The sequence below is a fragment of the Cupressus sempervirens genome, chromosome 2 (genome assembly GCF_028749045.1).
Source record: "Cupressus sempervirens isolate cs-2001-9-10 chromosome 2, ASM2874904v1, whole genome shotgun sequence".
Lineage (NCBI taxonomy): Eukaryota > Viridiplantae > Streptophyta > Pinopsida > Cupressales > Cupressaceae > Cupressus > Cupressus sempervirens.
Genome location: NC_143119.1, coordinates 363,152,096 through 363,224,184, shown reverse-complemented (window position 1 = coordinate 363,224,184; position 72,089 = coordinate 363,152,096).

Genomic DNA, 72,089 nt, shown 5'->3' with positions numbered 1-72,089 from the left:
GGTCATAAAATCCTAATATAATGTCTGTGGTTCTTTATCCCTTAGTAGATAATTCATTTTCTTGTCAAATGCATCAAAGTATATAGCTAAACACATTTGATCATTAGGTCTATAACTCTCAGGGATCTCATTCAAAACCTTTGCAAATTTGATGTTAAATTGAGGAACAAGTTCATCACTCTCAATGTGAATCTTCAAGAACTTATCATAAGAATCAAATATGCTTATTCTTTCTCCAAATTGCTCCATGAAGGCAGAATGAAACTCACCCCAAGATGAAATGAAATGTTTTGGTAAAAAAGAAAACTAGTCTCTAGCATCACCTTCTAGGGTTTGAACAAATAGTTTCATGTGAACATCTTCATGAGCCATCTCATAGTCACCCATCAAATCATTGAACAATTCAACATGATGATTGGCTAAAACAACATGGTTCCCACTAAACTGAGGCAAAAATTTCCTAACATCTTTAGGAATGATATTCGAGAAACAATGAATACCATCAAAACATAATGGCATATACCTCTTGGTAGAAATAGGTCTAGAAACTATATTGACAGGCTGCATACAAGATGAAATGAAACTTGACATTCTTCAAAGATAGGAAACTCATTCACCAATAATTCTGATTTGAAATTTGTAGCAGATCTATAACCTTCTACCAAATAACTCTTTTCAAGTACACTTCACAAACTTAAAGACAAAAAGCTAAAACTCAATTCAATGAAGTGTATAAAACCTTTTAAACTATTCTCCTCCTATTAGTGCTGAAACTTCAGTTGACATAGAACACATATGTGAAACTTACTTTCTTTCATGACATGAAAAACGTCATGAAAATGAAATACCTCAAGTGTTGCTACATGAAACCATTGATCTACTGATTGGCTTGGTGTTGATCTTAATTCCTCACACCACTGATCATATCCTTTGTAGAGTCACCATCTCCTTGAGGAGAACTAGATGAAATCACAACTATGGTTCATTTTTTATCATTAAAAATTCTCATGACAGCAAATCAACAACATTCTAAAACTTATTAGTCAGAAACTTATATAGATCTTTCTTCATGTTTTAAAAATTTGACACAACTTTCAGATCTGCCTAGTTCAACTGAAAAATCTTAAAAATAATTATAGGTAACAAATCTACACTAGTTCAAAGATCTTTTTAGAGAGTCACCACTCACGATTGTGAGAAAGATTTAAACATGATTTGCAACATAACATATCTGAACTCCATCTTTCAACTTATGAGACTTGAAAATCATCCAACACTTTGAAGAGAGACAAACTTTTGATCACTTTTGACTCTAAAATTGCAATAGTACTTTACAAACAACAACTGGATGAATTGACTAGAAATGAACACTCTTAGCAACACAATCTGTATTCAACCTTGAAAAATACTATTACAAATGGATAAAAACTTACTAGGGTGCATGACATTTAAGTAAGAAATCTGGGAAAACACATCAGAGAACTTATTGTTGCAAATTTTTCATGCCCTTCTCATGCTGTATTGAATCTCCCTTTTTTAAATTCTCAAGGTTTGTCTACTATTTAGATTCAATACAGTCCCTAGCAGAGTCGCCATTTTGTTGGCTTTTGATTTAATAGTTTTGAAAACAACCAAGAAACTAGATAAATGCCTCTAAGGCTAGAAAATTCCTATGATGAATACATTTGACCACAATCTTGGGCTAACTATAAGGCATGACCCTTCTTCACTTTAGGCTCTACAAGACCTAGGCAGGTGGACCTTAGGTTCAATTGATACCGTACTAGTGCAAAACATATCCCTGAATCTAACAAAGTAGATAAAAGCCCTTATATCTCCTAATGACTCATGCAACAACACAGATCTACAGTAGCTAGATGAAAATCTATGAACCTCATAAGCTGAGTGAGGGCATCACATTTAGGTTCTTCAACATGTAAGGGAAAGAACATTTGATTAATAATGTTGAGTTCAGAAAAACCTCAAATATGCAGCAATAAGACCTAATGATCATGTAATTGATCAATGCCTTAACAATTGGGCAAATCCATGAATAAAAAATGCACATATGGATATCTGATACCTATTTGTATCTTTAGATATATGATCTATCTATTCAACTTGTAAATAGACATCAATGTTCAATTTAAACCTCATTCTTACATGATATCCCCATTAGTAACCTCACAATCATGTTGATTTCCCTGAAGCATTTATGTAACCCTTTGAGTCACAGGCAACAATGAAAAAACATACAACCTTAAGGGACTACAACTACAACCTAAGCACTATGTCAAAGATTATAAAACATTGAAGATCACTGATGAAGGAGACAAGATTCAAGATGAAACTCAACCATCTACTGTTCTTTGTATTAATTTCCTTGAAATTTTACGTTCATATGTATGAAATGAAAACACAAAAAACACCTAACAAATCTAAACTATCTGTATTATCCTTCCTAATGTTGCTCATATAAGAGAGAAAGTGTTGAAAGAATGGTTTCACAGTAAAACACTAGAACCTTGCTGGTATTACCCAGAGAAAACTACCAACCCTTACAAAGAATGAAAGATAGAAAGATATAGGAAGAAGATGAATTCCCAAATCTATTATACAACTAACATGTGTCCACTTGAAATTCAATCTTCTACAACTGAAAAACCTATCTCCTCTTTCCACACATTGATCTGATTTTGTTTTCATCATTACTTGTAACAAACTTGAAAATATCCTTTGTTCAATGATAAAAACTCTTTGAGTCAACAAAAATATCTGAAAGCTTCATGAAGATGTTAGTGAAAACTCTATTTAACTGACTTAGAAATGACCCAACTTCATTTTCACTGTCTGTTACTAATCCTATAACTACATTTTCAATTTTAGTTCATTCCATTGAGAAGGTCCCAACTTTCATGTTTCTGGCTATAACTCTAACCCATGAATTCTTGTGCAGAAGTGAACTCCATAATCAGAAAGCTCATGTTCTCATGATTTTAGTGATATATATTATCGCATATGTAGCCTACCAAAAACCTCTAGAATCTCATTTTGAAAAATGTCCCCCTCTGTTGAAAAATTTAGGTACTTTAAATCTGGGGTCAACCCTAGTTTGACCTCTTTGACATGTAGCAGTATCTGATTTGCTGACCTTTGCCACTAAACTACCTCATCATCGCCCTATATGTAGTGCCATGTCACCATCTAAGTTGGCCCTGTTGACACATGTCAACAACCTGCTTACCCGCATTATCTAAACATCTTGCATCTTCATTTTGTGGAAATGCCCCATTTGTTGGATCAGCCATGTGTCAAAATCTAAGGCTATTTCTAAGTCTATTGTTGATGAATTTTGACCTAGGCCCACTACCACATGGCACCCAGGTGCATTCCCTCATTCCTTATCTATCGAGCACTTCCAATGAAGTAGGGAAGCGTTGGCCGTAGGATGTGTCACATGGTGGCATCCTGTGCGTCAGTCTCCACATCAGCTCATTGGTTGGTTTGTTCAAATTTTTTCTCCAATGGCCTCCAACTAGCCGTATGTGGGTCCCTTAATGCATAGCTTGCCTCATAACAGGCCGCTGTCTTAAGACATGAAGTCATTTGTGTGGAGTTATATTTAAACACTTAAATATCCTTCCACATAACCCATATGAGATATATATGTTAAGCTTTTTCTACTCTGTGCTTTTGACATGTGATTCCTCTTACTTCAACTTCTACAGCTTGTGTCTTCTCCTTCCATCAAGCTCGTTGCAATCGTGTGGGTTCTTCATGTTTGAGCCTGCTCTTTTTTAGGCTAGTGGATTTTTCTTCTTGTTACCACCTTTCAGTGCTGGGAACATCCTTCCACATGGGCTTCCCTATATTTTTTATTCATTTGCATGAGGCTTTTTTTAGCATGGTAGACTGCCTATTATAACTCACTATTGCCATGCCCCATGGATTCCTTCTTTTATCTGCTGTTGCTCTAAATTCCCTTGGCATTTGGCATTCTTTGTTATGTTGCGCTAGGCGACTTCTTCTTCAACATGACTGTGGTCTTCTGCTACAGGTTTTTCAACTTGGCACCTTTGGCTCCACTTTAAAATTTCTCCTCTATATTCTTCAAGCTCCCTTTCTTGGTGTGAATAGGGATGTGCACTGTCTTTTGTGCAAGTTTCTTAGGCATGAGTCTCTACTTCTCATTTCTTGCTCTATATGTAGCTGCCACTCGTGGTGGGAGATCTCTTCCTCTTACAGAGTTGTTCTAGTTTGCTAACTATGTAGACTAGCTGGAACTCTTTTACAATGCCGACTGCCCTGCCTCAAACCATTTTAATTCATTCTAATACAGGTCTTCTCTTTGGGAATCATGGCCAACTGAGTTCTTAGTGTTATTTTGTTTGAATTTGAATTTGTTCCTCCATTTTTATGGTGTAGAGCTCCCTTGTTTTGAAATGGCTTCCTCATTGAAATGCCTTCCCCTCTTAATGTGTGGGTCTCCCCTGGTATTCACTTTTAAAATATGAGTTTAAAAGAAGGAAAGCATTTCACTCTGCATTCCCATCTTTGTCTCAAAAACAAGAGATTAAAAAATCATCACTTGCAAGACAATGAGCTATATGTGGATATGCTAACCTAGTCTTGGAGTAAATACTTTCAAGTTTAACAACCTTGGAAAGGGTTGGTGCTCTTGGGTCCTTTGATGTATTAATGGCATAAATATGGCTTGATACAAATGAGGGTAAAATAAGGTAACACCTCTACGTAGAAGCACATCATGGCAAGAACTACACACATTCCATTAAGAATGGTGTAATTCATCACCTATAGGAGTCACAGGTAAGTGATGTACAATCTTTGAATAATTTGGAGATTCTAAATCTACATCTACTATGGTCAAATAATGAGGCTTTGCCCTGCTAGTCCCTGTATATAAAGCTGTCACATAAAGAAGCCTCTCTCAAGGACCATTCATTGCATCTTCAAGACTTGCATATCTAGGTCCACTTCCAACACGATATCCAACTTTAACCTTCTCCCCAACTTTAGCTACAAGAGATTGAATTGTTGAGGTGACTTTTGTTAACACACTAGCCATGGTCAACTTTTGGAGTTTCTGTATTCTCAGGTTTTTCTTACACAAACATCCATATCCAAACTTTTAAGGCAGTCTCTAAAATATCATTATCTTTGAAATTTGTATATCATCCTTGAGACATTACTTCAGATGTATCAAGTGCTTTATAAATGTGATAGGAATACCTAGGTCATGGAGTTAATGATTACATCTCAAAATAATGTCTTTTACTTAAAATTTTGGCATCTATTTCAATGTCATGAAACTCAAGAATCAATACCAATAACAATTCCGCAAAATGCAAATATGCATGACCATGCCTTTGCATATCAATGTGAGAACTCAAAACTAATTCCTTTAAAGATAGTATGTCATTTAATCAGAAAAATGACACATTTATAATCACATTTTCAGCCCCACCTTTTCTATTCAATCTGATGCAATTAGTTGGGCCCCAAAGTGGGGCCGACTAAATTTTTTTTTGTTTCTGATACTTATGATATTTATGAGAATTTTATTCATTTTATAATATTTATGACTCTTCATAATTTCTTTGCTTATGCTATTATGAGGTTGATAATACACCTTTGCCTTCTCTTAAACATGTGCTTAGGTCTTTATGTGGTTGGCTTATTACCTCTTTGGATTATTTGAGAACCTTAGTGGAGGATGGTCCTCATCCTCCTCCTAACCCTCCTAACTCTCCTCCTTCCTAGCACTTCTTGAACATATGTTCAAGCTTAAACTCTAGTTCATGATGAAGATATTTTTACCTTCCTTGAGGAGTCTATTTCTCCTCCCATTACTCATAATAGAGGAAACTATTAGGCATCTTATGTTTTTCCTCCTATTATTATTCCTTATAACACCTATGTACATTATTCTAATGACATACTTCCTCATGTTGATGCTCCAATGAATAACTATCCTAAAGGTTACCACATGGTTGTTAAATAGGGTTACATGAACTTAAGACTTGGTATTAATTCACATGGTCTTAAACATCCTATTCATGTATCTGCTAAGATGAATACATATGGTCTTGAATATTCTCCCTCTAATACAATGCAAGAATATTTTGGACAACCTCCTCTTCATCTTCTCTTACCTACTCTTGATCTTGATTAGCCCAATCTTGTTGAGATTTGGCTTTGAAGGTGTATATTCAATTAGTTGTTGTTGAACAAAAGAAATATCCTATACCTCTTGAAATTTCTTCTTTATCTATTCTTGTCCCTTTCATTATAATGATGATCATAAGATTGTCAATTTTATTTTTGTATGTATGTTTGAAAAAAATACTTCAATGGGTATTATGCCTTATACATCTGAGGGGTTAAAATTTTTGCATGATTTCACTCAGTCTTTGTTCTCACCTATTGAGTAGATTCCCTATTATCCTATATAAAATATCCTTGGAATCTCCCAATAGGCTTATTTCTCTTGTCCTTCACTTGTGGGACAAGGTTTCCTTTGTTCTTTCTTTTGAGATCCTTTATTATTTTTCTCATATGGAAGATGAAGGATTTTTTATCTATTCTACATTCACATTTACTTTTATATATAGATAATGCCTCATCTCTATGAGGCTTTTCTATAGAAGTATAATGGTCTTACCTTTCTATAGATTGATATTGTTTTCTGGGACCATTTTGATCTTAAGGTATGTCTTCTTTGTTGTTTTTTTTAGCAAAGTATATTTCAGAAATGTAATCTTAATGCTTCTCATGCTATGATCTTCTTAGATTCTTCTATTCTCTTCATAGTATGACAGTATATTTCCTATGATAGATATTAGATGTTATTTTATGCATGGCTATCAGTTTTTTCTCATGAATTATCTTCATATATTTCAACACTTGGTTATGTAATATACTATGGATTTCCTTTCTTGCCTCATTATTGATGGGCAAGAGCCTTTGTACATTCTTTGCCTTTGTTTTTCTATGGATATACTTTCTTTAAGCTCATACAATTTTTATTTTTTATTTTTTATGTGACATTATTATTTTCTTTATGAAGAATTCTGTCTTGACTATGGATTCTCTCTTTTACAAGAGGTGCATGTCCTAGGTCATCACTTCTTCTCTATTAAGTAAAGATATGTACATTATACACACCTTCTATTGTTTAGAGATTGTTATCCTTCATCCTAGGATCTCTATTTCACACACTTAAACACACACACATAAGGGGGGGGTGTGTGGGGTTGAATAGGCACATTCTTGTTCTTCTTACCTTCACATCAAAGACTTTATCTTAATCAAGCACTCCTCTTAGGTGGATGTCTTGTTATTAAGATTTCTCCCTTTTAAGAATCATCTTTCCATAAGTGATATATCTTTTTCACAATTATCAATGTTCTTAAATTGAAGAGTCACGACTCTTCACTATGAATGTAGTCTACATTCTTGCTAAAAGGTTATCTCCTTCTTGTGTAAGTAGGTATACTCTTTGTCTTCTTTCTCATGCTTATTTTACATAGACATGATAAGGATGGGGCCAAACATACACCCTTCTTGTACATAGTTTTCTCTTTCATGGGGTAGCAAATATGGATTTTCAGCATGGTTTGGAGTAGTTTAGCCCTAGATGATAGGTATCCTTTCTAAGAAAGTCTCAAATATATGCATTATTACTTCATCCCTATATTGTAGACACAAAAATGTGTGCTAAATATAATAATGGATAGTGCTAAAAAACTTTCTAAATCTCATTCATGGATAACACATCTAGATGCATAAATGTGAAATGTTATAGGTAATTCATAACAACTTGATAAGTCCCAATATAAGTAACACATTCAAACAAAATATTTTAAGTCCTATACATGGGAAAAAAATCTTTTACACATGACCATGCCATGGTGATATGATAGATGTTGATCTATGGATGGAACTTTGGTGGGTTGACTAGTAAGTTAGCACCTCATTAGACTATTTCAATGTGATCTTTTACAACAACTCTCTTGGTGATTCATAGCAAGCTAGGAAGTCTGCTAAGTGAGGTAATCACTTTCTTTTTTCCCTTTTTATTTCATGCTAGTAGAGATAGATCCATAAGCTATGCTAATTAATGATATTTCTCTTTCCTTTCTTATGTCATCTCTTATGATCTTGTAATGGATTTCCAATATGATATTAGTGGGATAGATGTTTCTTTAGTGAAGATTTCTCTCACTACTTAATTCGGGCATATTTAGTACTAAATTTTTGTGTTTTTATTTTCCTTTTTTCCTTTTTATTTTATTTTCTTTCTTTCACCCTTGTGCATGTATGTGGAGTTAGGACCCTTGGTCTTGGGGATTTTTCTCTTTGATTAAGTGATGTCTTATCTTGTTGAAATTTTCTAGACTATTCTTCCTCTTCTACTTTACTATGAGCATGGGTGGATCCACACTTTTACTAAAGTGAGGGATAAATGCATTGTCTTAGATTAGAAGCACCCCAATTTAATGAATGTTTCACTCATATTTAGTGTGAGATCATCAATCCCCTTACTATTTCATCTCTTCTTCCCTTTTTAATCCATTCTCCTAGGTGGAATTGGGGTAAAATCTAATAGATCCTCTTAAGAGATTATATTTTCATGGTGTTAAGGTGAAGGTAGGATCTATATCCCATAGGTCCCTCCTTTTCATCCATCTATCCACTTGAAATCTACTCCTTATAATTAAACAATATTTCTTCAAAAAATGAACCTATTTTCTAGATCTTGAGACCTATTTTGGAGCCCTAAGGGTTTGTGTACCTAGTTATCAAGGGAATAGTGTGCCCCTAACCAATTAGGGGAATAGTTCACCCCTTATGGGCCAATCATGGGTGTATTACGCTACTGATGAGGCACTATTTTTTCCACTTTCTTTGAGTCCTATATTTTGGGATATTCGCATGCTAATTCCTAGGTCTGTTGGCCTATGGGAGTTAGGCAATTTTGAGCTCTTTATAAACCCTTCCATTTGCTCCAATTTTCATAAGATCATATAAAAAAAGATCTTGCTCTCAAATATCCAAGCATCACAACATCAAGCATCCAAGTTCTCAAGTTATCAAGTTCTCTTTGTTGATATTTGATTGAAAAGATCATTTGAGTAGAAAGATTGTTGAAGAAGACTATGTGTTTCAATCATTATTTTGTCACTAATGTCAAACCTACTACATGTTGGTAAGATGATTTCTTATATATTTTTAGAACTATCACTTAGTTGATTGATGAGGAGGATTTGATCAACAAGATGTAACAAAAGTACCTAGAGGAAAGGTTGAGTTATGATTATGTATTGAATTGAAAGAATTAGTTAAGACAATGATAACATAATGTATCAATGATCTACTTGAGGTTACAAAATAACTAGCTACACTTAGAAAGTTCAGAAGAATAAAGATAAACAAAGTTCATTTTCCAAGCTTAACCAAATTGATAGTAACTACCAAGAAAAGTTAGTGCAGGCTGAGCAAAAAGTCAGTTGGAGATGAGTGAAAGCAAATTTTAGTGGATGCCAAGTAAGCTAGTGGATGCAGAGCAAGTTAGTTGATGCCGAGCACAGGTAAAATCTAGTTGATACTAAGTAATCTTATAGTAGATGTTGAATAACATAGTATTTACCAAGAATCAAAAGATTGATAATGTCAAGCTACTACATTATGACAAAGATCAAAGATTTGCCAAATAAAAGTTGACAAGTTTGTTTTCTTGGAACTTGTGAATCAGGAGTGATGAGCTAGTGACATGGAATTTTATGTAAACTATTTTGGAGGTGAATTCAAATGGATTCTAGGAGAAGTTTCTAAAAAGACAAGATATCGGGTAGATACTTTGTATCCTACCTAATCCATATGAAACCCTAATTTTAGTAATAGATAATGAGTAGGAAAAGTGTTCTAATTTCCTATATCTAGGAATGCCTAGGCATGAAGCAAGAGGTTAGAGAGTTTTGATGCAAAAATTTGACAAGGAGAAGAAAGGGGGTTTTGCTTCATCAAGTGACCCAAGTAAGAAATCTACAAATGGTGTACTAAGCAGGAAGGCTTAAAGAGGATGAATGCTTGAAGGGTGACTAAATTGTTAGAGCTACAAAGATTGGAAGCCAAGTAGAATTGAGGATTGAATAGTGATCTATAATATGCAAGTAAGGTTGTAAGTTGTATCAGATCAAAGCTCTACTATTACTTTCTAACAATTGTATCAGCCTAGGGTAAATCCTTTGGAGTAAGGTTGAATTAACAGTCATTGGAAAATCCTTTACCAGGGTGGCATTCCAAATGAATGGCCTAAAGTCCTCTAACAAGGCTCACTTTTGACAAGGTGATTGGAATCCCTTAATCAGGTCACATTTAACAATGTGTATTGTAATCTTTAATAGGGTTGGCCTTTAACAAAGCATCACTTCAGAAGAGTGAGAAAGGAGTAGCATGTTACTGGTAGTTTTTCCCAAATTGGGTTTCCATGTTAAATCATTGTGTCAAATGTGTTGATGGATATGTTGTGTTTTATGCTTTACAATCCTGCAAGTTGATTTGATAGTAACATATTAGTTTTAAGTAACACACAATGAATGCATGCATGGTTAAGAATGTTTTATGCATTCACTAAATTGTGAAAAGTTTTATTTGTCGATTTGGACCTTGAATAATTGATTCTCCCCCAATTATTCTAAAATTATTCCAACAATTGGTATCAGAGCCATCTGCTTAAGAGGATTAGTTTTAAGGTACTAGAAGCACAAAGATCAAGATATCAAAAAGAGAGGTACCCAAGCTCAACAGAGATAAATTTTATACATGGCAAAGTTTGATGAAGCTACACCTTGGAGGACTTGGAGATTATGCACAATCTTGTATTTCAATAGAAGATGTTGATTTAGCAGGAGCCCTAACTGCTGAAGATTTGAAGAAAAAGAAAGAACACAATCAAAAAAATTTAGATATTCCCTCTACCCTAAGCTATACCAAATTTGATGATATCAAAGGAATTAAAAGTGAAAGATAGATGTGGGATTCCCTAGATACCATTTATCGAGGAGACAAAAATGTTCAAAGATCCAAGTTAGAGACCCTCAAAGGTAAGTTTGATGACATGAGAATGGAAGAAGGTAAGAATATTGCTCAATATGTTGCTAGAATAAAAGAAGTTGTTAGTACAATAAAAGGTGCTACTAGTGAAATTGATGATGATACTGTACTAAGTAAAGTCTCAAGAACATTATTTCTTGCATATGCTATTAGAGTATCTACAATTCAAGAATTAAGATGTATACTAGGAAATGATCTAATCCTTGAAGGTTTGGTAGGAAGAATCACTGTTTTTGAGCTATCTAATTTTGACAACTATAGACAAGAGAGTATTGAATCAAATTTCAAAGAAAAGTTGTTATTGAAGGATTTTGAGGAGATAAAGTAGAGGAAGAAGAAAAGAAAGATAAAGTATGCATCTAGTGACAACAACATAGATGAGGAAGACAATGAACAATTGAAAGCATTGCTTGCTAGAAGATTTCACTAAGGAAAAGGCAAGTTCAAAGGTAAGTTACCTATCATTTGTTTTAATTGCAATGAAGTTGGTCATATTGCAGCAAGATTTACATAGAAGAAGAACTTCAAAGAAGGGAACAAGAAAAAAAATAGAAGAGAAGATGATGGAAGAGACTACAAAGACAAAGGCAAGAAGTCATGCTAAATTGCTGATGAACATGACTCTGATGAAAATGATGATGAAGTGGTATATGTTGCAATGAAGGAGAATCTGATAAGGATGAGGCAATTACACTTATGACTTGTGTGAACAAGAATGATAAATAGATCATTGACAATGGATGCTCACATCACATGAATGGAGATAAAAGTGAGTTCATTACCTTAACTTGTTATGATAGAAATAGTGTAAGATTTGGTAATGATGCACCATGTTCGATAAAAGGAAAAGGGTCTATCAAACTCACAAATAGGATTTCATGTGACAATGCTTATTATATTAAAGGATTGAATTATAACTTGTTAAGTGTGTCACAATTGAACAATTCGGGATGAAAAATTGAGTTTGAAAATAAATCAGCCAAGATATATGATGCAAATGGAAACTTGATTCAAAAAGGTGATCAAACCAGAAGTAATCTATTCTATTTGGATATAGAAGATGCTACTTGTCTCATTGCAAAATTTGATGATGTATGGCTTTGGCACAAGAGGTTATGTTGTGTAAATTTTTATAATCTGATTACTATCAGCAACATGAAAAGAGTTAGAGATTTGCCTAAGTTGAAGAAATCAAAAAATATAATGTGTAAACAATGTTAGCTAGGAAAAATGACAAAGTCAAGCTTTAAAAGTAAAGCTTATACCTCTAAGGAAATACTTGAAATTGTTCATACTAACTTGTGTGGATCTATTGAAGTGCAAAGCTATAAAAGAGATAAGTATATAATATTGTTTATTGATGATTACTCTAGGATGATGAAAGTCATTTTTCTAAAACAAAAATTAGATGCTTTTCAAATGTTTAAATGGTATTTGGCAACAGTTTAAAAAGAAACAAGTAAGAGTCTAAAATGCCTAAGATTAGAGAGAGGAGAGTTCACTTCAAATGAGTTTGAGATGTTCTATAATGACAGAGGAATCAAGAGACAAACATCTGCACCTAGGACCCCTCCACAAAATGGAATTGTTGAAAGAAGAAATAGGTCTATAATGGACTGTGCTAGAACACTCATAATGGAGAAGTATGTTTCTCTAAAATATTGGAGAGAATCTATAAGTACTATTGTTGTACCTTGAACCATGTGCAAGTCAAGAAAGGTACTCATGCAACACCTTTTGAACTATGGTATGGATATCCACCAAATGTAAAATACTTTAAGGTATTTGGAAGTAAATGCTATATTCTTAAAGATGCTAGAAGTTGAAAATTTGATGCAAAGAGCGAAGAAGGTATATTCCTTGGTTACTCCACAAGAAGTAAAGCGTATAAGTGTTTAATTACTAACACTAACAAAATTATAGAAAGTGCAAATGTAAATTTTGATGAGTTTATAGAGGTACATGAGGATAAATCTACAAAAGAACTAGTAGAATACAAATCATTTGTCTACTATTATGAAGGAATGTTTGTTGAAGAAGATGCTACAAATCATGCTACAAGTCAACAACAAATTTCAACAACTGCCAAGTCACATCCTATCAATGTTGAGTTGCATTTAGATGCCAAGTTGAAGAATGAGGAAAATGTACAATCTAACTTTGAGATTAGTACACATGAAAGAGATGCTGAAACACCTGACAGAGATGTACACAATGATACTGAAGCTGAGAGACATAATGCAAACATAGGAACTAAGCCTAGACTATCCAAATATGTCAAAAGACACCATCCTATAGACTAAATTATTGGAGACAAAGATGCAAGGCCAATGCTAAGAAATAGGTTGAGAATTGAATCATGTTTTTTAAGCATGGAGGAACCTAAGAAAGTGAGAGATGTATTGGAAGATGATGACTGGTCCAAGGCTATGGAAGAAGAAATTCAACAGCTATAAAAGAACAAGAATTAGAGTCTAGTCCCTAGACCAAAAGATAAGAATGTGATGGGCACAAAATGGGTGTTCAAAAACAAGTTGGATGAGAATGGTGAAGTGACAAGAAACAAAGCAAGACTAGTTTGCAAAGGGTATGCACAAGAAGAAGGAATTGACTATGGTGAAATATTTTTCCTTGTTGCAAGAATGGAAGGAGTGAGAATTCTACTTGCTTATGTTGCATACAAAGGTTTCAAAGTTTATTAGATGGATGTCAAGTCTAAATTTCTGAATGGCATATTAGAAGAAGAAGTCTACATAGAATAACTAGAAGGTTTTTTTGATAAAAATAATAACAACATGGTATGTAAAATACACAAATCTCTATATGGATTGAAACAAGCACCAAGAGCATGGTATGAGAGACTTCATACTTATCTTGTTAAGATTCGATTTGAAAGGATAGATGATAACAAAAATTTGTACATGAAGAAAAATAAAGAAAAAGGTATACTATTATTAGAAATATTTGTTGATGATATCATATTTAGAGGACAGGATGCTTTGTGTAAAGATTTTGCAAATTAGACGAAGCAAGAATTTGAAATGTCAATGTTTGGTGAGATCAAATTCTTTGTGGGATTACAATTTATAAGATGAAATATGGTGTATATATCACTTAGTCAAAATATGTCAAAGAGATATTGAAGACATTTGGACCAGAGGATTCAAATCTAGTAAGTACACCTAGGGTAACAACACTCAAGCTATCAAAGAATGATGATTCAGCTAAGGTAAATCAAACATTATTTAGATCCATGATTGGAAAATTGAAATATGTAGTACATAGTAGACTTGATATTGCATTAGCTATGGGAATAGTTGCAAGATTTTCTACTAATCCTAGAGAGAATTACTTCATGGCTATGAAAAGGATAATGAGATACTTGAAAGGAACAAAAGAGTTTGGTTTATACTATAAGAAGAATGAAAGGTTTGAACTAAAAGCCTACACTCATGCTAATTGGGCTAAAAATATTGATGATAGAAAGAGCACTAGTGGAGGAGAATTCTTCTTAGGAAAAAGACTTGTTACATGGACTAGCAAGAAGTAGAGATGTACTTCCCAATCTATTGTTGAAGCTAAGTATTTTGTTGCTATTAATTGTACAAACATTGTATGGATCAAATAGCTACTTAAGGGAATGAAGGAAGAAATCACAAAACCAATGACACTTTATTGTGATAACACAAGTGCTATCAATATATTAAATAATCCTTTAATGCATACAAAGACAAAGCACATTGCAATCAAGCATCACTATGTAAGGGAATTGGTTCACTCTAAAGAGGTGAAGATGAAATAGATTAACACAAAGGAGAAAATTGTTGATATCTTCACAAAAGAATTACCTAAGGATGCTTATGAGTATCTAAGAGGTAAACTAGGGGTGATACCCCTATCAAAGGCTATGTAAAAGATAGAGGGAGTACCCTGCATCAAACAAGCTCACATTCATTTCATACAAACTGATACAATGGATCTTACTTTAGGAATTGCCTAAAGTAATCACAGAATTAGAATTGCAAATTAGTCACAAGCAAGGTGATAGAGGGAGAAAAAAAGATGCCAAGTGTTGAATATATGTCTTTGGCATTGTTGTCATAGAGGGATAAGTACATTAAACTGATCAAGTGCAAGAAGAACAATGGAGAGAGTACATCATTAAATGATTAGTTTGATAAGAAAGAAAGAGGGAGAAAGCATAAAACAATCAAATGAAGGATCATAACAAAAAGAGGGAGATATTTTGAATTTTTTTTAATGCATGAAAGAAAAGAATTAGATAAAGAAGGAACTCAGAGGGAGTTATAGTTTGTAACCTAATCAGAAGTAGAAGAAGGAGCTACTAATAGAGGGAGAAGTTTTAATCACAAAATTTCTTTTTGATATTGCCTTACTATTTTAACCAAGTTAGTTTGATGGAACAAGATGTTCATGATTTGTTTGACTAGTTGATTAGATTGGTTTGCCATCAATTCCAAAGAGGGAGATTGTTGATATCTGATTGAAAATTGTTTGAGTAAAAGGATTGTTGAAGAAGACTGTGTGTTTCAATCATTATTTTGTCATTGATGTCAAAACTGCTACATGTTGGTAAGACAATTTCTTATATGTTTCAAGCACTATCACTTAGTTGATTGATGAGGAGGATTTGATCAACAAGATGTAACAAGATTACCTAGAGGAAAGGTTGAGTTATGATTCTGTATTGAAGTGCAAGAATTAGTTAAGACTTTGATAACATAATGTATTGATGATCTACTTGAGGTTACAAAATAATTGGCTACACTTAGAAAGTTTAGAAGAATAAATCTAAACAAAGTTCATTTGCCAAGCTTGACCAAGTTGATAGTAGGTGTCAAGAAAAGTTAGAGCAAGCCAAGGGAAAAGTTGGTTGAAGCTAAGTGAAAAAAAATTCTAGTGGATGCTGAGAAAGTTAGTTGATGCAGAGTAATTTTTTGTTGATGCCGAGTGCCAGTAAAATTCAATCGATGCCAAGTGATTTTACATTAGATGTTGAATATCACAGTATGTGCTGAGCAATAGAAGATTTATAATGCTAAGCTATTGCATTATGACAAAGATCAAAGATTCACCAAATAAAAGTGGACAAGTTTATTTTCTTGGAATTTGTGTATCAAGAGGAAGATATGATTGATGAGTTGGTGGCACAAAATTTTATGTAAACTATTTTGGAGGCAAATTCAAATGGATTCTAGGACAAGTTTCTAGAAAAGACAAGATATGGGGTAGATACATTGTATCCTACCTAATCCATTTGAAAATCTAATTTTGGTGATGGATAGAAAAAAGTATTCTAATTTTCTATATGTAGGAAAGTTTGGTCATGAAACAAGAGGTTAGAGAGTTTTGATGCAAAATCCTAACAAGAAAAAGAAAAGGGTTTTGCTTCATCAAGTAACCCAAGTAAGAAATCTACAAATTGCATACTAAGAAAGAAGGCTTAAAGAGGATGAATGCTTGAAGGGTGAACATGCAAAGATTGGAAGCCAAGTAGAATTGAGGACTAAATAGTGATCTGTAATCTGCAAGTAATGTTGTAAGTTGTATTAGATCAAAGCTCTACTGTTACTTTCTAACAATTGTATCATCCTAGGGTAAATCCTTTGGAGCAAGGTTGACTTAATAGTCATTGAAAAATCCTTTAACAGGGTGGCATTCCAAGTGAATAGCCTAAAGTCCTCTAACAAGGCTCACTTTTGATAGGGTGATTGAAATCCCTTAGCCAGGTCACATTTAACATTGTGTATTGTAATCTTTAACAGGGTTGGCCTTTATTTAGGCATCATTTCAAAAGAGTGAGAAAGGAGTAGCATATTATTGGTGGTTTTTTCCCAAATTTAGTTTTCACATTAAATCATTGTGTCAAATGTGTTGATGGATATGTTGTGTTCTATGCTTTACATTTCTACAAGTCGATTTGATAGTACCATATCAATTTTAGGTAACACAATGAATGCATGCATGGTTAAGTATATTTTATGGGTTCACTAAATTGTGAAAAGTTTTATTTGTACATTAGGACCTTGAATAACTAATTCAGCCCCCCACCCCTCTAGTTATTCTAAAAGAATTCCAACAATCTTCAAGTGTCCAAGGCATTCAAGGTCTCCTCCATTGAAGATCAAAGATATATGCATTGAAGCCATTGGAGAAATTTATGCTAGACCTTATATTATGTTATTAATATTCAAGGTCTCTCTTGTACATTATCTACAAAGATATATTTGAAAAACATATAGTTATGAAGGTTTTTATTTCAATTTATGTTTCCTTTCTAGGATTTTTAAAGTTGAGTCAAAGCTACTACATCTACATGGTTGATCACATTCCAAATTCAAGAGTATATTCATAGATTTACATTACTTAATGTTAGTATATCACTACTACTTGATAGCATTCCATTTCAATTATTTGAGTTCATGGTTAATTCATAAACTAGGTTTGACTAAGGTAAATGCTTCCCCTCCCCCCCAACAACAAAAAAGCCCCTTTTTGTAGGTTTTACATCTCAGATTAAAGAATAAGTTATAGACCTATGTACCTTTTTTTTGGCTTTCTTCATAACTATAAAATAAGAATCAACATCACTCATAGTCAATTAGGGTTGCACTACAAACATGATGCACCAATTCACCCCCAATGCTCTAGTTTTTCCATGATAGATCGTTAAAAGATTTCTAGGTTTTTTCTACCTCAAAAATTTTAGCCCAGATCTCATATTACAAAAACCTATCACATCATTCAAAAATATATTATCATATTTTTAATCTATCAGGTATTCTCTTCTGCTTTCTATTTCCATACTTTTCATCTCAACATTGCTTTATTTACATATCTTTACCTAAATCCTCTTAAGGTGGGGGTGAGAGGAAGATAAAAGCAAGTCATTCACTCTTTTGTTTATAAGGTTTCGCATTGATTTTTTTCCTTGTGTCAATTAAATATAATCCAAAAGGGGTGGATCTCATTTTTCCTCTTTTCATTTATGTAGGGTTGGTTTTCTTCCATTTTCCTACCCTACAAGAGGCAAAATTTTGGTATGTTAGAGTGGAGAAATTGCCTAAGTATAACAAGGAACTACAAGGTATAGGTAGATTATTTTTTTCAACACTCTTTACTAGAAGTAGAAACAAAGCTATATCTTTGGGATATGCTAGAATAATGATTCTAAATTGTATATATAAGTTTCTCAAGATAGTATAATAGTTGGCACAGGTTTTGGATAGATAAAGAGTTAGAAGTTTGATATCATAGAGACATAGTACACATGATAATTTTGGTATTTTTGGATAATAAATTCCAAGGACTTAGGAATGTAGGTACAAAGTCTTAGATGTTAACCCTTAGATTAATTTAATATTATGTTTTGGTAATGCATTGATCAATTATTTAAAGTGATTGAATAGAGGAGTTAAGGAAAAGTGATATAAGAGTAGCTTACATACCTTGGTAATTTTCCATCAACCAAAACTATTTCCAATTTACTTGTTCTAGTCTTCTATTCTTGGGGAAGCCCTTGCTATCTATATTATCACTTTATATGCAATTGGTTACTTTATGTGGACCTATTATGGTTCATTATTCTATATTCTTGGAACTTAATTTCATTAGGTTGAAGAGTTTACCTTCACTTTTCTCAAGATGTGTTCATTTCCTGATATATCAAGTAATACACCTCAATTGGCTTTTGCAAGGTTTTTTATGTAAAGGCTATCCATGGCCTTGGGGATATCTTCTTGGATCATGTTTGGACCTATATTTTTTACCACATAGTTTACTTTTCTAAATTATGTGGTCATTGATTTTTCCCATGGGGTAGGATCTATATTTTATAATAAATGTATCTGCTAGGCTGACTTGTGGTCTTAATGGCTATATATTTGAGATCTAGGATTAGAGTAGGTATGATTAGGATAGTAAGAATAAACATAGAAGTAATTAGGATCTATAAACCTAACCTTCTTAGCTCACTATATGTAATTTAATTGTATATGGTTAGAACTAGGTAGGCCTTATACATGACATATTGTAATGAAATTGTCTCTTTGTATTTGCAATAAAATCAAGATATTTGATTTTTCTTCAATATTTTGGCTACACTTTCATGTGTAAATCTAGCATAGTGGTTGGTGTTAGCATGAGTACTGATGGTATCCCTTTGGGGGAGTATCTTAAACATTTCTAGGACACTTGGGGAGATTGTTAGCATGATTGACATGTTGCATTCATGATTGTGTTTGTCATTAATGTCATTATAGAATTGCTTTTGTAAAGACCAGTAGAGTAGAAGACAAAGACCAAGGTCATATGGACTATGTATTGATAATTAGGTCAAGCATAGTTAAGGATGTGTTCTACACTATATCTTGATGGCATGGCTAAGTGTGCATATAGAAGATCAAAGTCATGCAAAAGTTATTCAAGATTTACAAAAGATAGTAAGTAGAAGATGAAACCCAAAAGAAAAATGAAGATGTGGGTACTAGCAAGAACCAGAGGAATGAGGGTTTCAATTGCTCCCATGATCAAGACTTTGGAAATCAGAGAGGAAGAGGTAGAGGATGTGGACAAGGAAGAGGAGGCTTCCGTGGTACCTATTTCCATTGCAATGAAGAAGGTCATCGTGTCTTTGAATGCCCTCAATGACAAGGAAGGATAGATAGGAGAGCTGAGGGCCAAGCTAGGGTTGCTCATGTGGATGAGGATGCACAATCATTACATTCAGAAGATGCAGAAAGAGGAGAGACCTTGGTAAATGAAAGAGTCCTACTAAGTGGTGAGATTGAACCAGGAAAACAGAGGAGTTTGTTCCGTACTAGATGCAAGTGTGAGGATAAATGTTGTGACGTGATCATTGATAGTGGTAGCACTGATAACTTGGTATCAGAAGAGATGGTCTCTAAGCTGAAGCTCAAGAGGGAGAAAGATCCCCAGCCCTATCAGATTGCTTGGGTAAAAGATGATCATAAGGTCGTGGTAAGTGAACAATGTTTAGTAAAATTCAAAATTGGAAGTTACCATGATGAAGTTCTCTATGATGTTATTTCGATGGATGTTTGCCATCTATTGTTGGGTAGACCATGGCAGTTTGATAGACATGTAGTACATGATGGACATGCAAACACATACTCTCTGACAAAGGATGGAGTTCGCCACAAATTGAAGCCCATGAAAAAGGAAGGTGAAAAGGTATGTAGCAGCGCTAGGATTTGTCTTGTTGATGAAAGGAAGTTTTTAGATGGCATGAAACATCAGCATATGTGCTATGCTTTGATTCCTAGGAAAGATAAAGAAGGTAGTAGTGAAATACCACTTGAAGTTTCAGATTTACTAGGGGAGTTTGGAGATATTATCTCTGATAATGTTCCAGATGGATTGCCACCAGTAAGGAAAATCAGTCATCAGATAGATCTAATTTTAGGAGCTAGTTTGCCTAACAAGGCTTCTCACAGGATGACTCCTACTGAAACAGAGGAGCTAAATAGACAGGTTTAGGAGCTGTTGAGGAAGGGCTTGATTCAAGAGAGCCTGAGTCCATGTGTAGTACCTATAGTACTCACACCAAAGAAGGATGGAGAGTGGAGGATGTGTACAGATTATCGAGCTATAAATAGGATAACCATGAAGTACCAATTTCCTTTGCCAAGGATGGATGATCTTATGGACTGCTTGAGTGGAGCTCAGTACTTCACAAAGATAGATCTCAAGAGTGGCTATCATCAGATATAGATTCAAGAAGGAGATGAGTGGAAAATAGCATTCAAGACCAAGGAGGGTCTTTATGAGTGGTTAGTCATGCCCTTTGGATTGACAAACACCCAAGCACCTTCATGCGGCTCATGAATGAGGTACTTAAGAAGTTCTTGGGAAATTTTGTCATTGTTTATTTGGATGATATTTTAATTTTCAGCAAGACTTTGGAAGAACATTTACTACGTATTCGTAGTGTCCTTGAAAGGCTAAGGGAAGAGAAACTATTAATTAATCTGAAGAAGTGTATCTTTGCAAAAAGGGAGTTAGTCTATTTGGGGTTTGTTATATCACCCGAAGGTCTCAAAATGGATTCGGAGAAGGTAAAAGCCATCTTGGAATGGCCTACTCCAAGGTCTGCTACTGAGGTAAGATCATTTCATGGTTTGGTTAGTTTTTACAAGAATTTTATTAAGAATTTTAGTGGCATTTGTGCACCCCTAACTGATAAAATAAGAGGGGATAGAAAAGAGTTCAAATGGACTGCAACAGCTGTGAGAAGTTTTGAATTGTTGAAGAAGAAGGTAACAAAACAACCTATGTTGGCACTTCTAGATATTAGAAAAGTGTTCCAGGTGGATTGTGATGCTAGTGGCAGTGCGATTGGGGCTGTATTAAGCCAAGAAGGTAAGCCTATTGCATATTTTAGTGAAAAATTGAATGATGCAAAGAAGAAGTATTCTATTTATGATCAAGAGTTCTATGCAATAGTTTAGGCCTTAAAGAAATGGAGGCATTATTTATTGCCAAAGGAATTTGTTTTGTATACTAATCATCAGGGATTACAGTACCTAAATAGGAGACAGTTTTTGCTTACAGTAATGCAGGTTGAAGTAGTTGGGTTTGATGAACTCAAGAATTTGTACCCCGAGGATCCTAATTTTGCTGAAGCATGGAAAGCTTGTAAAGAACATGTTGTTGTAGATAGAACCAAGTGGTTAGACTATTTGATTTAGGATGGCATGTTGTTCAAAGGTAGTCAATTATGCATTCCAAGGAGTTCCATAAGGGAAAATATGATTAAGGAGAAACATAGTGGAGGGATGGCAGGACATTTTGGTCGAGATAAGACCATTACCATTCTTAGAGAACATTATTTTTGGCCTCAAATTTCATAGGATGTGAAGAACTTTGTACAGAGTTGCCAGGTTAGTCAAGTTGCCAAGGGGTTTAGTCACAATACTGGCCTATATCAGCCATTGCCTATTCCATCAAGACCATGGGAGGACATAAGTATGGATTTTGTTCTTGGATTGCCAAGGACACAAAGGGGTAATGACTCAGTATTTGTGGTGGTTGATAGGTTCTCCAAAATGGCACATTTCATTCCATGCCACAAAACTCTTGATGCTGTCCATATTGCAGACTTATTTTTCAAAGAGGTGGTAAGACTACATGGTCTTCCAAGGAGCATAGTTTTTGACAGAGATACTAAATTTGTGGGGTATTTCTGGAGGACATTAAGAAAAAAGTTAAGAACTGACTTGAAATTTAGTTCCATGCATCACCCACAAACTGATGGCTGAACAGAAGTGGTAAACAGAAGTTTGGGCAATTTGCTGAGATGTTTAGTTGGGGATAAGCCCAAGGGATGGGATTTGATTCTACCACAAAAAAATTTTGCTTACAATAACTCTATAAATAGGAGTACTAGAAAATCACCATTTCAAATTGTATATGGGAATAGCCCAAGGACTATGCTAGAATTGAGGAAGATAGAGCAAGGGGAGAGGACAAGTGCTGAAGCGAAAAAATTTGCTGAACATATCAAGCGTCTACATGAGGAGGTTTAGGCACACATTAGCAAGATGAATCAAGTGTATAAAGCTAGGGCTGATCAAAGGAGAAGACATAAGGAATTCCAAGTAGGGGATCTAGTCATGGTGCACTTACGAAAAGAAAGATTTTCAGCCGGTACTTACAACAAGGTGAAAATGAAGAAATTTGGCCCCTGCAAAGTTTTGAAGAAACATGACTCAAGAAATGCATATGAGGTGGAGCTGCTAGATGGTATTCACATTTCTCCCATTTTCAACATTGCAGATTTAAAAGAGTATCATGATGATGGTGCAGATGAGGAGCTGGTGTTAGAGCCATGTCCAATTCCTACTTCTAATAAGGAGGAGATAGAAGACATTCTAGATCATCGTGTGGGTAGGAGTACCAGAAATAGGTAGTATGAAGAGTATTTGGTCAAATGGAAAGGACGACCAATCAAGGACTCAACTTGGATTTCAGCAGCTAAGGTTTCCCATTTGGGATTTCCTCTACCATTCATAAAGTGACAGGGTCACTTTTCAATCTACCCTGGGTGTCTGATGCAGGAGCATCCAGAGGTATAAGGGCAATCCTGTGTCACCCAAAAAATATACTTAGACTTAGTTTCTATTTCATGTGTTTTCATTTTTGGATACCCATTTGGGTCAAATAAAGGTTCCAGCTCTCATAGTTCCACTATCAGTGTTTGTGTAAATCTCAAAAAAAATAGGAGTATGTAATTGAGCCATCATTTTGGTGAACTAGGAGGTGTAAATTGGATAGATGAATGTAATTGTAATTTAGAGCATTCCAGAAAAAGAATCAGGTCAAAAGGCCCCACGATTTGAAAGTTATTGCAATTTTTTGGGTTTTGGAGACCTCCTAAGAATGCTTCAAAGTTAGGTTAGGGGCATTAAATGACATCAAAAAGGGCCAAAAAATGGGGAACGAGTGGAGCTTGTCCATAGGGCTATAGAACACTTCGAGAGCTTTCCAAAAATGTAAACGGTTCGTCAATCAGAGCTAAGGTTCAAAAGTTATGCCTCCCAAAAGTTTGGTTACCGTTTCTGGATTCTTCTAGATTTGCGGCGACTTCTAACACGGCTTTTGGAACCTTCTATTTGGTTGGTGGATGCCTACTAGCACTTTTTAGAATGTACTCCTAGTCCTTAACCCTTCAAGGTCTATTTAAGGAGATTTTTGGCATTGTAAAAGGAAGTTCGGAGTGGAGTTTGAGAGGAGGTACTGAAGGGAGAAATTATCTCCACATTTATGCTATTGTAAGCCCTTAGGGCATGCTTTGAAGTTTATTTTCTCTGTACTGAATGTACTAGCTTATTTTTCAGTTAATACGATTTCCCTTTTTCTGTTGTGTCCATTCTGTTCTTGGGTTGTGTCCCCATCAACATCCCTCTTACATACTCAACCTCCCTCATTACTCCTTTGACCAACCCTTATCCTATCCTCTCACACTCATCCTCCTTGTGACAAGTGTCACCTCCCTATTGGCTCTAAACAAGCACAATCCATGTGCTCCCTTTTGAGTGCATCTTGACCCTCCCTCACCCTCTTGTCATCTTTTCATCCTAACCATCCATCTCTCGACCCTTTAGCATATAAATGGAACCCTCTCCCTTCACAACCATCATCCACCTTTCATGCAATGTTATAATGCTATTTTGAGAGCTTGAAAACTACCAAAATACCATTATAATGCTGAAATCCCTCCATACCTCCATTGTTGAAGCCATCCTCCATACACACCATCCATCTGCTTGAAGCTTGAGCATACATATCTACTTATCAAGGACAAATATAATTCACCATGAGTTATGCCATAAGGAGCCTACTATTCTTTGTTTGCTTCCTTTCATGGTGAAAACCATATAGTCCTATCTTAAGTGTTAGCTTTGTTTTGTTTTGTTAATACTCTTGTTAGTATTGGTTTTCAATTTGCACTACTAGATAATATGTGATACAGACTCAAGTAATTGTTTTAAGGATATGGTATAAATGAAGGTAATTTTTCTTGTGGTGATGGAGGTGATAACTGAAGTAGTGTATTAAAGTATGATATGGGAATTATTTGGTAAATCCAAGTAAGAGATTCAAGGGATTATTGGATGTCAAGTTATTGATTTGATATCGAGATCAAAAGAGGATAAGTCCACTTAGAGGATAGAGAAGGAGCTATATGTTTCTATTTTTTTGCAAGGAATAATACAAAGATTAGTTGGACAGTGAGTTCATGGTCTTTCCCCTAAAGCTATTTGGACAATGGGTCCATCTACCTTCTATAACTCCTAACAAGGTTGGCCAAACTCATAAGAGGGTTGGAATCTCCTAACAAGGATTCAAAGTCTCCTAATAGGAACTAATATGTACTAAATTTATTTCATTAGATCCTAACATAGTCCATTCTCTAACAAGGAAAATTTATATTAGTACATCATTTTGTGGGTACCATCGCCACTAGGATATTCCCTCTAATCAAGTGTTTTCCTAGTTAACATATCTGATGTTATTATGTATGAGTATCTTCTTATGGTTTATGATTATATATTTCCCATAATTAAGGATTAATAAAATTGATAAATGTTTTAATAGTTTGATAACTAATTCATCCCCCTCCTCCGCTTTCAATTATCTTAGTGGACTTTACTTTCTAACAATTGGCAAGTGTTCTGTTGAGTTATCTACCCATGATACCCTTTATCAGGTGGTATGATAGTGAAGGCTTCCTTCCTTGTGGAGTCTTGGGATTATGGAGAACCTCGTTAAATTGGTTGTAGGGTGGAAGACTTGGTTTCTAACCTATATCTTGTAGAGGGTTATGATTCTTGCAGTAACTATTATCAAAATAGTTCAAGGTATAGGAAATGTAGATAATGCTATTATGGACATGTTAAGAAAAATTATAGATAGAATTGAAGCCAAGAAGACATCCCAGTGAAGGGTACATATTGATGATATTAGTTATGAATAAGAAGCAATTGCACCTAACCTAAACCTAAAGTGGAACAAGATGAGGTGAGACTCTTTAGATCTTTGACTAGTAATTCCAGACCTAATTTTTATCATTCAAGTTATTGTGGAAAGCTTGATACAAATGCTTTGTTAGATTAGATCTTTGAGATGAAAATTTATTTTGATTATAAAAGTATCCCTAATGATAGAAAATTGAGAATATCAACCATTAAATTGAGAGGAAATGTGTCTCTTTTGTGGGAACACTTGCAAACTGATAGAAAAGTTGAGGATAAAAAAATATTAAGACTTGGGTGAAAATGGTTGGTAAGTTGAAAAATAAATTTATTCCTATTGATTATCAAGTTAATTTTTTGAGGATAATGTGAAATATTCAGACATAAAGACATGATTGTGAAATATTTCATTGAGGAATCCTACAAGTTTGACATTAGATATGGACTTCTTAATGACAAGGTTAAAATGGTTGCTAGATATCCTAATGGACTCAAGACTTCAATGCAAGATGAAATCAGTTTTGTGAAGATGAAAAATATCAAAGAAGCACAATTGTATGCCTTGAGACCTGAAGATACACTACTAAAAAATAAGAGCATAGAAAAAGTACAAGAGAAAAAAGATTTTAGAGGAGTACAAGTAGATTTTATGGATAAAGTAGAAGATGTAACAATATGTCTCATGACACATGAAAACCAAAAGATGATGTTAGCACAAGAAGATGTAACTACACTAGAGAAAATTGTTATGGTCACTCTATGATTAACAGTAATGTCAAAAGGTAAAATAGATCTTCATTTAAGGGAACTTGTTTTAACTATGGAGAAGGATATAGATCCTTTTAGTGTAACTTTTTGGTAAGAAGATAGGAAATAGTAGCAGGAATGCCTTAATTGAAGAAGTTATTGACTGACCTAATTAACTGAAAAATAAAGAGAACCTAATGACAAGAAGAACCTTTTGGAATGAGCAACTAAATGAAGAACCTATTCTAAGGAAAAGTCTTTTCAAGGATAAATTTAGGATTGAAGAAAAATGTTGCAAGCTAATCATTGATAGTGATAGTTTGGATAATTTATTATAAAAAGAATAGGTTTCTAAGTTATTGTTGTAGAGGTTGCAATATCCAAAGCATAAGTTACTCATAAGTGAATAATGCCTTGTAAAATTCAAGATTGGGAATTACTATGATGAAGTCTTATGTGATATTATGCCTATGAATTGTTATCATATTCTTTTAGGAAGACATTGAATGTATGATAGACAAGCTTTACATGATAGGATATTGAATCAATATACTATTTGGACTAATAGAAAGAAGCAATTCTTCTTATCTTTGATAGATAAATTTGAGGATAATCATTGTACCATAGTGAGAGGTTATTTGTGTTGGTCCCAGCTAGTGCTAAGAGAGGGGCAAGGGGTGAATTAGTACCAACTCTAAAATTGGTTATTCTTCTAATTGTTTATACTATACTAATTAAAAACCACATGAATGATTACATGATTATGAATGCAATAAGATAGAAACAAATAGAATCATACACAAAATATTCATCAATGGATATAAATTAAATATTTGGAAACCATTTTTGAGATTATCAAAACCACAATGGGCATAATATGCCCACTAGCCTTGAACTAGAGATAAAAGGTTTCCCAGTTAAGAGCTACAACTTGTTTCTTCTAAGCACACATCCTATTAGGAATGTCAATAACTCATCATGATCACAATAAGCCTACTAAGGCTACCTGGTTATAGGATTTAATGCTTCTTCTAAGAGAAACCTTGTTAAAGGATTTAAATTATGATTTCTACTAAAGCACGCTCAAATTAGAGATTACAAGATGATTAGAATTGTTAGAAAATAATCAAATGTGATCTAAAGTATGTAACACTTCTTTCTTGATAGATTTCCAATGAATACTATTGCTATAAAATGTTTACACCGTTGCCAAAACTTTTTACCTAAAGGCAACCTTGTGAAACATGGAAATAATCTTCAAGTTGTGAGACTTCAATAATGAGGTTGAGTCTCTAGAGAAGGCTGACTTCCTTTGCTATCAGGTGCACCTAAACTACACTTGGAGAGGAAAAGGGAAGAAAGAATGTGTGAAATACTTACCTAATATATCCTAAGGGGGTGATGCACCAAAATAAAGTGGTCAACCATATCTATGCCCATACATGAACAACTAACTATCATGGCATCAAAATATACAGATTCAGGCTTGTTTAATCTAACAATCACATGTAGATCAGATAACCCAAGGAATGACACAAGGAAAAAGAATTTCACTATATATCATTCATAGGGTGAAAGAGATATAGTCATGAAAATGACAAATAACCACAATACATTGATGAGAGGAAAATAAATTTCACACAATACATCGATGGCTGAAAGAGATAAGGTAGAATGTCATGAAGTTCAAAGGCAAAGGGAATTTACAATGTGTATGCCAAAGCAATTCCAAAGCAATAGGAGAAGAGTCAACGCTAACAAGGGCTTGGAAATGTGCCTTTATAGTTCAACCATAACCTTTGGATTTTATTTGGTGCACCTTTAGAGGCATGAAAATCATCAAACCTTGACTTGAAGAAACCTTGAAGGTGACATGAAATAGTGCCATTAATGCTAAAACTCTTCAAATGGAAAACCAATTGGCAAGAAAAATGTCTTTCATGTCTTTCTAGCATGAAATTAATTTAGGAGTGGTTGGGATTGATCTTGGAGATTAGATCATGTTGGAAAAACTACTTTCTTTTATCCTAGGGTCAAAAAATCATCAAGAATCAGTAGTCAACTGGGTCAAGTAACTAGGATCAACCACATGGACCAATGCTATTATTTTGTTTTGTTAGCTCATGAAGTCTTCATGAGTTGACCACCTTATATATTTGACCTCATCACCTTTTAAACTTAACTTTTATTTATCCTGTAAAAATAAGAACTTAACCAAAACTATTTACTTTCTAGCTAGGCCCACTAAGACATGTGTCCATCTATCATTACGTCACCATGGATAATGACCTTGCATCTTTGGCGAGTAACATAATGACAATGCTTAATTTGTATTTAATCTAATGGTCTTGAAGATTGATTATCCCTTGTTAGTACCTCATCCAATAGAACAACTTCCTTATGCTAACTCATCTGACACCTTTTCCACCTTTCCTGTGGCCCACAAAGGAAATAGGACCCACATGTACACTCATTACACCATCATTATCTTGCTAAGGGAAATGAATGTACAGTTTTGCATAGTGATATAGTGATAATCATTGATCACCCCATATCTAACAGTGGACAAAAATATGCTAAGAAACTAACCCACTTTCATGAGGTGTGAATAAAACCTTACTAGTTGTATTTCATTTGACAACTCCACCAGTTGTGAAGAAAGAAAGGCCCACCCTAGATACATGGCACACTGTGACTTTTTTGTTAAGACTTTTTCTCATGCAATAAGTGACAACGAGAAAGGATTTTCATAGATCTTGGAAGATCAAATAGATGAAGGGACACGGGCCCGCCAAAACTTAAATAACATGTTCACTTAGAAACTTAAGAAATAAAATATAACCTATGGTCTAAATGTATTTTTGTGAAATTGGGCCATTTGGATATTCAAATAAATGTAACCATTGGGCATGTTTAATAGCAAAACCTAATTTTGGAAAGAGGGAAATATGATCAATAATTTTGGCAACACAGAGGGGATACAAGCCGGCCATGCATACTTCTAGTGATATTATGTATCCAATGGGCTATGGAATCATAAAAAACATGAAAGTCCACTCTGAAAAATTGAAAACATCAAGGAAGTACAACCTTTGTAACAAAATACTCTAAAAACTCTCCCTCTATTTTCTCTGCAAAACTTCTTCAAAAACTATCATTCCAGAGGAACAACATCATGTGTACACTACACTTATTTGAAAATAAAAAAGAATTATTAGAAAAATGCTCTAACTATATACATGAAACATTTATCCTCATAAAAAGTGAGGTTTAAGATGTATTCCTTTGACTAGAATAGGCAAAATTTCACCATTAGGCCTGCTTAATTAGAAAGCATTCGACTACTTGTAATTGACTATCACATAGGGACCACTCCATATTGCATCAAATTTTGATTGTCTCCTTGGTTTTTCTCTATTGGCATCCCACTTGAGCACAATATCACCCTCTTTAAAATTCTTGACCTAATCCTTCTTGACAAAAGAATTTTTCATCTGTTGCTGATGTGTTTCCAAGGTCTACATTGCTTGGTTTCTCTTCTCTTCCAACTCCATCAATTATACTATCCTTACTATCATAGTATCATCTTCAATCAACTCTAATTGATGAGCTAATTTTAGAGAAGGGAACTCTAATGAGATAGGAAACCTTGCTTCTCTTCCATAAACTAGTATGAAAGGGGAGTTCCTAATGGCCCTCTTAGGTATTATTCTATCAACCCAAAGGGTTGTTCTCAACTTCTCATGCCAACACCTTTGATTATCCTCAATGGTTCTTCTCATTATTCTGATCAAATTCTTATTGGCTGATTTAGCTAATCCTTTACCTTGAGGATAGTAAATTGAAGATGTACTCAAATAAATGCCATGATCTATTGCCCATGTACATATCTGAGCTCCGACAAATGATTTTGCATTATCTAAAATGATGGTTGAAGGAGTACCAAACCTTGTGATGACTTCATTTAAGAACTCAATAACTGAATTTTAAGTAGCATCCTTTAATGCAATTGCCTTTGTCCACTTAGTAAAATAAACTATAGCATCTAGAATCCATTTATGGCTAGAGCTAGAAGGAGGGTTAATAGAACCTATGAAATCTAATCCCCATTGATAAAAATGCTGATCCACTTGAATAAGATGAAGTGGAAGGGGTGCAAATCTTTTCATACTTTAAAACAAGGCACATATTTTACACTTCCCAATGTTCCTGTGGAAATCATGGAATAAGGATGACCAATAATAACCTGCTCTCATTATCTTCATGGTTTTGGTTCTTCTTGAAAAGTAGCCACCATCAGGACCATCATGAAGCTCCCTAATCATTCTATTAGCTTGATTTGCATCAATACATCTTAGCAAAGCTCCATTAAAGTCCTTCTTGAAAAGAATACCACTAACTATGGCATAACAGATTGACTGATATCTAAACTATCTTCTTTTAGCTCTATCCAATCCTTGAGGATATCTATTTCTTGATAGGAAAGTCATCATGTCATTTATCCAATTCTTTGGATTCTCATCTCTTACTTATTGTTTTTTTATCAATACCAAGGCAACTTCTTCATCTGATTCTTGAGATGAGACCATCTTCTTGCATAATCCTTTTGCTCTTACCAATTTAGTGACCTAGATGTTTATGTCATACTCCATAACTTTAGTAATCCAATCTACTCTTTTCACATTGATGTCTTTTCTCAAAAAGAAGTCCTTCACACTTGCATGGGGCACTAGAAAACACTTATTTTGGAATAAAAGATGTCTAAATTTCTTCAAAGATCTTATGACTACAAGGACTTGTGTAAGGAAAAATGCAACAAATAATATAACTATTTACATGTAACCCATAATAGATCTAAAATATATATGCAATTGAAATCCACATGCAAGAGAATAGACAATATACCAATGAAAATTGTGACACAAGATGTACCCTAGGAAACCCCTATTGATGGAAAATACCCAACCTCCAAAAGCATCCATCACCATATATTATTCAACAACAAACACCATTGCAATACAACCATGAAAGCCTTCAAAGCCATATCCATAACCAAGCAATCCATGTGAACAAGTATGAATCCACACATCCCATGCCATGCTTCGGACCTTCACAAATGCTCCCTTGGCTAACTTGTCAAGCCTCGTCTCGCTCAACTCTTGCTCTTTTTTTCCTTTTGTCTTTTCTCTACAACTACCCTTCTGGTTTCTTATCTAGTAGCAAGTCTCACAAAACCACCAAGTGGTATTACATAATCCATGTGCTAAAACCATGTGCTACCTAACCTCTTTACCCCACATTTAATATTAGAACTTTAATTCTTTTTCTTCAATACTATATTATTACATGAAATATTATCACAATGTCACAATACAACTCATTGAGTATATCCCATGGGAATCTTTACATGTTTTACATCCATCTAGGTGCAACATTATATAATAAAATAAAATAATACAATATAAAAATATTATGCAATTTGTGCAACACCCATTATCTCAACAACTTGTTTCTCCACATAACTATAGTTACCCTCATGTCCTTTAAGCCCTTCACTAAAGAAGAAAATGGGATGTTATTCATTCTTATCATTCATAGAGTCAAAATAGGAGAAATACTTGACCTGCCTCTTAAGATGTAAAGAATGAAATCTCTCTCAAAATTCAGATTGATGAGACTAGGGGCTGAGGCTATGGCTTCTTTGACCTCTTCAAAACTTGTTTTCCCTTCCTTGGTCCATGTAGAGACCATGTTCTTCTTGAGCATAGTTGTAAGAGGTTTCACTATGGTAGCTAAATTAGGAATTAATATCCTCACAAAATTTATCCTGCCAAGAAAACTTTGCAGTCCTTTCTTGTGGTTGGGAAGAGGAAGAGTGAGAATAGACTTACTTCTTTTTGGATCAATAGTTAGACTATCCTTGGATACAATATGCCCTAAAAATTTTTCTTAGTTAGTGGGAAAGAAACACTTACTTAGATTCAAAGATACTCCATACTCTCTACACCTAAGAAAAACTTGCCTAAGGTGGCCAAAGTAATCTATCACATTCTTTGAATATACTCTAATTTCATCAAGAGACTAATACAAATTTTTCTATCATATCCTTAAAATCCATCTCCATTTCCTTTTTGAAAATGACACCTACATTTGTTAGCCCAAATGGAATCTTACTATAAGGATAGGTGCCCCACTTTGTGGAAAATGTAGTCTTGTATCTATTGGCTTCCTTGACCAACACTTGATTGTATTCTAAAAATCCATCTAGGAACAAGAACCTTTTTGAACCACTAACCTTGGATAGGATTTGTTCCATGGAAGGAAGGGGATGATGATCCTTAAGGGAGGCTTGGTTAAGATCCCTAAAGTCTACACATAATCTAATTTATCCACTCTTCTTCCTAACAGGGAAAAGGTTGGCCACCCATGATGAGTGCTTGATAGGAAATATAATATTAGCCTCAATCAACTTAAATAGCTCCTTTCTCATTAATGGTTCAATTTTAGGATTCATTGGTTTTTTTTTTTGTCTTATTGGTTTGGCATCTTCCTTTAGATCTATGCTATGCTAAAATAGGCTTGGGTCAAAAACCTTTGGGTCATCATATGTCCATGCAAATACATCACTAAATTCTTGACATAGATAAATGAAATTTTATTGTTCAACTTTAGTATACACCTTTCCCATGTTTAGGATCCTTCCATCAATAACCATGACTGGTATGTGATCATCCTTACTTGTAGAAAGGTTCATACCTCTATCTCTTGATCGATCATCAGGAGTGAAAGCACTTTCTAAGGTAACTAGATCCTTAGGAAACTTGTTAGAACTGATATTAATGATCTGATCCTAATACTAATAGTGTAATGTTGACTTATTTGTTAGCTTAAAGAATAAATTTGACAACTGAGTGTCAATACACTTAACCAAGATCAAGAATAGGTGCCGAGTGCAATAGATGCCGAGTAATCTTCAGGTGCCAAGTAAAGTGTAGGTGCCGAGTAAAGTGTAAATGCCGAGTAAAGTGTAAATGTCAAGTAAAGTGTAGGTGCCGAGTAAAGTGTAAATGTCGAGTGAAGATCAAGTGTCGAGTAAAGTTTAGATGTCGAGTAACACAGTTTTGTGTAAGTGTCGAGTAACTCAGTAGAACAACATGTGCCAAGAAAAAGAAATATTTCAGGAGCCAACTAATCCAGGATATCAGCATAAGAGTTTGGAATCACACAAACTATGATGAAAATAGTCTTTATAGCCGACATAAGGAAATCTCGAAGGATTTAATGATCAGATCGAATCTTTTATATTTCCTATGTAATTTGCATGCAGCCAATATGAAAAATGATAAAGGCATGCAACCAATCAGCAAAAGACAAGTATTAAGTGGAAATGAAGATTGAATATGGATTGTAGATCTAGACCTAACCCTAAATCCTCGAATGTCTTTATAAGGAAGATGATATCTCATAGAGAAGACATGAAAGAGAAGGAGATGATGAAGATGATGATATAGAGGAGAAGATATAGAGTGGTTGATATACTATTTTCAGAAGCGAAAGATATCAGATCACAAAGGATCAAGATCAGACGAAGCAGAACAGAGCCAGCATTCAGAAATCAAGGATTGTAAACTATCAGGTTCATTTTACCTAATACCTTCTAGCCATTGTATTAGCATGGAAATCCTATGGTGATAGGTTAGCTTAACAGCTATTTCATTGATCCTAGAGATAGGTGATTAAATCCTTTAACAGGGTGACACTTCATGTTAAGTGTTTGTAAATCCTCTAACCAGGTCACTATTGACACAGTGTAAAGCCTTTAATAGGGCAGGCCTTTAACAGGGCAAACCATCATAAGTGGTTAAACAATATTGCTACAGTAATTTTTGTGGGTATCATCCCCACCCCAGTTTTACCTTCTTATTCCTGGAGGGTTTCTGGGTTACCAATTTCAGGTGTTATGTGTTATTGATGCATGTGTTAGTTTCATGTTTACTTAATGTATTTACATGCATGCAATTTATTTCCACATAAAAGTTTTATAGGACAAATTTTAGTACTTCTGATTCACACCCCCCCCCCCCCCTCTCATAAGTACTCTTTCCACATTTGAATATTCCAACAATTGGTATCAGAGCGTTACCAGGTTCTCATAAGGAAAATTTTAATAGCTTGGAGGAAAAGATCTAGAGATGGAAGCTTTCAAACTTGGAAAGATCATTGAAAATCAGGTGATAGATGTGCAACTTGCTCTGCATAGCTTGGAGGAATTTAGAATCAATTTGAGAAACTCATTAAAAAAAAGGAAAGATCTGGCCATAGCTGAGAATGATATACACTACAAGGAAATTGATACCACCAACATATTTTCCAATGGAGATACCAAAGAGTTTGATGCAGCAATAGCAGAACTGTTGGAGAAAAACAAAATTCAAGCAGAAGAGATTAGATCTCTCAAGATGGAACATGAATCATAGGCCATAATGATATGTGAAATTACAGAACAAAAGAAAAGAGCAGTTGATGATAAGGTCATGATGGAAAATGACAAAAGGAATCTTGAAAACAGACTTGAAGAAAAATGTACTGAACTGACAAGGATCTCAAACATGTAGATGGATACACTTGCTCAAATGATGAACCTTCATCATGAACTCAATGTGAAGGACATTGAGATCTCTACTCTGAAGATGCAGAATGAATTGAACAGAGAAAAAGAGGTAGCATAAAATCTCAACAAGTCAAGTGAAGCCATCAAGTATTTTGAACAGTTGCTGAAAACTCCAAGATCTGCCCATGATACATCAGGACTTGGTTACAATAGCACTGAAGTTGGAGAATCATCAAAAAGTGTTGTACAAAGAAGTGACAAAGGTAAGAATACTAAACCCACTTGTCATTATTGTAATAAGAAGGGACATACTGCTAATGTGTGCATGAGCAGAAGATTCAATCAACCAAACACACCCAAGAGTAAGAGTTTCTATCACAAGTGCAACATGCAAGGACATATGACACAAGATTGCAGATCCAATTTCACAAGGACTCAGAGATTTGATGGACATTGATATAATTGCAATAAGTATGGACATAGGGCATTTGAATGCAGATCAAAACCTATGTGGACATCAAATCAACCAACAAAAATAGAAGGAAAAGAAAGTCATCATCATTGGGATTACAATATCAGGTACAATTGTCATTATTGTCAAGAATATGGACATACACCACAGAACTGCATAAGAACACATTTCAGAGGGAACTACAAAAGATGGTTGAACCAAACCACATGTTTCAGTTGTCTAAAAACTGGTCATATCAGCAAAAACTGTCCTACGAGATCAAAGGCACCCAAGTCTGAAGAGAATAAAGGCAAAGAAAAGATTGATATTGAAAAGATATGGGGGCAAATGAACAAGACTTGGAAAAGGAGAGATAAGTGCAATACATCAAGTGAAGGGATCACTTCACCCAATGGGTCAAGTGATCACACTTCATCAAACTAAGCATGAGAAGTGTATGGGACTGATATACAAAGTTATATCAGACATCAGTCCCAAGACAAAGAAGCAATTCAAAGTATAAATCTACATGAAACAAGATGTCAAGATGAAAACTCAAAACAGATGCCAAGCTCCCAACAGCGATCGAGCTGATAATCGATGCCGAGTTAAAAAAACTCCAATGGAAGCCAAGTAGAAAGGAAATTTAGTAGACGCCGAGTTAGGTTGAAATTTTTTCAGAAGCCAAGTTGGCAGTTGAGCATTTAATGCGATGAAATCAGGGTATATTATCACGATTTCAATCAGTTTTTTGCATCGCGATCAAGAAGCAAAGCAAAAAAAGGAGCGGAGAAGATCAAGAAAAGTTCAGAAGCAATTTGTGAAAGATTCCAACAACGATATCTTCGATTCAAGGTATTTCTCTTAAGTGTCGAGCTACGTAGGTCTCACAAACTTGTTTGAATTATAAAACCCTAGTTTGGAAAACAATGGCATCTGGGTCAGGAACCACCAAGGGTTTAGAAAGCCATGAAGTTCAATTGGTCAGCAACGAAGTAAAACAACCTGAATTTAAGCCCATACCTGAAGTAGCATACAAGAATGATCCCGCAGGTGCATTATCAGTTATTCCGGATAAAGTTGTTATGGTAGAAGATGTTCACAGATGCTACAATTGTAAAATTGGTGCCATAGGAGACTTAGAAATTCATAATGCATATGATAAATTATGTGAAAACAAAGTACTGAAAAATGAGTTTTCCATTGTAGAAAGAAAAGGATTAACCAAAACCCTAGCATTTCCAACTGTCTTCAAAATAGAATGGGTACAGATAGTTTTGAGCCGAATACATAAGGGAGCTTTTTGGTTAGAGTCAAGGCCAATGAAATTCACCAAGAAAATCATTCATAGGGTTACTGGTATTCCAACCCTAGATCGGCCCAAGACCCTGCGAAGTGACAAAAGGGAAGTAATTGAGAGAAATACAGGTGCAAAATGGAAAAATAGAGGGATGACTATCGACACAATCACTGATCCTCTACTAGACTTTGCTGTAAGAATTATTTCAAAAAAATTCTATCAATCAAGCAGATTAAATAGTGTACCTTGTATAGCAGTTGATGTTGCATACAAGATAATAAAAAGGGATCACACTTATGATCTGGCAGAGCTCATGTTTCAACAGATTAGTGAAAATCTGGGAGCTATAAGGAAGAGCAAAGGAGCTCAATGTAAATTTGGATCAGTTTTGATATGTATGTTTTTCTATCTGATGAAAGAATTTCCTTCTATAGGGAAAGTTAAATGGAATCCAGACAAAACAATTGTTGAACAAATTAATGGATACATTGAACAGATGGGTGAAAACTATGATGCCCAAATGACTGGTTATTTTGAGGACTTCAAAAAGTCCATGAAACAAAGAATGAGAATTCCAGTTTCAATGACTGAGAAATATGAAAAAGATATTTTCTTTCTTGTAGATATAGATTATACTTATGTGCAAGTAGTTATACCTAGAATAAGATGGCTTAGGCCACTAGGATATGAACTTGATGCTGATCAAGCCTCTGCAGCAATTACAGCCTTACTTGTAGAAGAAGTAGAAAAAAATGCAAAAATATTTGGAACTTATGATGTTGTCAAATCAAAGATAATAACAGAGTTGAAGATTGCTTCAGCAATAAAGAAGAAAGAGAAAATGGTAAGACAAATCAAAAGAAAGTTTGGTGTAGAAGAAGAAGGGACAACAGAAGAAGAAGGAGATGACACTAAAAAAGAAGAAGAAGTCATTGAAGAAGAAGAAGACAACCTTCAGGATCAGACTCAAGGGTCAGAAGGAGACAAAGAGGAAAGTGCTGAGGTTGAAGTAGCCAAGGAAGCACCAGTCAAGAAAAAGACCACAACTCCATCTGCTCCTAAATCCAAGGGGAGAAAAGTAGCTGCCCCAGCACCAAAAAGACCAACCACAAGGGCTACAACTCAAAAAGAAAAAGAAGAGGCTAAAGGGAAGAAGAAAGACTCAAAGAAGACTGCTGCTGAGTCAAAGAAGAGGAAGTTCATTCCCTAGCCTGAAGCAGATGAGGAGGAAACAAAGTCAAAAGACAACAGTCAATCTCAAGAGGTAAGACAAATACCCCAGATTGATGTTGATAAATTATGTACAGAAATTACAAATAATGATTTGAAAGGATTAAAGAATCTGAATTTTTCTAAGCTCACCAAAGGAGAGCAAAATAAATTAGAGGAGTCTGTGTATGCTATGATGGCTGAATATAAGCACACACCTCTAGAATTAGATGACTCTATGTCGAGAGAACTGTATACAATCATAGAGGATAAATGGCATTTTTGTTTACAAATGGAAAAAGAAATAAGGGAGTCAACATTGGCAAGATTGTTGCCTGATTTGACTAGAAATCAAATAATAAATGCCATAAAAAGGCATAATAACAGATTCACTCCCAAGTATAGAGCATTCAGTATTCTACAGAATAAAATTGAAGAGGTAGTTAAAAAATCCACAAGATTGTGGAAAATAGTTTACAAGAAGATTGAAGATGTATATAATGAGGAATATAAGGTAGAAGCAATTGCCAAGATAAAAGAAAAGGGAGCATCAGAAATAAAAGAGAAGAAACTAGTGGAGAAGGAGAGTAAAGGAGAAAAGGAAGGAGAAGCACTCAATGAGGAGAAAGAGGAAGAGAAAGATACAGCTGAGCCACAAGATCAAAGTATGCAAGACATACAGGTATCTCCTCCTAGTCCTCCTCATGCCACGATCACACCTACATATTTCATAAAAATAAAGGATGTTACAAAAATTTCAGTTCAAAACATCAATCCATTAACTGCAGAGGATTTGGAAATCCTTGACCAATCATTTTTAGTAGCAAAATTAAGTTTAAATCCTATATTGGTCAGTGTTGATGAATTACAGAATCCAGAAGTCAAAGCAAAAGAAAGGGTAAAAGCACAAATTCCACCTTTGATCACACAAACTACTGGTATTCTATTCCTTCCACCACCACCTTCACCAAGTATAAGTACTGATACACTCCAAGTGCCAAGTACAACAACAGGGGAAACAAAAGAAAAATCTGAACAGCCACCAAGTTCAACCCCATCTAGCATTCAAAAAGGGGATACTCAAGCTGAAGAAAAAGAGACACAGAAAAAGGAGGAGACTGCAATACAAACACTGGTTGCATTACCCAAATCTGGGACTCCAACACAAACTCTTCAGTAGCCAAGCACAGATGGATTACAGCTAAAAATCAGAACACCAGGCTCGAGTTCATCAAAAGTAGTCAGGAGACTTCACTATGGAGTTCCTGAGCTTGATGAAGAAATTAAAATCCCATATTATGAATCTAGCACTCTTACAGAAGAAAAGATTAATGAAATTCAGAGTGCACTAGACAAAAGAAGGAGACAAGAAGCACTAAGAAAGGAATACAAGCATAAGCGTAGATTGAATGAAATTAAGGACATATTCACAGAAGTTTTTTGCTTACAATCTCCAGATGAGTCAAGACCAATCATGGAACAACTTTCTGATATAGTTGACTGGGTGACTAATGAAGACCAGGAAACAAATGTAAAATTACTTGAATGGTCAGAAAAGAAGTTCCAAGGAAAAGTAAACAGTAAAATATCCAGTGATATAGCACTAGCACAAGAAGAACTGGCAAAGAAAGTTACAATAGTTAAAATTGTACTAGGAAACATCTTTTCCCTATACAACAAGTTGTGTGATTTTTCAACATTCACACAAGACACTAGCTAGAAAATACTGAGTTTGGAAAGCAATTTGAAAACTTCTAGTATGCAACTCCCTACAAATCCAGCTCAGAGTGAGAAGCATTTTTTCCAATCGCTTCACACACAAAGAGAGCTAGCCGATTTGGCAGCAGAGGAGGTGACTACAAAAGCCAAATTGATACAAATGCAATCATCAATTACTCCTCATTTGGGATTACTTCATAAGGAGAAAATAAATGTAGAGACAGTCCTCAGGAAAGACCCCAATCTTTCTTCATTTGATGGACTTGTAGACCTAACAGCAGAGATTGCCATCTAGCATAAGACATTAGATGTCGCATTAGCAAATTGGGATGTAGCTCTGAAGATACTTCTTGAAGTAAATAGCACATTTTTGGCCAAATATGGTATTTCATTGTAAAGACCCTTGACATAAGTGTCAAAAAAGGGGGAGAATAAGTAATTAAAGAAAGAAGTTGAGTACAGGAATGAAATGATAAGTATAATAAAAGGGGGAGTAAGTATAATAAAAGGGGGAGATAGCAGAGATAAGCAAATTTTGGAATTTTAGGGGAGAAAGCAAATTTTGGGAAGCAAAGTTTGAATGAAGGATTAATTACTGAGTCACATGGGTTAAGTGTTTTTGCCACTCATGTCAAAGGGGGAGATTGTTAGCGTAAAGAATAAATTTGACAACTAAGTGTCAATACACTTAACCAAGATCAAGAATAGGTGCCGAGTGCAATAGATGCCGAGTAATCTTCAGGTGCCAAGTAAAGTGTAGGTGCCAAGTAAAGTGTAAATGCCGAGTAAAGTGTAAATGCCGAGTAAAGTGTAGGTGCCGAGTAAAGTGTAAATGCCGAGTGAAGATCAGGTGCCGAGTAAAGTTTAGATGCCGAGTAACACAGTTTTTTGTAAGTGCCGAGTAACTCAGTAGAACAGCATGTGCCGAGCAATAGAAATATTTCAGGAGCCGACCAATCTAGGATATCAGCATAAGAGTTTGGAATCGCACAAACTATGATGAAAAGAGTCTTTACAGTCGACATAAGGAAATCTCGAAGGATTTAATGATCAGATCGAATCTTTTATATTTCCTATGTAATTTGCATGCAGGCAATAAGAAAAATGATAAAGGCATGCAACCAATCAGCAAAAGATAAGTATTAAGTGGAAATGAAGATTGAATATGGATTGTAGATCCAGACCTAACCCTAAATCCTCGAATGTCTTTATAAGGAAGATGATATCTCATAGAGAAGACATGAAAGAGAAGGAGATGATGAAGATGATGATATAGAGGAGAAGATATAGAGTGGTTGATATACTATTTTTAGAAGCGAAAGATATCAGATCACAAAGGATCAAGATCAGACGAAGTAGAACAGAGCCAGCATTCAGCAATCAAGGATTGTAAACTATCAGGTTCATTTTACCTAATACTTTCTAGCCATTGTATTAGCATGGAAATCCTATGGTGATAGGTTAGCTTAACAGCTATTTCATTGATCCTAGAGATAGGTGATTAAATCCTTTAACAGGGTGACACTTCATGTTAAGTGTTTGTAAATCCTCTAACCAGGTCACTATTGACACAGTGTAAAGCCTTTAACAGGGAAAACCATCAGAAGTGGTTAAACAATATTGCTGCAGTAATTTTTGTGGGTATCATCCCCACCCCAGTTTTACCTTCTTATTCCTAGAGGGTTTCTGGGTTACCAATTTTAGGTGTTATGTGTTATTGATGCATGTGTTAGTTTCATGTTTACTTAATGTATTTACATGCATGGAATTTATTTCCACATAAAAGTTTTATAGGACAAATTTTAGTACTTTTGATTCACCCCCCCCCCCCCCCCCCCCCCTCTCATAAGTACTCTTTCCACATTTGAATATTCCAACATTATTTCTATCTGAGAACTTTTCTTCATTTTGTAAGAAACTCACAATTTGTGTATTAGATTCAAACAGTTTCCAATTGACATTATTATCAAGGATAGCAAGCCAAACCACCACTTTAATATGCTACTTCTCATCTTCAAGGCTCCTTGGCACATCATAAGATGCACCCACTATTACAAGTCTATTAGCATGTCTATTTTCTTTCCTAGGGATGCTTTGAATATTAAAATCATTGAAACCTTAAAGAAAATCCCATACTCTATGTTGAGAGAACTATTCTTGGTGACATTTTAATTTCTCACTTGACAAAAAATGAACTCACTATCTCCATAAATACTCAAGGCTTGAATTCCTCTTGTTTGAGTAAGTATAAGACCTTCAATCAATGCCTCATATTCTACTACATTACTAGTACAATTGGACTAAAGGATAAATGAGAAGTAGTACCTTTCTAGTGCAAGAGAAACCAAGATCACACCAACCCCTAATCCATTTTTATTCTTTGATCCATCAAAGTACATACTCCATATCCCATGTGTATTCTCCTTGGTATTCATAAGGTTTGGGACAAGAGCATCCTTTTCAAGTATGCAATAAGTACCAAGGCATGTCTCTAGGGTTTCTAATATATGATCAAACTGATATACATAAGCCCATTCATTTAAGAGAAAATTAGGTATTCCTATCAAAGAAGTGGTAGACTCTTACACTATAAAATTTTCATTTATCTCTAGGGTAGTGCAATTCATATTGATGAGATTAGGAGTGTAGGGCTCAATATGATTGAGGGCTAAGGGCTCTACTACAATTGAAGCTTTTTTTCTATAGCTTGTTCTTAAAAATATGTATGACCAACAAGAGGATACGTAGACACCTATTTTGGTAGTGAAATGTCTAGAGAGATATATGGTAAAGTATGGATTAACTTTAGCAATTGATATATCTTGAACTACAATACAAATAGTGCATGCATGTTGGGCTATTTCAATGTTCATAATGATTTATATAGTCTTAATAGTACTATCATCAAAATAAAATACATCCCTAACAATGGGCTCATATTTCATTCCTAGGACATCAGCAACATGCTTAGGCATCAGTAAACAACTAGCCCCTAAATCAATCATGCAATTGTGGACTAGCTTATCTCCAATAATCAAAGAAACATAAAATGGAGAGGGTCTAATTTTTTTCCTTGTTTCTACCTCCTTTGATGATTGTACAAGAGTTGTGGAACTCTCCATGCTAGGACGCAGATCCTTTGGTTTAATGCTCTCCAATTCTTGTTGCAACAACTTCTTTTGCATAGGTATAGTAGCAACAACATCTCACATGGAAATTCCCACATTTGTTTTCTTCATCTATTCTACCACATTCAATGATGTGTTAGGTGATTTGGTAGGAACCCTAGGAGTTGTATGTGTAGGAGGTTGACATGGAATTACCTAAGGACCATTCACATCTTTTCTTCTATTATTTTTCCTTTGTTGTTGAGGAGCATTTGACTAATCATTTATTGCTTGTACATGAGGTATTGCATTTGATGTTGAGGCTTGATTAGGAGGAGGGGTAGAATCTTCAACGGCTCTTCCCTTTCCCCTAGTGTTATGAGCAATGGGATCTTGATTCACATAATAGTGTTTCTCTACTTGATGATTCATGAAGGAACAATCACCCTATTATTGAAAATGTGAGGCATCATTGGGTTGGCCTACCTTGTATGATTTCCCTACTATTGGTTCTTGAGTGGTCAAAGCTAAATAGGATTCAACCTTTCAACTCATACAATAGGCATAGGAGTAATTACAGGAGGGACAAAAATCCTAATCTTGAGCCATATTGTTTTGAGGGACTAATGCCCTACTTTGATTTGTATTTGAAGTAGATGCATGGTCATTCTACCTATTGTGATCAATAGAATCATTTCCTTGATTGTGATTTGGAGGCCTCCATTCAAAGGAGTTTGATATTGTAGTTGAGGAGCCTTATTTACCTTGATCTTTCTACCTCTCCAAAGTCACCACTTTGTTGCTCACTTTTGAATCACAAAGAAGCTATCGTCCAACTTCTTATCTTGAATTTGAAATTTTTTTCCAATATCTTATATTTCAGCCTTCAACTCTCCTAGCTCACAAGATGATGTGGAAGCCTAAGGGGCTAGAGCAAGGGGTTGTGATGTGGAAGATGTAGAAATAGGGGTTACTACTAATTGGTGATTTGGATTATCAGGGAAGAGGGGCATAAGAGACCTTGGAGCTAGCTTACCTCCTTGTATTAGAATGTTCTCTACCCTTATTTCTATCTCATAAGTATCAGGTAATGTATCCCCTCCCATGGTTTGGATTTTAGTGGCAATATCACTATTTAGGGCTCCTAGATAATGCAAGAAGGCATTATTGGGGTTAGGCTTCACTAGAGTTGGTATTCTATCCCATGTTTTTGGAATCTATAGTTAAAGTAAGTCATTTATTCATGGGGTTCCCTCTTTATAGTAGTCAACTACTCTAGGAATGAAAGATAGTCACTTTTATCTTCAAAATGTTTGCATAGGGCTACTCCTAACACATCCTAATCTATTATAGAGTTATGAGGCAACCCTCTATACCATTGGAGTTCTTTTCCTTTCAAAAATGAGGCTTGAAGCCTAATTACTACATCATCATCAATTATTCCATGGATATTGCAAACATTAGATATTTCTTAGATATGCTCTATAGGGGAAATAGAGGTTTCACCAGTAAAATCAAGTATACTCTTAAAAGCTGATATTGGTATGTTATGTCTTTGAGCCAAAAGGATAGGAATTCCACCATTGAAGGTGGAAAAAGCATGTACCCTAGGTTGTGCTATATTGAATAATGACCTATTCAAATGGAAGGATGAAACACTAGGTTGAGTCTTATCAATAGGAGGGGTGGAAAGAGACCTTAAAGGTGTGTGATTTATTACAGCACTCCTATCTGGTGATAATGAATTTTTTTTTCTCTTCCTTCTAGGGTTTGAAAATAAAATTTTAGTATATTAGATATTACCTATAGAAGATGCCCTTGTATTAGCTTTGGGCATGAAGAAGTAACTTTGGTCTAAAACTAGATGTATTTTTGTGGTAGAGTTGCCAAGTACTTGAAAATGAGCCTCTTGAAGGCTTGAAACATTGAGAGAAACACTATCTTCTTAGCATCAACCTGAAATTCTTATTTGACACTAGTGAACTTGAGATCTTCTCATATGAATGTTCCACTTAGCATGCTAAAAACTATTGTCACAAAATTTTTCGCCCTTGCCTAAATTTTTTAACTTAAGGAAACCTTGTGAAACACGGAAACAACCTTCAAATTGTGGGACTTGAACAATGAGGTTGAGTCTTTGAAGAAGGCTAACTTCCTTTTCTATTAGGGTGCATCTAAACTACACTTGGAGAGGAAAATGGAAGAAAGTATGTGTGATGCACTCACCTAATCTATACTAAGGGGGTGATGCACCAAAATAGAGTATTCAACCCTATCTCTAGCCATACATGCATATTTAACTATCATGACATCAAGATATATAGATTCAGACTTGTTTAATCCAACAAATCACATGTAGATTAAATAACTAGAGGAATGACACAAGGAAAAAGAGGTTCACTATATATCATTCATAGGCCAAAAAAAATAGTCATGCAAATGACAGATAACTACAATACATTGATGAGAGGCAAATAAATCTCACATAGTACATCAGTGGCTGAAAGAGATAAGGCAGAATATCAAGAAGTTCAAAGGAAAGGGGAATTTATAATGTACATGCCAAAGAATTGCCAAAGAATTGCCAAAGAAAACAAAGAAGAATCAACCCTAACAAGGGCTTAGAAATGTGCCTTTATGGCTCAAGAAACCTCTAGATTACTTCACAACTTCATCAATACATTTAAGATTTTTAGAGGGTGATTGGATGTAATCTAGATGATAGATTTGATCTAGTACACCTTCAGAGGTATGAAAATCATTAAACCTTGAGTAGAAGAAACCCTAAAGGTGACATGAAATGACACATTAATGTTAAAACTCTTCAAATGGGCAACTATTCTGCAAGAATCATGTCTTCCACATCTTTCTAGCATGACATTCATTTGGGAGTAGTTGGGATCAACCATGGAGATTAGACCATGCAAGAAAAACTACTTTGTTCCATCTTGGGCTCGATAAATCATCAAGAATCAATAGTCAACTGGGTCACACAACTAGGATGAGCCACATGGACCAATGATATTATTTCCTTTCACTAACTCACAAATTCTTCATGAGTTGACAACCTTATCGTTTTGACCTTGTCACCTTTTAAACTTAATTTTTGTTTGTCCCATGAAATCACGAACTTAATTGCAACCATTTACCTTCTAACTGAGCTTGTTGAGACATGTTTCCACCTATTGTTATGTCACCATGGATAATGACCTCACATATTTGGCTAAAAACATAATGATGGTGCTTGATCTACATTTAATCTAATGGTCTTGAAGATTGATTAACCCTTGCTAATATCCCATCTAATGGAACCACTCCCTTATGCCAACTCATCTAACACCTTTTCCACCTTTCTTGTAGCCCACAAAGAAAATAGGACCCACATGTCCATGTGTCACACCATCATTATCTCACTAAGAAAAATGAATGTACATTTTCGCATAGTGATATAGCAATAATCATTGATCACCCTAGATCTGGTAGTGGACAAAAATACACTGAGAAACTAACCCACTTTCATTAGGCATGAATAAATATTGCTATTTGTATTCTATCTAACAAATCCACCAATCATAGAGAAAGAAAGGCCCACCTTGGATATGTGGTACACTATCACTTTATCATTAAGACTTTTGGTCATGCAATTACTGACAATGATAAAGCGACCACCATAGATCTTGGAAGGTCGAATGGATGAAAGGACATAGGCCCAATGGAATTTAAATCACGTGGTTACTTGGAGACTTAAGAAATAAGATATAACCTAAGGTCTAAATATATTTTTGTGACATTGGGCCATTTGAATATTCAAATAAATATAACTATTGGGTATTATTACAACAAAACCTAATTTTGGTAGGAGGGAAAAAATGATCAACAAATACCTTTCAAGATGTTGTGATATCCTCTTGTTTCTTGGGCATCGTGGTGACATCCTTCTATGTCACTCTACTTTTCTCCTTTGCTTACCCTTATCTATAGTGCACTCTTCTTCCTTTGGTTAGATGTTACCTTTAATCCTAATCTTCTGATTAGCTACTTCTATTCTTTCTCTATGTTCTTCCTACTAACTAGATTTTTGTGCAACTCATGCCTTTCAATCTTTCTTTATACTTGTTGATTATTGGCATACACTATCTATATCTATTTTATTTAGCATTTTTCATATACACACCAATAACATTAAATTAGTGAGGTCACTCATTTTATTTGTGAGTGTCAAAATCCTAGAAGATTATCCCTCTCAGACTAGTTTTCTAAGTGGTGTACAAGTGACTTGTGACACCTATAATGTATGGTCTAGATTAGTTGTTATGTTTGTCTACTCTAGGTCTCACCTCAATTCTTCTAGCCTTTCTATGTTCCATCATTCTTTTCAGAATACAAACTAGATTTGAGTTTTCAGGACCATACCTACTCCACCATGTCATGGTGATGACTCCTTAAGCTGATTGTGATGGCCTTGGCCTTATCTTATTCTCATGTATAGACTAGTGAAGATATCTATTGGTAGTCATGAGATTATGTATACTCCTCGACCAATTTCCAATCAAGGAAGACACACTTACAAAAACTATACTTCATAAGGCCAATGTGATTGGTTGGGTCAATAATCTCCCCCTTTTGCATTGATGGAAAAACACATACATATCTATGTTATGTTTGACATTGGTAGAATCTTTACTAGTGACTAAACTTAACCATTTTCTTTTTTTTTTCACATCTTCCTTTATTTTTCTCCCCCTGTGGTGTATCTATGTCTTTTACTCAATTGGTTGTTCTTTTTTTATCAAGTTCTGATTTTTAGTTCTTTATCATCTTTATCATTTTCTCTAAGCTTTATATCCCCATTTGGGATTTTCTTTCTCAAATGTTAATCTCACTTTTTTTTATTTTCCATCATGTATATCTATCTCCCCCTTTAGCTTTACTCTAGTGGATTCTTCATTTCATGTCGCCTACACTTATATCTATATTTATGTCTCACTTTTATTGGTTTATTCATCATTTCCCTTTTTTCTTTATTTGGTTCTTTGTTGGTCTCTTCATTCTTTAATTCCCCCTACCAATATTTTTATCTCCCTCTTTATTGATATCTTTTCATCTATCCCCTTTTGACATCAATGTCAAAGGATATCTTACCTTTGAAGATTCTAGGTGTTGCTTCCATGTGCTTGGAATTTCACTAACTGCCAAAGTCAAAATGATGATTGTTGGTAGACACTATTCAATTTCTTCAATGGTATCCTTGGGATTTATGAACAATATGACATCTGCCTCTTTGATATGTCCTTAGATGATTCCTATAATGAGGATTAGGAAATACTATGGCTCATAGATTGTGGAGTTTCTCTTATGTTTTTGTGAATTAACACCATTGATCAGATGAAGTTTTTCTTGAATTTGACAAATGCACACACTTTCTTAACTAGTTGATACATTAAATGATGTTTGAGTAATCATTTAGATTACTCAAAAAAATTTACGAATCTAAGTTTTTTGTAGGATTGGAGAGATATCATTAAATAACACAACTACCATTTTTATTGTTTCTATGAGTGATGCTCAATGATTTTCTTGAGTTTTCCCTTTTATTTCCTGCTACGTAGTATACTGGTGGCTTTACTAACATTTACATGCTTGAGTATGTTCTCTAGTTGATCAACAAGATCTACATCAATTGATCAACAAATCTTCATCAGTGTCATATTGCACATCACCAAGTATTCTTGTGACCAATGTCCTTGCTTTGATCAAGGTATGTACTCATTCTTTTCATAGAAAAGCCTTCTCTTTTTATTTAAGTTTTTGCAACACATGATTATTATGACTAAGCTCTTTATTGCTCAAATCTTTTACTCTTCTGGCATATTTTTCCAATTCAGTTTGAATTGTCTCAGGATCCTTTACTACTTGAGTATGTTTCTCATATATTTTTCATTCATCTTTAGAGGTTGAAGATGATGGAGATGAGGATGATATTCTTTACCTCTTCATTCTCTTCTCCTTGGATTGTTCAAAATTTTCTCTCTCTAGCTATAGTTTCCACTTTGTAGATTTGAGTCTCATAGAGCTTTTGGGTTCCACTAGAGTTGGTTGCTTGACTAGTTGGTCAACTTCCCTCTTTACATGTTTCTACTCTTGTAGAGGCTTCTCAACAGTGTGCCCTTTTGGACTTCTTTTTCCTTTATCTCTTTCCTCTATGAGCTGTGTTGATGAGATTTCCTATGTGCATTGAGTTTTTGCTAGTTTTCTTAGCTGAGTGCCACCTTCTTCATTTCCCTCTTCATGCTGAGTCATGCATTATTTCTCTATTTTAGTTGTTGCTAGCATATAATCTATCTTGGGGTTATCATTAGGTACATGTGTGTTTGGAGTGAGTTGAAGATTCACCAATCATAATGATATTATATATTCTACAACCATTGCACTATGCGTTGTTGCATATTCTCTTTCCTTAGGGATGTTAGAGGGTTAAAGTTAAGATGTCCATCTAATTCTTCAACATATATCTCAAATTTGAAGGGAAATGAGATCATCCCAGAAATCCATCTGAGATCAGTATGCACATCCTGTATACAAAAGTTTCTTGTACAACTTCTAATCAGCAAATACAAGTGCATACTACTATGTTATAAAAGCGAAAATAGACATAGTTGATTTCCCACAATTAAAACCTTAAAGGAAAGTGATTGCAATTGACCAATCTAAACAAAATTAAGCAGCATTACAACATACATATTATTACTCTATAATCATAGAATTAGAAGAATAAGACATAATAGAGAACACAGATATACGTGGGGAAAACTTTTCTAGGTAAAAAACCCCACCCTCCAAACCTTCAAGCTAATGTATTATTCAGCAACAAGTTACAATACATTTTCAGCCTTCACATGAAGATTTACATCTTGCTCCATTCTAGAGAAAATCTGGCAGCATAACCCTGTGCAAATATCTTCTCATCTCTCACTCTCACACTCTCTTACACTATTGCATTACAACATGCAATACCCTTTTTATGAACATCTTAAGACCCAAAAAAATGCCCACAAAAGAGTTGGGCATTTTTCATGGCTCAACCACCAAGAAACATGCACAATTCCACATGTACATCCCATACCAAGAAAAGGGCGTCCATCCCTTGAATAGGCAATGACAGCTTGTCATAGAATCTGCCAAAAATAGCAGTCACAAGAGAAGTGTAAGGGAATCCGTCATACCAAACTATTTTTGGCATATTCTCTTACACACACCAACCACTCTTTCTTGGGTGCCCAAATAGGCCTCATATCATAAGATGCTCTTACACCTGTCATAGCATATTCCTTAAATAGCTCTTACGCATCATAGGAATCCGTCATAACCATTTCAGCCATGATCTCCTTCACACACTTCAAGATGTCGACACATGTAAGTGATCAACATGCCAACTAGACATGTACACTCACATTTACATATTATTTGCCAAAATACATTTACAAAATAAATAATAATAAGAATAGGAATTATACAAGGTTGAGACACCTTATTCCTAACAAAATTCTACTATTCTACTAGTTCAAATAGATGTGATTGTCTTTTCCTTACCCTCATCCTTTGGGTCTAATTTGGTTAGAGGTTTTCTTGTTATTCTGGCCTTTTAACATATACTATCTCTACTTTGAAAATTATCCATTTCTATGTTTTGATTGCATTTTCAAATATTTCTCTTTCCCTTCCTATTGTGACTAATGTAAAATTTTCTCATGTTAAGAATTCATTGATATATGCCTCTATGTAGGTCTACTTGAGTGAATGTGAAAATTCTGGTATGAATTTTGTCAGTGCTTCATAAAGAATATCCTTTCATTAGTTCACCACTTCTTGATTATAATATCTCCCAATTCTTTTGATATAACATTCTTTACCATGTCTATTATTCTACTATAAATCCTCATGCATACTAGTACTACAATTATAATACTATTATGATCTTTATCACTTATAGGTGCATACCTATACATATTGTGTTATAATTTCCATTATGAATTATTTCATTCATCATGTCATCAATTTAGAGTAGAGGATTAGGTTAATTCCTCTTCTTGTAGCTTTCACTTTTCTTGATGATGATTCACCAATAGATGGATTCCATTTTGTTTTTGTAGGTGTTGGTTTTTCCTTAACTACTCTTTCGTTCTTCTTCTTTTTTCTATCATCTTCCTCACTTGACTCTAGTTCTGGTGAGGTTATCTATCTTCCCAACTCAATATTTCTTTCTTCATTTTTTTGACTCATGGGGCCTTTAACTGAGGTACTAGTTTCCTTCTTCCTGTTGCTTTCTTTCTTAGCTTCTTTCTTATTTTCTCCCTGATTCTTTTTCATTCTAGACACTTTTCTCCTTCTCATTGAGATAGTACCACGAGATGGTTTATTGTTGTCAACACATATTGATAGTATCAAGCCTATGGAATTCTTTAACTCTTTCTCTATTAGCTCATACTAGTATCCCATGAGCCAATGGGTTTTGGGTTTTATATTTTGTATCATGCATGTGATTTTCCATGCTATGAAGCATACATGATTCATGTATTTTTCTACTAGGGTAAAGGGTATCCTTTCCCTTTTCCGCATTATGTCCCTAAATTTATGAAAATATCTTTTGAATAGATTATCCTTATTATCTCTTAACATAATTTATGACTTATAGACCTATTCACAAATTGGTTTATCTTTGAACCAATTGATTTACACCTTGTTATATAAATTATCATGCAAAGTAGAAAAATATACATACTAGGAGAGCTCCAAATTTGAATACATGAACCTTGGGATTTTCTTTAATCTTTTGCAAGTTTAGCATCAATTTCTCATAAAACCATCCACCTAAGTTAAGTGGGGTACACTCATGAATGATTTGATAAGCTACATGTACCACTCCATAAGGGACACTCTTTTCCCTTCTTGAAAAATATAGTCAATATGAAATTTCCATTGTGGAAAACTTCATTTTAGGATTAGGTGTTTTATTAATGGTCAATGCTCATCCTTCCTTCTTTTCTCTGGTAAGTCTTGAAAATTCTTTGAGTGTGATCCTTTTTATGTTTATCCATGCTCTTGTGTTGGTAAGTCATGTTACCCTAAGGATTACTTACTTTGTGATTTCATATGGCTTATCAAGTCATATGAACTTTCTGCATACTCTATTCAATACTAGTTTCATCGAGTCCTCATGGATGAAATAAGAGATTTCTATTATGTGGTGTAATGTTGTATTCATCAAGTATTGCAATTCTTTCTTCAGTCTTCCATCTTCTAGGAATGTAGAGAATTCCTTGTACACCTTGTCTTCTCCTAGCTCCACAATATTTACCTTCAAGTATAGACCAATGTCTTTGACAAGTAAAAGATTTGTTTGAAGTGAGGATATTGCTGCTACCAAGTTCCTTGCATCTCTTATTAGTAAGGTGACTCCATATTGTGGTTCTACAAGTTCTTCACTACTAACTAGCTTAGTCTTATGAATTTTGTCAACCATAGTGTCCTTTGTGCCTTGTTGGAGTTGTTGACACCATTGAATATTATCTCTTATTTTCTTAATTTCAAAAAAAATTGTTAGAGGTGGAAATAGCATGCAATTACTCAATTGATTTTTCTCCACTCAGGACTTAAATTTTGCAAAGTAATTAATCAAACCCTTTTAACTACTTATATCCTTTGATGAGGTATTTTAAGGTTAATATTAATGAATAATGGTGAATGTAATCCTTACCTACCTATAATTTTGTAATTAATGCAAGTGATCAATGCCACAAAAATCATAATTCAACATTCTCTTGCCTCAATATAGGTTTATTATGATTTCTTCATGCTTCCTTTTTCTAATTTTTATTAGGGAATTCATGTGTAGTATGATCTTTGACATGCATCCCCTTCTAGGTTTGGATTAGCTTACTTTTCCACTGAAGTCTCACTAGTAACAAGTCAACTACCTCTCTCTTAAGTCTTGACCTCTTTGGTCTCATCTACTTTCCTTTCCCATATCTTGTTGAAGTCTTTTTTGACTTTCTCTTTCTCTACTATCTTGATCTTTCCTTTGTTGTCCAATTCATGCATTTTGACATCTTTTCTTGATCTACAATCTTTATCAAGATGAACTATCTTATTACATTAGTAATAGGTCATGCCTATTCCTCTCCATGTTCTTGAATATTTCCTTTGATTGATTCCAATTTGGCTATGAGTGACCATAGTTTGAGAATAAAAGCATAGTAAATTTGTTCTTCTAGTCAAGATCGAAAGTTATTTAAAACTATCAATTTGGCCATTATCTTGATCTGCATACCTTGAACTTGTGTGCATAATCGTTACAATAGTATCACTACCCATCAAATATTTTCTCATGAGTATGAGATTTTCACTCATAAGAATAGTCGCCATATTGATGATATGTGTTACAATATTAGTAGAATGTAAATTATGCATTACATATAACCTTTGTGTGCAAACATACATTTGAGGCGTGACCTATTTTCACAACAATGGAAAGTGGGTTTCTTAAATTTCTTACCTTTAGACAATATTTTCCCTTGTCCTTACTTTTAGATGTCTTTTTGCTTTTAGCATTACTATCATTTTCATACCTAATATTGGTTGTGTCTTTAGTCCTTCTTTTATCTTTGAGATTCTCATCTATCTTATAAGAGCCTTCGTTAAACTTTCCCAACTACTCATTTCTTTCATTGGTGCTCTTTAGTTCCTTTGTTATGCTTTTAATCTTCTCATCCTTCTATTTGGTATTCTCTTCTTCTACTCTCTTTGCTTCCATGGCTTCACTTAGTTCTCTTTCAACTTTCTTCATTGCATGTGAACTTCACTTTTCTCTTTTTGCAATTGACTTAGTCTCTCTGATGCTTCTTCTACTTCTTTCTTCATTTTCTCAAGTGTCTTGCTTAAATTCTTGTTGTTAGTAGTGAGATCAAAGATAGTTTTTTCAGATCCATCTAGTTTCCCTAATCTTCCATTTATTCTATAATTTCATGACTCTCACTGAGTTTCTTCACAAGATTCTTTATGTTTTCTAGGGACTCTCTCAGCTTATCTTTTAGATTCTCTATAGTGTCAAGAGCTTCTTCTTACATCTTCTTGTACTTTAAGACTTTTGTTTGATCTATCTTCAAGCTATAAGGCTTGCAAATATTAGGGTCCATGATTTGATACTAATTGTTGGTCCAAATTGGTACTTTGGGTGGGTGGGGGGGGGGAGGTGAACTAGTACTGACCCTAAAATTGGTTATTCTTCTAACTATTTCTACTCTACTAACTAACAACCACTTGAATATTGACAAAATCATGAATGTGGTAAGATAGAAACAAAAAGAAAATTACACAAAAAAAGAATTCATTTTGATGGAAACACATATTTTGTATGTGGAAACCCTTGATGAGAGGATGAAAACTACAATGGGGATAATATACTCATTAACCTTTTATTGTAGATAAAAGTTTGCTAAGTTAAGAGCTAAAACTGGTTACTTATGAGAACACATCCTATTAGGAATGTCAATAATTTTTTAGTATTACAATCAACCTACTAAGTCTACCTAGTTATAACATTTAGCACTCCTTCTAAGAGGCACCTTTTTAAAGGATTTATATTATGCTTGGTACTAAAGCATGTTTAGTTAAGAGCTTACAAGATGATTAGAATTGTTAGGGAGAAATCAATAAGATCTAAAGTATTTATAACTTCTTCCTTGATAGATCTCTATTGAATACATTTTGAGATCTCATGATCTCCCTTTACCAGTTGAATGAACTTTGTGATATCCTTCTTATCACTCTTCTTTTATCCTCTTCCTATCATTGTCTACATTACACTCTTTTTCCTCTAGTTAGATGTGACTATGCATCCTCATCTTCTAATTAGTTTCTTTTGTTCTTTCACTATGTTCTTTCTACTAACTAGCTTTTTGTTCCATTCATGCCTTTCACTCTTCCTTTATACTTGTTCACTATTGACATGCACCAAATCTCTCTATTTTATTTATCATTTTTCATATACAGGCCAACAACATTGAATGACTAAGGTCTCCCCTTTTATCTTTGTGTGTCAAAACCCTATAAGATTATTCATCTCAAACTAGTCTACTAAGTGGTTCACTAATAACTTGTGCCACCAACAATATAAGGTCTAGATTGGTAATGACATCTATCTACTTTGGATCTCAGCTCAATTCTTTTATCCTTTATGTGGCATGTCATTCTTATTAGAATACATACTAGATTTGAGTTCTTGGCATGCTTTCTCTACCATGTTATGGTGATGATTCCTCATGTTGACTATGATAGCTTTTGCCTTGTCTTATTTTCTTGTGTGAACTATTGAAGATGTCTACCAGTACTCATGAGAAGGTTTATACTCCTCAATTGGTTTCCAATCAATGAAAAAACACTTACATCAACTAAACTTTATAATGCCAATGTGATTAGTTGGGTCAATAGTTTAATTAAATGAAGTTAGTTTCTCAATGACATAAATAAATAAAATGTCTATTTTTCTTAGATTCCTAGGATGATATTGAAATAAGATGAGCTTGAGAATCTACCTAAGACTATATCTTTGTTGATATAATTTCTAGATATCATTTAAGATAATGTACCTAATGGTTTACCTCATATGAGAAGTATTAGTCATTGTATGGAGCTAATATGTGGAGCTAGTTTTCCTAATACAACATGACATAGGTGAAGACCAACATAGAATGGAGAATTAAATATACAAATACAATAATTTCTTGAGAAAAATTTTATTGGAGAAAGTTTGAGTCTTTGTGCAACACCTATAGTATTGGCACCTAAGAAGAATGGAGAAAGTGCACCAATTCTACAGCTATAAAAAAATATAACCATGAAGTATAGGTTTCCTTTGTCTAGGATGGATGATATTATGGATTATTTGAGTGCAGCCAATTTTTTATAACCAAAATTGATTAGAAGAGTGATTTTCATCATATTAGAATAAGAGAAGGAAGATGGAAGACTTATTTTAATATAAATAAGAGTTTGTATGAGTGGTTGGTTATTTCTTTTAACTTAATTAATGCACCTAACACTTCAAGAGATTGATGAATGAGGTATAGAAAAAAAATCATAGGTAAATTTTTGATTGTGTATCTTAGTGACATACTAATTTATAGTAAAGACTAAAGAAGAACACCCAATGCTTAACATGAAAGTATTGAAGAGATTGAAATAGGAAATGTTCTTAATAAACTTGAGGAAATATTCATTCATGAAAGAAGAGATCATGCAGCATGGTTTTTTGATCTCTATTGATGGACTTAAGATGAATCCTAAAAAGGTAAAAGCTATACTTGAGTTTTGTACACTTGAGAATGTGGGAGAAGTTAGATCATTTCATGGATTGAAAAGTTTCTATAAAAATTTTATCAAAAAATTTAGTTCAATATGTAATGCTATGATAGAGATAATAAGAGAGGACAAAAAATAATTTAGATGGACACATGGAGAAAAAAAAAAGCTTTTGAATATTGAAAAAAAGGTAGAAGAACTACACATGGTTTCTTCACCAGAGTTTACTAAAGTTTTTAAAGTTTATTATAATGCTAGGGTCATGCAATTGGAGTTATTTTGAGTAAAAAATATAAGCCTATGGATTTATTTAGTGAGAATTTGAATGATGATATGAAGAACTATTTAGTCTATGATCAAGAGTTTTATGTAATTGAACAAGCTTTGAAGAAGTGGATTCATTACTTGATGCAAAAGGAATTTGTATATTACATTGATCATAAATCCTTACTGTTCTTAGGTAGTTACAACAAATTGAATTAGAGACATGTGAAATGGGTAGAGTATATGAATAAAGTTTCTTTCATATTGAAACATAGGATTGACTAGTAAAAAAAAGTAGAAGATGCATTAAGAATAAGGATAATCTTGTTGACAAAGATGAGGGTTTAAGCACTTGGGCTTTATGATTTGAATAACTTGTATGAAATTGATCTTGATTTTGTAGAACCTTGGAAGGTTTTCCAAAAGAAAATACTTGATGAGCATAGCAAATGGGTTAATTATTTCATTTAGGAGAACATAGGTCATTGAAGATAAGAAAATTGATATTGTTAAGAATTGTAGTAACTCGTACTATGAGGGAGAAAATTCATAGTCAGATTCATTGGAGTTAAGCCCGTATTATGCTAATCATGACAATCATGAAGAAAGAGGGATTACTTAGGAATAAGACATCTTAGATGAGAGTATGGAAATAGACATTGTTGATACATTCATAAACCTTGAGAGATTCTCTATTAATACTATTACCACCTTTGAACATGATCTAGGTGATGCCTTGCCACTATTCCATCTTGAAATTATTGATTGGGCTTCACCTCCTATTCCCAAAATTGATGTTATCCATAATGATGATGCAATAATAGATTATCTTGAGACTAGAGGTCATAGACCATAGGGAGATCATAACAAAGGATTCTTGACATAGTGCAAGGTAGGAGAATCCCCAAAGGAGATGTCCTAGCCCCCAGCTATATAACCATGTAGCGAAAACACAACAACAAGAAGTAATAACACAAGATCTGATACCAAATCACAATAGTATATTCATAAATATAATTGATTACATGGAATGTGTTGGGCTGTAACACCTTCTCAGTTATGACCAAATACAAACCAACTAATAGTTTTGCAAGATCCCTAAAGATCCAATCCTAAACCCTAGCTAGTCCAAATCCACATTCTGGTAGAAACCTCTAAGGAAGATCTCAACTTGTGCTCGTAAGAGCACCAAGAAATCTCCTTGTTTTCCAAGCCACAACTACTAGCTCTTCTCCAAATTAGCTCTTGCAAGCTCCTCCACTTCTCCATAATGGATGAATAATAATTAAATACTTCCCCAAAACCCCTTCTTAAGCCAATCTAAGCCACAAGTTAGTCCAGAACACAAATTAAATACAAATACATAAATTAAATGCCACAAGTCGGCCAACAACAACAATCAAATTTGCAAAATTGATGTCTTAGAAAAATTGCTATATCTCCTAGTTCTGAGTGAATTAGAACTTTTTGTTCAAACCATAGGTAGAAATATAGGCCCTCTTCAAACCTTGAAATTTTCATCCTCTAAATCATTGTGGAAAATTAGTTATACAGCCTAAAATAGACACCAAATTTCCGAACCATGCCGAGAAACCAAAGACCATGCTGAGCTCTAAGACCATGCTGAGCTCCAACAACCATGCCAAGATCTAAGACCATGTTGAGCTCCATAAACCATGCTAAGCTTTAAAAACCATGCTAAGCTCCCAAACCATTCCAAGCTCCATAGACCATGTCGAGCTCCAAGACCATGCTGAGCTCCCAGACCATGCCGAGCTCCCATGACTATGTTGAGCTCCCAGTCTATGTCGTGAACTAGTATTCACCAAGATCCATAACCATTAGCCAATAACCCTCCAAACATTCAGGATTGAAATCTTACCCAAGATGCCACTGCATTAGACACCCTGGGTTTGAAAAGATATTCTAGTAACTAGAAGAACATCTTCTGGGATTTAGCACATAAATCCCAAATTGGTTCTTCACATACATATCTTCCGAATCTTTAACTTGCATGCTCCTTCCCTTGCTTTTCTTCTTCTTGACATCCACCATATGTATTCCATGCTGATCTCCAACTCTCTCAGAATCTACCAACTCAACTTGACTGCCAATACTCAAGATCCTTCTACCAAGCTCTTCATTCTACAAAGGAATCAAGGAAAACTTCCTACCACCTTTCTCAATAATAAACACATTCCTAACACAATCATACATAGCCCTAAAATCATACTACAATGTTCTACCAAGAAACACATGACAACTATTCATATCCATAATATCACACAACACTTGATCCTTATACTACCCAATCTAGAAATCAACAACGCATTGCTCCCTCACTTCCAAAGAATGCTCACCTTGCAACTAGCCAATCCTATAAGGATAAGGATGTCTCATTCTCTTCAAACCAAGTTTCTAAGCCATCTCTTCAGCAACAAGGTTATCAGTACTACCACCATCCATAATTACTTTGTAGTCTTTACCAATAGACTTAAAATGAGTTTTGAACAAATTAGTCCTCTGAAAAGAATCCAATGTCCTCTCACCAACCAATACTCATTGAGCCAACAAACTCTCTCCTTGTTTAGGCTAACTATCCTATACTTCAACCTCATTCACAACTATAGCTATCCTACCAATTAGACATTCAAAAGATCTACGCCCTTCTTGACCACACTTGAAATAATTATCTCTGAATCCACCTCCACCTATCCTTCTTCTCGGTTCAATAGGTTTTGGTTCACCTTCTACTTTTGGTTTAGCTTATGTTGAACTATCCTATTTCTCCTTCCTTTAGGAACTACCTTGATTCTTCCTCTTTAGCTTCTCCTCTATTGTCAAAGCATACTAATAAGCATCCTCAATTGAACAAATATTTAGCATACCAACCGTTGGTCTGATTTTTCACATTGCAAAAATTTTGGAAAAATTTAGTGAAAAATCATTTAAGTCTTTAAGTCTAACAAATTAGGGTTTTGTTCCTTGTATTTTTCAAACCCTTAGATTGCTCTAGTTTTAGAAAACCCTCAAAATATCTCTAGAAAAATGTTTTTAATGATATATCATTTTACCTAAGGAAGGGCTTGCACAAGCATGAATTCATTATAATTTTGTTTAAAACTTATGTGGCCATGCTTGGCTTGCAAATTGCATAATCATTCTATTAGGAAATACCTTTGATGACACAAAGTTTTTATAATCATTGATCTTGTTTAGATCAATGGGTATTGCATTCTTGCAATTTTGAGATGCAAGGTTTTTAAATAATGCAGGCATGCGACTTCGTGACACGTAGCCCTTGCCTTTCTAAAATTCTAGTGAACCCTAAAAGGAGTCATAAGTTGTCAAAAAAAATTGCAAGTTTGTTAGTACTTTTTGTGCACGTTCTGGATTTCCTATGATATCATTGGTTGAGTTACCAACAAAGATATGCCTTTATCACCAAGAAGCATCAACCATTGATTTCATTTGAATCAAGTGCTAGCACTTTCCTGCAAGAAGGAGATGCTCGTCAGATAAATAATGTAGGGAACTAAAAATTGGACAAGTGGCATAGTCTGACAAGATGGGCCCACCATTCTCAAGGATGATGTTGAGATGTCTTCCGTGGAAAGTGTCAGATGAATTGGAATGAATGCAGATATCTTCTTCATCACTTCATCCAGTGTGGTATTTGAAACACATAATTTTATAACCATTGATCTGTCAAGGAACAAAGGCTAGCACATGCCAAAAATTTGAAGTTACACAAGAGATAAATAATGTGGGCAAGCAGTTTTTGGATGTGTGGCAATGTGGGGTCAGGAAATTTTAACTATATGTTGTGGTTTTCCATGCTGTAAAATGATCAATGACGTGTACAGCTAGATGTGCCACTAAAGAAGTTTGTCGGCCAAATGGAAGTGAAGCTGCATTAGTCATAGATTGTTCAAAGATTGAGGGTTAGTGTAATCCCATATTATGAAGATGCTAGAGATTTAAGGAATGTGGGTATGCACCTTTGTGACACGTGTCAAAGTGGGGTTGAACTATAGAAGGACGTTGGGTCACGCCATGTGGTCTACCACTCATGCTCAGCTGGAAACACTTATGATGTGGGTGTAGAAAATTAAAAAAATTAATGCAATAGTCAGGTGAATCAGAGCATGTAGATTGAAAGCAGACATTTCATTGGCCCAAGTGGATGGTGTGAGCATAAAATGTAGGATTTTTTTCACATTGTTGATCCTATCTTGATCAATGAAGTTCACTTTTCTGCATACAAAACTTGAGTGAAGTTTAAACAAAGCGAGAATGTGCCATGCCAACACGTGTCCATGGTAACGTCACTTTTCCCATCTTGTAAGGTTTGTTAATTCCTAGCATTACCACCATTGATCTTTTGAAGATTCACAACTGGTGCAAGTCCGCAATTTGAAGATGCTCATCTGATAAGAAAAGAAAGAATGTGCTAGCTTGACATGTGGAAAGGATGATGTCAAGCTCCTACTCACTTAGAAGAAAATATGGGACCCGCTGGCATGGAAGTTGTCAGAATCCCAACTTTCCAAAAGGGCTTCCTATTGGTCAGTATAGCTGACTGGACTTTTTTCAATTATGAATTGATCTAATCATTGATTCTATCTTGATCATTGAGCGGTGCTTCCCCGTAATTCTAATGTGCAAGAAATTTAAGAAATGCGAGCAAGCTCTATTATGACACATAGCCTTATTTTCTAAAGCCATAAAGCTTGTTGCTTTTTAAATCAGAGCCGTCTGATTTGGTGAACTTCTACAGATAGGATTCAAACTTGGTTGCAATTAGGAGGTAACGATTACTAAGAATAAATATGATTTAGATTTCATGTGTACGATTTCAATGAATGAAAAGAACCCACGATCTCACCATTAATGAATCACCAAAGTGTAGAAAGAACATCAAGGCATACAAAATTCTAAGAGCTAGGGCACAAAAATTTTAGCTATGTGATCTAGTAAAATTGCAAAAGAAATCACATAGTGTAGAAGTATGAATTCTAGTGGGTAAGTGCTCTGTGACCTTTTAGAAAATTTGAGTATCTACTGTTATAAAATTTCTAGGGTTTTATTCAAAATGCCTCCCTGAAAAGAATTCACCAGGAAAACAGATTGTTTAAAATGTTCTATGCACGATGATTTTCTTGAACAATTCCCCTCATCAGTACATGAAATAACTAAAGGGAGGGAACTCATTCTGAAACATCTGAGAGTAGCTATAGTAGAAGGTTTTTATGATAGAGCTAATTGGGTAAGAGATGCCCAGGTTTCCATGGGGGGTCTGGAGTTGTTTAAGAAATGATTTTCAAAGCAAAAATTGGACACTCCTATGAGCAATGTATGGGAGTTCAATATTGGTAAATTAATAGTCCCCACAGTTTTCTTTGATGGTGATTTATTGATGGATCTGGAAAAGAAATATGATCCAATTACAAGGTGGGTAAAAAATAATTCTAGAGTCAATCTTTTTAGGGTTTTCCCTGAGCTGTTCAGTGAATTTTTCAACCTTAATCCTAACCATGCTGTACATGAAACTATTGATATAGATGACCTTCAAGAAAGGTATGATGCACAAAATTTTTACCTAAGAACAAGGCCATGGCAAGAGCATGCTGTTAAAATTGGCACCTTGTCTGTGATTACAACCAGTAACCTAGAGCCATTTCTAAGAAGGCATTTCAACCTTAGAGCTCAAGCATTAGTTCTTTCTCTTTGTAAAATTTTTGGGATGGATGAAGCTGGGCAAATCCTAGGCTCAATTGTTCTCATAATGGCTCAAACCCTTCAATTTGGAATGAGTACTATTTTGGATTTTGTTACTTTTCTTGCAAAATAAATTCATAATGGCTTGGTGGGGATAGCATGGGGAAAAGTGGACAAACCATTCTGTTGGTATTCATTTCTAATGCATGTATGCTTGTACAAGGGACTCACCTTTTTCTCCAAGGGTATGGAGTTGGAAACAACCAGGGATGGAGAGAGGAATCCAGTGTAGATGTGGAGTGTAGATATGACTTCAGAAGCTATAGATGCCAGTTATGTGAGATTTGATAGATACTTTGCATCAAAGCTTAGGTTGCTTTTGAAAGGGGACATCCCTATAATTCCACAAGAATTGATAGAATTGGTCAGACTCAAGGATCATGCAAAAGGGCTATTGGTTAGTCATAACTAGGGGTATATAATTCCTTACAATGTTTCAACAATAATAAGAGTATATGGCTTTTTGAGAAAACCTCATGTTCTACCTTTCCATAAGCCTTTAAAGAAAGGGATAGTTGAGCTCCTATGACAGATAGGCACTATATATGAGAGGGAATTGTCTAAGAAGGGTAACTTCTTTCACATTGTTAATGTAGTGAATGATTTTGTTTTTGTTAGGAAGGGGTGGAAGCGCCTGAATTTATTTTTGGATAGATATAACATGGTAGAATCTCATGCCAAATTTTTTGATCCTGAAGGATTCTATGACCTCTTAAGAGAGAGGGTGAAAGATTCTTGCATGGTACAACAAGTTTATTATGTAGAGGCTATAATGAAAAATGTTTTCAATTTGCAAGAACATGAATTGAGGAAAGAAAAGTGGATAGTATTCAGTAAGAATTTAGAATTCATTAATGCTTTTGACCCTTAGTATGACCCATTAAAAGATAAGAAATACTGTGGAGCTAAAATTTAAACATTAATGAATAATTTTGCTATAATAATCCAAACCATGAATGAGAAGAAATCCATATATGTTGAGACACATTAGACAAGGCTGTAGAGGTACACAGAAGGATAAGCAACATAAATGTGGTGGCTCCTGGCCAGTATACCTTGTAGAGAAGGGAAGGTTATATAATGGTTCAAAGTGTGCAATAGGTACCCCTTCATTAGAGGCCAAGACCCGGGAGTCCATCTGCAGCCAACTCTCCAAAAAGATAGAAATTAGAACAAGGATCTTCTTCTTAGGTAGAACAATACTCCCCAAGCTAGTCCGCAATCCAGATAAATGATGAAGCATCTTTAAGGAAGCAGCTCAGAAAAATGGTTGGAGAAGGGGATGTGATAATTACTTCTATAGATTTGGATGTTGGAGAGCCACAAGAACATCCTACACCTTCCTTGGACCTAACCATCGCTGATTACCAAGGTAAGGAAATTGATCCGATAGTTGCCCAAGCTTTTGAAAGGTTTATTAATGATGAGAATTTTGTAAAGTCTAGGGGTTTTGCTTAGTTTTTGTGGAGATTAAACATGGGCAATTTTGAGAAAACCTGTGAGAAGATAAAAGAAGAATAGCTAGACAAACCTAATTCAGATATTAAGGAAGAGGTGAAATCTAAATTTTTGAATAATTTTTCTTAATTTACTCCTAATGCTGGGGGGAAAATAGTTAGACAGTCAAGAGTCCTCCTTCTACTGGAATGGGATATAGAAAATGCCATTGTTTTTGATTTAGTAAGAAAATAGAGGGATGTTCAACTGAGGATTGCTAAAGAAATACTACAGGCTCATAGAGGAGTCAAATTTAGTGATGACCACCAAGCCCTTGTTATATGGTCCATGGAAAAAAGGGAAAATACCAGAATGCATGAGATTCTCACTGCAGAGCATACTGGTGCATTGACAATGTTCAAGGTTGGTGAGGTATGTAGTAAAAAAATAATTGGAATGGCATCAGAGATGCTTAAATTTGGTAGCATAGTGTCTGGCCAAGAGGAAGATAAATTTTCCCAACTAAATGCTAGATTTGAAGAAGTGTTGAAAGCATATGAAGAGAGGGGTATGCAAATACAATCATTAGAAAATAAAATAACTCAAATGGAAAAGATTCTTAGGAAAAAAAAATTAGGAGAGACTAGTAAACCCAGGATTGCATACTCCCCAAGGCCACCTGTTGAGCCTTTTAAATCAACACCAATTATTGAGATACCTGATACTCTAGAAAGACCTTAGTTCTATACTACAGATGATTTTGAAGAGGAGAAGAATAAGTTATATGCAATGCATGTAGAACTTAATAATCAATATGAAGAAAAATTAAGGCAAGGTATCATGTATTTAATAGATAATATATAATGGCCCACATTTTTTGATCAATTAGCAAGGATATTACCAATTAGGGATGAATTGAAGCAAAATGAAGCTATATTCAAACCCATTGTATAGAAGTGGATAGAAAGAAGTTCAGATATCACTGCTATGTTTATATTTGTTATTCAGCTAACATATCATCAGATAGAAGGAATTTTTGATTTACTAAATAAGTTGCAAGGTTTTGATGATAAGCAAGATTCTTTCTATAGAAGATTAACTAATTGTTTTTCCAAGTATTTTGTGAAAAAAATTGATTTATTCCCTTGTACTCTAAAGATAGTTGATAAAATAAAGGAAAAGGAAGAATGGAAGAGGGAGCTAGATGAAGCCTTCTATGAGAGAATAAATAAGGTTATAAATGAAACTAGCCATTTATTGTGGGAAACAAAAAATCAGGAGTTGGTAAAAGTATAGATATTCTACCACTCCATCAGAAAAGATTTTGTTGATATAGAGACAAATGCATATTCTTTAGTAACTATACAAAGAGAAGTCCTAAATTTTGACTGGCCAAAGGACACTACCTACAATAAGTGGAAGGAAGAGTTTGTGTCTATAGAACAAATAGAAGAAGGTGATGAGGTAGAGGATGATGATAAAGAAGAGAGTACAAAAGTGGAAGCCACTTCTGCCACTGATGATAAAGACAAAGAGGATACTCAGGTAGTAGGAGATGACTCATCACTATCACATTTGATGGCCACCTATCCTGAAGAACCAGAATGTTAAAGAAATCTGATCATAATATTTTTATCTTTTCAAAGGGAATAACAAAAGCAAACCCACAAAGGAATGTTCGATGTAATAGTTTTTGTGTTATTCATAGTCTTGTCTTGTTGTGATAGGTGTATGTAAAACTTTTTAAAGGACACCTATCAATCACATCTACCCTTTTCTTGTTGCACAACTCATGTCTATATAAATGAGTTTTCAAGGCAATGTGATGGTTCAAATTTTGTACAATTTTAAGTCTTTGAGAGAATATAGTCGGTCCAATAGTGTGTAGCTATTTTGAGTTTATTTTCTAGTTGTACTTTTTGAAGATATATTGAAATGACAGAACTAGCAAGTTGTTCTAGGCTTTCCTTTGAATTCTATTGGTAATTGTATTAGTCATCTGAAAGGATAATACAAAGGGGTATTTACACTATATTTGTGTCATCAATTTCTATCTCCTTTTTATGGGTTTTTCTACTTTGAAGTCATTTTAAATAAGGTTTAACTTGGCTGAATGCAATCTAGATGGGTTGTATGATGATATCACTATTTCTTTTAATTCAAGTAATTATAGAAATACTTCAATGAATCAGTAGGGTTTATGAGTTTATAGAAAGGATATTTCATAAGAATGGAAATGGGTGATTACAATTAATTAATTCATTTACAAGTTAATTGAATTAGATCTCTTGCCAATAGTCAATTTTCTAGCCATGGATAAGGCACTGGTCATATAAGTCAGAAGTGAATGAGGATAAATTCTGCTACTGCATATCAAACCAATTATAAAATCAAAATCATTTTTCGTTCAATTTTGTTCAAAGTTATAAATGTTGGTCAATACTCATTTATATCTATTCTCTGAGTCTTCGATAGTTGCTATTACCAAGAATGTTTTTAAATTCAAGGAGAATGATGACTAGATCTGCTGATAAGGGATGCATACAAGTTTGAGAACATTAAAATAAGCAAAGTAAACTGCTCATGTGTTAGCGAGTAATAGATGAGAATCAGAACGAAACTAAAAGAATCTCTACACAATAGTTTGCATTAGAATCATCCCTTGGTATACTTGTCTTGGTTTAGCAAAGCCAAAAGAGTAGGAAACTATCCTTTGGTTTTGTTGAAGTTGGATCCAAATGGTTTACTTATGTAATTGATAATAGGAATTAGCTAATCCTTAGGTCATATGAGCGTTATCATTTTGGTATTGAAAATTTTGTTTTTCAGTAGTTTGAAACACCAACACCAACCTCATCCTAAATATTGAATCTCAAACCACTAATATACCATGCTACCTTCTCCTTTGGCAATTCTCTATGCCTAGACCAAATAGTCAACTTGTAGAACTCCTCTGTATAATCTTTCACCATCATATCCTTCTGTTTTAGATTCTGTAACCTTTTAAACAACTCAAGTTCATAATCAACAGGAATGACCTTAGCCTTCAACTTAGTCACCATCAATTTCCATCTAGTGATCTTCATTTCACCTTCCTCTTCTCTATCTATTTGTAGTTCTTTCCACCAAAGAGAAACATGTCTCTTCAGCTTAGTCTATGCCAACCTTACTCTGAGTGGACCCCCAATATCCTCAAGCTCAAAGTAGTCTTCCAATTCACCAATCTAATCAATTAGTTCTTCAAGATTCAAAGTGCCTAAAAAATTAGAAACCTCCATCTTATGCTTTAGCTTCGATTGAGATCCAGGTCGAGAAAATTGACCAACCATAATTCCAATAGGTCTCTCTACATGATTAGATCTATCCTCACCACCAAATCCAACAACTTTAAATTCTTTAGCAACTTCCTCATAACTACCTTTAGTACCCACATGCCTAGGTACACCACCTAAAGTGCTCAAAATTTCAATAATCATGTCACTCTTCATTGATGCTATCTCTGCTCTAACATCCTAAAACTTATATTTGATATCTACTTTAACCTTCTTTGAAATCTATTCTTCTACAACATCAATAAGATCAGCAATTTACCTAGGGTCCAATCTTTTTGGAGAAATCTTTCCAAAATTTTAGAAAACCTTAAGTAAAAAATTTGCCAACCAAAAGATCAATCAACCACAAGATCAACCTTTGTCAACCCAAGTCTTGGTGTAAACTGCCTTAGCTTTGGTGATATGTCTACACACTTAGGAACAACCTTTGCTCTGATACCACCTAACACAGTGTAAAGCAAGAGAATACCCAAAGGATATTTCCTAGCCCCCAGCTATATAACCATGCAATGAAAACAAAACAAAAAGAAGCAATGACACAAGATTTGATACCAAATCACAATAATATATTCATAAATATAATTGATTACATGCAATGTGTCAAGCTGTAAGGCTTTCCTGGTTACAACCAAATACAAAGCAAGTAATAGTTCTGCAAGATCCCTCAAGATCAGATACCAAACCCTAGCTAGTTTAGATCTACACTCTGGTAGAAACCTCCAAGGAAGATGTCAACTTGTTCTTGCAAGCCCACCAAGTAATTTTCTTGTTTTCCAAGCCACAACTACTAGCTTTTATCCAAATTCACTCTTCCAAGCTCCTCCACTTCTCCAAAACGGATGAATATTAATTAAAGACTTCCTCGCAACCCCTACTTATACCAATCTAAGCCACAAGTCAGCCTAGAACATAAATTAAATACAAATACATAACTTAAATGCCACAAGTTAGCCAATAACAACAATTAAATTCCCAAAATTGATGTCTTAGAAAAATCAGGATATCTCCTAGCTCCAAATGAATTAGAATGTGTGCCTCAAACCATAGGTAGAAATCTAGGCCCTATTCAATCCTTGATATTTTTATCCTTTAACTCATTGTGAAAAATTAGTTATATAGCCTAAAATAGACATCAAATTCCCATACATTGCCAAGCAAAAAAAGACCATGCCAAGCAACCAAAGACCATGCTAAGCTCCAAGAGCATGCTGAGCTCCAAAGACCATGCCAAGCTCCAAGACCATGCTAAGCTAAATAAACCATGCTGAGCTCCTACACCATGCAGAGTTCCAAGATCATGTCAAGCTCCAACACCATGTCGAGCTCCATAGACCATACTAAGCTCCCAAGACTATGATGAGCTCCCAATGTATGCCGAGCACTATTATTCACCAAGCTCCATAACCCTTAACCAAAATCCCTCCAATCATGTAGGATTAAAAGCGAACCCAAGATGCCCCTACATTAATTCCCTATTGAACTCAATGGCATGACTTAGTGAGAATGCCAATCCTTTTAGTCATAAAAATATGAAAATAATTAATAGATCTAATTGTGAAAACCACTATTTGGTAGTATTAGATCCTAAAATAGTAAAATGAAAAGACATATCTAAGAGTGAAAACCTCTCCGAGGCACCTCAAGATGAAAGTATTGACACCCTTCATGGTTATTTATATCAAGAGAAATCAACAATACTTATTGAACCAACAATGCATATCAACATTGGAATAGAAGAGTCTTAACACATCCTAAAGGTAGTTGCATCTTTGTCAGGGTAAGAAAGAGATGAGTTTCTATTGTTTTTCAGATCTAAATAAATCAAATTTTCTATGTCATATGTTGATATGTAGGGTTTAGATCTAAATCTCATTTCACACCAGCTATCTATATCTCCACAACTCAAACCAACGAAACAAAAAATAAGAAAAATACATCCAAACTTGGCACTCCTAGTCAAGGCTCAACTAAAGAAACTATTGGATGTTAACTTTATTAGATCCATTGATTATGTAGAGTGGATATCAAACATTATTCATCTTTCAAAACTAGACAAGTCTATTATGGTATGCACAAACTTCAGAGATCTCAACAAAGCTTGTCCAAAAGACAAATTTCCTTTACAAAAAATTGCACTAGAAGATAAATAGAAGACTAGTTTCACATGTCCTCTAGGTACTTATTGCTAGAATGTCATGCCTTTTGGTCTAGAAAATACAGGGGCTACATACAAGAGGGCTATGATTATAAATTTTTATGACATGATGCATACCATTATGAAATATTATGTTGATGATATTCTAGGAAAAATGAAAACAAGAAAAGATCATATACAACTATTACATAGAATATTTGCTAGAGTGGAAAATACAATGTCAAATTAAATCTCAAGAATGTGCTTTTTGCATTACATCTAGAAAACTATTGTGATACATAGTTTCTAGATAAGGAATAGAAGTTGACCCTAACAAAGTGAAGGAAATTATGGAGATGCTACCACCAAAAAAAATAATTTAATTAAGATCATTTCAAGGAATGTTGTAATCCATCAAAATGTTTGTCTGACAGTTGGCTAATAGTGTAATACCACAAATTTGGCACATTGCCATATTAACCAAGTTTGGTTAATTCGATTATTCCTAAGTCCTATTTTACTAGGAAATTCTAATTCTGATAATTGTTGTTTGAGCTAGGTGTCAAATGCAAAAAATCCTAATCTACGTTAATTATATTATTTATTTAATTCCTAAATATCGACTCAAATTAGCTACATAAATCTATTGATTTAATTCAATTTAATTATAAGTGTTCTACTTTAATTAAATTAAGATTACCTTTTTAGCTAATATACAAAGGAATTAAATACATTTAATTTAATAACATATCTCCTCTTTTTAATTATTGAATTTAATTATTCAATTAGTTAAAGTTATGAATTTATGAGGTAATATTCTATTTTATTAAATTAAATATTCACTCAAAAAGGAACAAGTTAACTCCTTTTATCACTCAAAGACAACACTTAACTCCCTTTTCATGAGGAAGTTTCCTTTATGACTAGCTCTCCTCTTCAATCTTGACTATCCATTCTGATTAATCTCGACCATCGATCACCTCTTAGATTCTATAAAAGAAGCTCTCAATTCCAAATTATGGAGGATGAATTTTGGAATCTGCATCAAACTTATGCTGAAATTCTTACTCACTTTGCTGACATTTGAATAGCTTTATTTCTTTCATTATAATATCATTTAAATTTTAAACATGCATCCATTTAGCATACTATGCTTCTTTATTTCTTAGATTAAACTACATTTCTCATTTAGATTAATTACACTTTCATTTAGCTGCATAAATCCTTCATTCTAGAGGTTTGGTTGCCTGCTTCTCATTCTACGAGCAAAGGAATAATCTTTCTTGTTAGAAGGCAATAGGTCATTCTATTAGACTTTTTGGATAAACAATCCAATGTTTATTCCAAGATGATCTCATAGGTAATGACCATGTTTAAGTGTATGTGAGGATCAGAGGCCCCAATTTTGCATATACAAATAGAAATCATCCTTTCATGCATCTATTGTATATGAATATTGTACCTGTGAATTGTGGGCGTCTGAACCTCACAGACACTTCAACGTGGTCATTACCTGTGAAGTTATCCTGAAATGAACATAGAATTGTTCATCCAAAATGCTCAACAGTGTGACCCATTGCCTCCTATCTAAAGGGATTTTGCCTATTTAATATCCTCAGAATCAAGGTGTAGGCAACCAGACCCTCTAAGAACGAAGGCTTTGAATGCAACTAGGCTATATGAATGTGCAAATTTACTCTAAATGTATAGTTCCTACTAACTTAACAACTTGTAAAAGAAACTATATTAGATGCATACATTTTGAATGCTAAATGAAATTAAGCTAAATGATGAAAATATGTGAGAATGTATTGAGCTAAGTGAGTGCAAAATGTGATAGCAATTCAATAGCATGAAAATTCAACCTCTCTAATGAGGAAATGAGGGTCTCTTAAATAGACTTTCCTAGAATCCATCAATGGTTGAGATTGATTTCAATCAACAGTTAGGATTGAAGATGAGGCTTAGTTAAGGTAGAAGATTCCCAAATTAGAGGGAGTTAACCAGCTCAGATTTGAGTGTGAGTCCTGGGTCACTTCTAATTTGATCAGTAGTGAACTAGGAATTTCCATTCTTTAACTAAAGAGAAAATTAGGAGAGATGTTTAATTTAATAAAATGAGATATGCTCTCATAATTACCTTTTTCTATTTAATTAAATAATTCTATTTAATTAATTAGAGACACTTTTATTATTTAATTAAATAACTCCATTTAATTAATTTAGGAATAACTTCCCATTTGATTTAGAAGTAGCTTCTCCATTTAATTAAATAATTTTATTTAATTACTTAGAATAGGCATATTTATTAAATTAAATAAATTTAATCATGTAGTACATTAGCCTTAGGAGATAATTTAATTTAATAAAGTATGAATACTTTAGATTAAATTAAATTGAAATCAAATAGGTTTAATGTGGCTAATATGAGTGCGTACTATAGGGATTAAATAATGAATATGATGAATGCAGATTAGGGTTTTCTACATTTGACAATTAAGTCAAGTAGCGAATGTTAGAACAAGAATTTGCCTAATGAAATAAGACTTTAGAATTGATCAGAAATAGACCAAAATTGGTTGAGATGGCAATGAGCCAATTTTGGGGTATTACATTTTGTCCCTCTTTGAATGAATGTGCGAGCATCACGTTCAATTCAAAGAAAATTAGAAAGCATGATGCAAGGATCAAGAAATGAGATTGGTTCCAAAAATGATGATAGGAAGATCAATTGATAACCTTTTAAGGACCATCTCTAGAACATAGCTTAATCCTAAGAAATCCAAGTAGAATACGTAGATACCCAAAATTGATAATCATTTAGAAAGGTTTCTTTAGAATGAAGTTTAACCTTTAAGGATCCAAACAGAATGTCTAGATACCCAAGATTGATAGCATTTAAAAGATCATCTCCAGAACGGAGCTTAACCTTTAAGGATCCAGATAGAACACCTAGATACCTGAGAGTGATAAGCATTCAAAAGATCAT